The following is a 72,089-nucleotide window of genomic DNA, read 5'->3' as shown; positions in this document are numbered from 1 at the left end:
TTTGCTAGGGCTACCATAACAAAGTACCACAGATGGGGTGAATTAAAAAACAGAAATTTATTTTTCTTCACAGTTCTAGAGGCTAGAAGTCCCAGTTTAAGGTATTGACAGGTTTGATTTCTTTTTCTTTTCTTTTTTTTTTTGAGGCTTTTTCCTTGGCTTATAGAAGGCCATCTTCTCCTGCGTCTTCACGTAGTCTTCCTTTTGTTCACAGCTGTGTCCTAATTCTTATTATAAGGATACCAGTCATATGGGATTAGAGCCCACCCATATAACTTCATTTTATCTTAACTACCTCTTTAAAGGCCCTATATTGAAATATGCATTCTGAGGTACTAGGGGTTAAGACTTTAACATATGAATTTGTAGGGATACAATTTCACCTACAACACCTCCCAGCAAAGAAAAGTCCAGTTCAATGACTGCACTGTTGAATTCTACCAAACATTTAAATAATCAATATCAAGCTTTCTCAAACTTCCAAGAATAATAAAAAAGGAACACTTTCTATTCTATTTGGCCACCATTTCTGTTCTATGATTTCCCTGGTGGCTCAGACGGTAAAGCGTCTGTCTACAATGCGGGAGACCTGGGTTCGATCCCTGGGTCAGGAAGATCCCCTGGAGAAGGAAATGGCAATCTACTCCAGTACTATTGCCTGGAAAATCCCCTGGACAGAGGAGCTTGGTAGGCTACAGTCCATGGGGTCCCAAAGAGTCGGACCCGACTGAGCGACTTCACTTCTTCTGTTCTATGAGGCCAATTACCCTCCAGTCAAAGCCAGATAAAGACATCACAGGAAAAGAAAGTACAGATAAATATTCCTTCTGAATTTAGTTTTTTAAAAATCATCAACAACATACAAGAGCACATTAAAAGGATATAAATCATGATCAAGTGGATTTTTTCCAAGAATGCAGCAATGTTTCAACTTAAGAAAGTCAGTCAGTGCAATTACTACTGTATGTTAATAATACAACAGAATCTACATGGCCATCTTAAGCATGCAAGAAAAAACATTTGATAAAATCAACAAAATTTCTTGTCAAAAACAAAACAAAACAAAACATTCAGAAAATAGAATAGGAGGAATTTCCTCGACATATTATCTATTAAGAAACACAACTAAAGTTATACACAATGGTGAAAATCTGAAATCAGCTTTCCTCTTAATATTACAAACAAAGCAAGGATATCTTCTGTCACCACTACTACTCAACATTGTATGGAAATTTCTAACAAAAGCAATTAGGCAAGAAAAAGAGAGAAAAGCTATCCAAATTGGAAAATTAAACTAAATTATCCCTATTCATAGATGGCATGATACTGCATATGGAAAGCCCAAAGAATCCACAAAAATCTACTAGAGCTAATAAATGAATTTTGTAAAGTTATAGGTTATAAGATTAACACAAAAAACTATTTCTATATACCATAAGTGAACAATTTGAAAAGGAAAATATAGCATCCAAAAGGATAGAATACATAGTAATAAATTTAACCAAGAAAATGAAAGACTTGTACACACAAATGACAAAACATTCAGTTCATTTCAGTTCAGTCTCTCAGTCATGTCCGACTCCCTGCAACCCCGTGGACTGCCACATGCCAGGCTTCCCTGTCCATCACCACCTCCCAGAGCTTGCTCAAATTCACGTCCATCGAGTCAGTGATGCCACCGAACCATATCATCCTCTATTGTTCCCTTCTCCTCCTGCCTTCCATCTTTCCCAGCATCAGGGTCTTTTCCAATGAGTCAGTTTGCATCAGGTGGCCAAATTATTGAAGCTTCAGCTTCAGCATCAGTCTTTCCAATGAATATTCAGGATTGATTTCCTTTTGGATTGACTGTTTGATCTCTTTGCAGTCCAAGGGAATCTCAAGAGTCTTCTCCAACACTACTCTACACCTCAAAATATTAATGAAAGAAAAAAAGTTAAGACCTAAGTTAATGGAAATATTTCATATGTTCATGGATCATAATATTTTAAATTGTCAATATTACCAAAAGCAATCTAACAATTCAACAAGTCTTTATAAAAATTCCAACTGCCTTTTTTGCAGAATTGGAAAAGCTGATCCTACAATTTATATGGAAATACAAGGTCATCAAAAAAATCTTAAAAATAAGAATAAACTTGATGTCAAAATTCTATATTATGAAACTCTGAAGCTACATTAATTTTTAAAAGATAGCACAAACATGTTCCTTAATGCCAAGAGAAGGTGAAGATATTAATCTTGTAATTGTCTCACATAACTGAAGAGTATGAAAGAAATCACTTCTTAACAGTGAAAGGCTGACATATGTTTTTATTATTTGTTACTTTTGATAAAATTATTATGCAACATCAAATGGTTTGAGAAATGAAACAAAATGATAATCACATGTTTGTAATATACTTATAAATAGGAATACGTATATATACACATATATAAGTAAAATTATTAATTAAAACAATTTACAATTTTGAAAGGTTTTCTGAATATGTGACCTTAACAACCAGCATCAACACTTGCTTTTCTTTTGGTGATAGCAGCACTTTTTCTTAGTGGTTATGCTCTTTCCTAATTATTTAATTTCTAATAGCACAGTGTACCTGAGGGTGAGAATTGATAAGCAGAAAAAACCCTAAACTAACCCGACTTTTTTCCCTTTAGAATAATAATCCTAAATCAAGTAATATTCAAGTTTTAAGAACTTAAAAATGAGTGCTTCTTTTTATACAGTTAAAAATCCTATACTTTTGGAGATCTGGCTATATTCAGATTTTCCTAAAATTCTGTAAACTGTTCAATGACATTGGATATGGTCTTTTGCGTTTCTCTTTGTGTCTACTTATCTATTTATGTTTAAATAAGTGTGAATATATGTCTATGACATATCAACAATTTTTTAATGAATAAAAAATAGAAGAATGCATTTCAAGTGTTAAAACCACCTAATTTAGTGGCATTTTAATTGTTATTTTGCTATAGACTGGAAGTTTGTGTTCCTCTAAAATTCAGTGGTTAAAATCCAGTACTCTATGTGATGATATTTGGAGGTGGAGCCTTGCAATGTTGTGTTAGTTTCTGTTGTAGCTTCCATAAATCTTTATGAGAATTTTATGGTTATAAAGAATATCAGTATAAAAATGGAAACATCTAGGGTATTTCTGTGGTGTGTTTGTGTATGCTCATTCAGTAGTGTCCAACTCTTTGCAATCCCATGGAGTGTAGCTCACCAGCCTCCTCTGTCCTTGGAATTCTTCAGGCAAGATTATGGAATCAGGTAGCCATTTATTGCTTTAGCGGATTTTCCCAACCCAGGGACTGAATCCACATCTCTAGCATCTCCTGCATCGGCAGGTGGATTCTTTACCACCATGCCACCTAAGATGCCCCATTTCTGTTACCTCTTTACATAAAATCTTAGAAAAATATTTCATTTGTAATCATAGCAATTTTAACTATATATTGTAAAAAATCTCAAGATGGAGAATATATATATTAATTTAAATTTATTTTTCTCTCATTTTATTGAGATATAATTGATATATAATATTGTGCTAGTTGTAAATGTACAACATGATGATTTGATATACATATGTATTGTGAAGGGGGCTTCCCTGGTGGGTCAGATGGTAAAGAATTTTCCTACAGTGCAGGAGATCCAGGTTCTGTCCCTGGGTGGGGAAGATCCCCAAGAGAAGGGAATGGCCACCCACTACAGTATTCTTGCCTGGAGAATCCCATGGACAGAAGGAGACTCTCAGGCTGCAGTCCATGGGATTGCATGTATTATGAAACGGTTACCGTGATGAGTTTAGTTAACATACATAATCTCACGTATTTACCCTTCTTTTTAGTGATGAGGACTTTTAAGATTTGCTCTCTTAGCATCTTTCAAATACCCAATACAGTATTGTGAACTCTAATCATTGTGTTGTAAATAACATATCCATGCTATAATATATTATAAATAACATATCCACAACTTATCTTATGAATGTAAGTTTGTACCTTTGACCACCTTTATTCATTTGCCTCCAGACACAACTGAGTGACTTCACTTCCACTTTCACTATCCTCCACCTCTGGCAACCACAAATCTGATATTTGTTTTTATGAGGTCTGTGAAAGCATTAGTTGCTCAGTTGTGTCTGACTCTGTTACCCCATGGACTGTAGCCTGCCAGGCTCCTCTGTCTATGGAATTCTCCAGGCAAGAATACTGAAGTGGGTTGCCATGCCCTTCTCAGGGGATCTTCCCTACCCATGGATAGAACCCAGGTCTCCTGCATTGCAGGAAGATTCTGAGGTTTATATATAACATTAATATATATATCAGATCTGATCAGATCAGATCAGTTGCTCAGTCGTGTCCGACTCTTTGTGACCCCATGAATCACAGCACACCAGGCCTCCCTGTCCATCACCAACTCCTGGAGTTCACTCAGACTCATGTCCATCGAGTCAGTGATGCCATCCAGCCATCTCATCCTCTGTCATCCCCTTCTCCTCTTGCCCTCAATCCCTCCCACCATCAGAGTCTTTTCCAATGAGTCAACTCTTCGCATGAGGTGGCCAAAGTACTGGAGTTTCAGCTTTAGCATCATTCCTTCCAAAGAAATCCCAGGGCTGATCTCCTTCAGAATGGACTGGTTGGATCTCCTTGCAGTCCAAGGGACTCTCAAGAGTCTTCTCCAACACCACAGCTCAAAAGCATCAATTCTCCAGCGCTCAGCCTTCTTCACAGTCCAACTCTCACATCTATACATACCACAGGAAAAACCATAGCTTTGACTAGACGGATCTTTGTTGGCAAAGTAATGTCTCTGCTTTTGAATATGCTATCTAGGTTGGTCATAACTTTCCTTCCAAGGAGTAAGCGTCTTTTAATTTCATGTCTGCAGTCACCATCTGCAGTGATTTTGGAGCCCAGAAAATAAAGTCTGACACTGTTTCCATTGTTTCCCCATCTATTTCCCATTATATATATATATATATTTCATGTAGGTGATATTATACAGTATTCATTTTTGATTGATTTCACTTACCGTAACACCCTTTAGGGAAATTAAAATCGAAGTCTTGTTTAGGCTTCAGTAGACAAAGCAGAGTAGGGCTCTCACCTTGCTTCTGCCTAGATGCCACCCTGGCTGCTTGCCTGCCTGCACAAGCACTGACTGTTACCAGCCAGCACACACTGTTACAGATTGGAGGTGAGTCTTGAAATCCTCCTGAGCCCCGGAGATCTGACCAGTCTCCTGGGCTTGAGAATGTCAACACTTACAAGATAAAGCAAACAGTATTAACATGAAACCAGAGCAGCAATTTAATCACAGACTGATAATACAGACTGGTGACAATATCACTTTGTGGCCAGGGATTATAAGAGAGAACCCCCCAAAATGAAACTTTGAAGTCTCACCCATGGAGTGGACCTGCTGTCTGGGACCTTTTTCCTATTAGAACTCTGGATTTGCTGTGACATGGATTCCCAGAGCTGTTTAAGTCTGGATATGGGTCAAAACTCAATTTGGTGATGTATATTCTCTTTTATTTCTCTGTATTTTTAAAGTAAGTTAGATAATTCTCTAATTAAATATTGAAATTGTTTATTTGTTTGAACTGTGCTGTTGGAGAAGACTCTTTTTTTTTTTTCTTTTAATTTATTTTTTTAACTTTACAATATTGTATTGATTTTGCCATATATCAAAATGAATCCGCCACAGGTATACATGTGTTCCCCATCCTGAACCCTCCTCCCTCCTCCCTCCCCATACCATCCCTCTGGGTCGTCCCAGTGCACCAGCCCCAAGCATCCAGTATCGTGCATCGAACCTGGACTGGCGACTCATTTCATATATGATATTATACATGTTTCAGTGCCATTCTCCCAAATCATCCCACCCTCTCCCTCTCCCACAGAGTCCAAAAGACTGTTCTATACATCAGTGTCTCTTTTGCTGTCTCGTATACAGGGTTATTGTTCCATCTTTCTAAATTCCATATATATGCGTTAGTATACTGTATTGGTGTTTTTCTTTCTGGCTTCCTTCACTCTGTATAATAGGCTCCAGTTTCATCCACCTCATTAGAACTGATTCAAATGTATTCTTTTCAATGGCTGAGTAATACTCCATTGTGTATATGTACCACAGCTTTCTTATCCATTCATCTGCTGATGGACATCTAGGTTGTTTCCATGTCCTGGCTATTATAAACAGTGCTGCGATGAACATTGGGGTACATGTGTCTCTTTGAATTCTGGTTTCATCAGTGTGTATGCCCAGCAGTGGGATTGCCGGATCATAAGGCAGTTCTATTTCCAGTTTTTTAAGGAATTTCCACACTGTTCTCCATAGTGGCTGTACTAGTTTGCATTCCCATCAACAGTGTAAGAGGGTTCCCTTTTCTCCACACCCTCTCCAGCATTTATTGCTTATAGACTTTTGGATCACAGCCATTCTGACTGGCGTGAAATAGTACCTCATAGTGGTTTTGATTTGCATTTCTCAACATCACTCATTATTAGAGAAATTGAGAAGACTCTTGAGAGTCCTTTGGACTGTGAGAAGATCCAACCAGTCCATTCTAAAGGAGATCAGTCCTGGGTGTTTTTTGGAAGTATTGATGCTAAAGCTGAAACTCCAATACTTTTGGCCACCTCATGCAAAGAGTTGACTCATTGGAAAAGACTCTGATGCTGGGAGGGATTGGGGGCAGGAAGAGAAAGGGACGACAGAGGATGAGATGGCTGGATGGCATCACCAACTCGATGGACATGGGTTTAGGTGGAGTCTGGGACTTGGTGATGGACAGGGAGGCCTGGCGTGCTGTGGTTCATGGGGTCCCAAAGAGTCGGACATGACTGAGCAACTGAACTGAACTGAACTGAACTGAATATATCACATGGACTTGTCTCATGGCTCAGTGGTAAAGCATCTGCCCACTAACACAGGAAGGGTGAGTTCAATTCCTGGGTTGGGAAGATCCCCTGGAGAAGGAAATAGCAATCCAGTCCAGTATTCTTGCCTGGAAAATCCAAAGAACTAAGGAGCCTGGTGGGCTACAGTCCATGGGGTCACAAGAGTCAGATACAACTTAGCAAGTAAACAACAATATCAACTTAGTCGTGTCTGACTCTTTGTGACCCCATAGACTGCAGCACGTCAGGCTTCCCTGTCCAGCACCAACTCCCAAAGCTTGCTCAAACTCATGTCCATCAAGTTGGTGATACTATCCAACCATCTCATCCTCTGTTGTCCCCTTCTCCTCCTGCCTTCAATATTTCCCAGCATCAGGATCTTTTCAAATGAATCAGTTCTTCACATCAGGTGGCCAAACAATATTTCACGTCTTTTTTTTTTGTCTATTCATGCATCAGTGGATATTTAGGTTGTTCCCATGTCTTCTCTATCCTATTTTATATATTGTCATAGTGAACCCAGGAGTGAATATCTATTTGGGGTAGTGATTTTATTTTCTTCAGACATACCCAGAAGTGGAAATTCTGAACCTTATGGTATTTCCAGTTTTAATTTTTAAGGAAACTTCATACTGTTTTCAGTAGTGACTGTACAAATTTACATTCCCATCAAAAGTACACAGAGATTTCCAGTTCTCCACATCCTAGCCAGGTTTTGTTCTCTTGTCTCTTTGATAACAGCCATTCTAATAGAACGATCCCTGGTGGTGCTAGTGATAAAGAACCCACCTGCCAATGCAGGAGACATGAGATGCAAGTTCAGTTCCTGGATTGGGAGGATCCCCTGGAGAAGGGAATGGCAACCCACTCAAGTTTTCTTGCCTGGAGAATTCCATGGACAGAGAAGCCGGGTGAGCTACAGTCTATGGGGTTGCAAGGAGTTGGACATGACTGGGGTAAATTAGCATAGCACATTCTAACAGATGTGAGGTAATATTTCATTGAGGTTTTCATTTTTGCTTCCCTACTAGTTAATGAAGTTGAACAATTTTCTATGTACCTGTTGGTCAGTTGTATGTCTTCACTGGAAAAATGTCTTTCTTGGTACTTTGCCCTTTTTTAAATTTGAATTAATTTTTTGTTTGTTTGTTTGCTATTGAGTTGTATGTGTTCCTTATACATATTTTAGATTTTAGCCCATTGTCAGTTTTGTGGTTTGAAAATATTTTCTCCTATTTTGTAAACCATCTTTTTGTTTTGTTGATCATTTCTTTCCCTGTGTAGTGGCTTTTAAGTTTGATGTGGTCTCACTTATTTATTATTGATTTCGTTTCTTCTGCTTTAGATGTCATATCCCGAAAAAAACATTTCAAGTCTCATGTCCCAAGTTTGGTTTCCCAATTTTGTTCCAGGAGTTTTATGGCTTCAAGTCTTACATTTAAATCTTTAAACAAACCCTTTTAAGTTAATTTTTGTGAGTAGTGTAAGATAAGGGCTTAATTTCATTATTTTGCATGTGACTCCAATTTCCCTAACACCATTTATTGAAGAAACTGTTTTTTCTTCTTTGACTATTCTTGCTTTGCCTGTTAAATAATAGTTGACCATATACTTATGCATTTATTTTTGGGTCTCTATTCTGTTCCATTGGTATGTATCTGCTTTTAAGGTAGTATCATAGTATTTTGAGTACTATGGCTTTGTAATACAGTTTGAAATCAGGATATATGATACCTCCAGCTTTGTTCTTTTCTCAAGATTGCTTTTTCAATTTGGAGTCTTTTGTGGTTCTATGCATATCTTAGCAGTTTTTTTTTTTTTTCTTTGCTGTAAAAATGCAATTGGAATCTTGATATCATATTGAATCTATAGATAGCTTTGGGTAGTATGGACATTTTAACAGTATGAATTCTTCCAACCTATAAAGTAGAAGTGAAGTCACTCAGTCATGTCTGACTCTTTGTGACCCCACGGACTATCGCCTGCCGGGTTCCTCCATCCATGGGATTTTCCAGGCAAGAATACTGGAGTGGGTTGCCATTTCCTTCTCCAACAACCTATAAACATAGGGTGTATTTCCATTACTCAATGTCTTATAGCTTTCAGTGTAGAGATCTTTTGCATCTTTGGTTAAATTTGCTACTAAGTATTTTATTTTTTTTAATGCTATTGTAATAAAAATACTTTCTTTAGTTTTTTCAGATAATTAATTGTTAGTGTATAGAAATAAAACTCATTATGGAGTATTGGTTTTTTATCCTGCAGTTTACTGGATTTGTTGATTTTTAAGATCTAATAGTTTATTGATACAGTCTTTAGGATTTTCTATATATAAAATTATGTCATCTGCAAATAGAGGAAATTTTAATTTTTTGAATTGTGATGACTTTTATTTCTTTTACTTGCCTGCTTGCTCTAGCTAGGACTTTTAATACTCTGTTGAATAGGAGTGATGTGAGAAGGCACCATTGTCTTGTTCCTGATCGTAAATGAAGAGTTTTCAACTTTTAACCATTGAGTGGGTGGCTCAACTGGTAAAGAACCTGCCTGCCAGTGCAGGAGATGCAAGAGATGTGGTTTGAACCCTGGGTTGGGAAGATCCCCTGGAGAAGGAAATGGAAACCCACTCCAGTGTTCTTAGCTGGAAAATCCCACGGACAGAGGTACCTGGTGGGCTACAGTCCCTAGGGTCATAAAGAGTGAGACATGACTGAGAGTTCATGCACATGATGTTAGTTGTCGGCTTGTCATATATGGCATTTATTATGTTGAAGTACATTTCTTCTATATTTAATTTGTTGAGATTTTTCATCATGTATGGATACTGAATTTTTTAACATATTTTTTCTGCATCTGTTGTGATTTTTATCTTTCACTGTGTTAATGCGATGTATCACATCTATTGATTTGAGTGCACTGAAACATCTTTGCATCCCAAATAAAATCCCACTTGATAATGTGGTATTATCCTTTTAATGTGCTGTTGAATTCTGCTTGCTAATATATTTGTTGAGAATTTTTACATTTATATTAAGATATTGGCTGGTAAGTTTCTTTCCTCACACTGACCTTACCTGCTTTTATTATCAAAATAACGCTGGTCTCATGAAATGAGTTTGAGAGAGTTCCCTCTTTTTCAGGTTTTTTTTTTTTTTTTTTTAGAATTTGTGAAGGATTTATGGTAATTTTTTGAAAAATATTTGGTAAAATTCACAGTGATGCTATCTGGTCCTGGGCTCTTTGTCAAGAGGATACTGATTACTGATTTAATCTCCTTAATCCATATTTGTTCACTCAAATTTTCTAATTCTTCCTAATTCAGTGCTGTGAGGTTGTATGTGTCTAAGAATTTATCCATTTTTTCTACATTGTCTTGGAATAAATCAAGTTTTTCTAATTTGTCTAGGTTGACCAACATGTCTACTTGCACTCTAGGAAATAACACATTGAAAGTTTCCATTGAAGTGATTTTTAAAGACTACATTATATTTAGTATGCTATTGTCTATCAAGAAGGGTCCAGTTAAATTACAGATTATCATAAATAGAATTCATGTACTTGTATAAAAAATGAGGTATGTATGTATTGATATGAATATACTACCTATTATTAAATGAAAAAATCAAGATACAGAAGAGTGTGATAGTGTGCCATTTCTTATGAAATAACGGGGTTTAGGCATATATTTTTGTCACTTGTGTAAATATAGACATCAAGAGATAAAGACAAAAAACAGTAATAATCATTATTTTTGTGTATTGTAGGTTAGATGGGGGTGAGAATGTGAGGGATTTTTCATTGTATAGTGATTATATATAAATATAATATGTAATTCATACAACTAATACGTTATATGTGCAAACATCTATGTGCATGAATATATATGATACACACAAATACATGCCACAAGTCCCCATGTATATATGATGTTGAAATAGACAAACCACTGAAAATTAAGTTGAAAATATTTGCCTGGGTTCTATGAAAATGATTCATTCACTCTTTTTCTAAATAATTACCTCTATACAAAGGCGGTATCTATGTAGTCAATCTGACATTTTCTGTCCAAGTGGTTAAATTTTAACTTGCTGTCTTCATTTTCCTAAACTGATGTCAGTGTTTTGACACTGGTTCTTGATAATGAAAAGATTGCCCTGGGCTGGAGTCCTAGATGTGCGTACATGGAAGAATATTATGAACTCTTTCCAGAAGCACTAGGGAAAAATCCATCTGCACAATAGGAAGCAAGACTGAGACAGCTATATTTGTGCATTCTGAACAGCCCCATGTTTTTCCCAGTGTTCAGTATCTCTTTGTACAGCTTATTGGCTATTAAGGAATATATTTGAGCTGGGATCTAAAGGCTTGTTGAAACAAGGACACATAGCCTTTGATAAGAATTTATTTCTACAATAAATTGCAGCTCTTTCAATTCTAAGAAACCAGTATTTTCTATTTTTTCTTCAAAAAGGAAAATTATATATATTCATTATATGTGAAATTTGTGAAAGATGCCACAAATAATGATGTTCTATAATGCAGCCACAATGATGCATTTGACACTGAGAGAATAGCAATGCCAAGTTCTCACAGAAATGTCCCTTGAGCAATATACAATACTTGATAGTATGCTCAGCACATTATATAATTCTTTTCTTTTATGACATATTTTATATAAAGAAAGTTTTCTATTATAGTGGGTGCTCTTCAGTGATTGCTGTCATAGCAATAATACCTGATATAATGGGCTATTTATAATCCACAAAACACTTTTCATTCATATTATCTCATTTGTTTTTTGTGGAGGCTAATAGCATTTTAAAGAAGGCAAAACTAAGTTAAGGAATGTCTGTTTCATGTTCAAAGCCAAATATCTAGTAAATATAGACGTAGAGACAAACTTAGATTTTGTGACATTTTATTTCATACTTTCATCATTATTACTTAGGTCTTTAAAAATTAAGTGTTCCAGAATATTCTAAATCTCTCACCAAGATATCAGATGTCTCACTAGGGTGGCATATACCTTAAATTATAACCATTGATGTTACTTTGTAAGGGAAATTTTAAAATCTATTATATTTGGGAATGAGAATATTAATATTTTACTGTTATTGCTTTCTTTGTAAAAGAAACTTCATTCCTGTCCTACAGTAGCCAGTGACTGGAAGAAACTTAAAAAAAAAAGTCACCATCACAAAGTAAGTTTTTCAAACTATATGTACCTTAGGGATACTGGATATCCTATCTATTGTTCAGCTTAATTGCAGACAAGTGAATATTGACAAGAAAGGGCCCCCAGAGAGGAGAGACAGAGCTTGATTCAGAGCAGGAGTTTATATTGTGGCTGCACAGCTGTATTTGGTAAAAGTTATGCACTAGTAATTTCTGCATATGTCTTCTAAATGGGAATTTTTATTACAGATATATTACTTCATCCCTACCACTGTGCTTAAATTATTATTGAAAACAAAGGATTCATTTAATATTAGTTTCAGACCAGTGGACTGTGAGATGTTATCTACTATCCTGCATGAGACAAACACACAAGAAGCAAACATCCAGGGCTTTGAGATTGTTTGGTAACTGGGTGAAATTTTGAGTCTGATACTTTTGTAGAAAGGCTGAATCTTTCAGTATTTTGGAATTAGAGTCTCCTTTGATAGCTAGTTTGCCAAAGGGGTGGACTGTGGGAGGATTAAAGTTACATAGAAACCTAAATCTGTATTATTGTGCTATGAAGTATCTTCAAACATGAATATGTGCACACACACACAACACAAACACTTTGCAGACTTCTTGCAAATAATTATAGCAGTGTGAATATGTTTTGATCAAAGATACTTAAGGAAGAATTAGCAGTAGAAACTTATGAGAAAGGAGTTTTTAACTTTTCTTCATTTATCCAATACCCTGCTGGAATTTGAACATGATGGCTGGAACATTGTAAATGTTTCTGGACAATGAAGCTACTCTGAATATAAGACAGTCATTGAAGGCGGCAGAACAGAGAGAAAGACTAGACATCTTTGATGATAGAGTCTGCTTCCTCTGGAGAAGCATATTTTGCTGATGCCACTGCTATTTCTAGTTACTGTTAATAGCACTGAACATGATACAACTAACAAAAGAAAGATTGGTTAGTTAGTGCAGTGGCCACTGGCTAGAATACCATATTCTCCTTGCTGCTTCCCTATTGCCTGAGCTCAGTGCAGTACTGAGATGGAGGAAAATGTATCCTCAGGAAATAAAAGTTAAATTTAAGAGGACAGAACTTGGGTTCCAGATAAGCAAATGGAAGATATTTCTTACCAAACAAACTGCAAATAAAATAAATGAATAAACTGGTGAATATATGCCAACCTTCCAAGTGCAAATAGTAGAAGTTATAGTTCAAGGAGAGGAAACATAAGAGATAGCAGATAGACTTTGCTGATATGACAAATGTATAAAAAAACAATGTTTACTTCATAAGATGTTGTGAGATTTAAAGAAAATAATATATGTGAAGTGGTTATCATACTACCTAGCAATTAATGACTTTTCTGTAAATATTATCATATGTTTATTAACTAAAAAATGATATTAGTTTTAAAATAGCTAAGGTTTTCCCATTTAACATAAATATAAACAGGGAGAAAGATACTTTTTGGTCAGATATTAAATTCATATTGTAGTGGGCACATTTTTGCAAGGTTTTAATCTAGAAAACATTACTATATAAATATTAAGCATTTTGTCTCAAAATTTTGCCCTCAAAATTCTGCTTTACTTCAGAAGAAATTTAGATTGGGGAGATAATTCCATTATTACCCAATGATAGAATGTGGAAATTTTCAAAAGAAAGAAAATGAAGCAAGATTTTTCTTATCTGACAGTAACAGGTCCTCAGTTGAGTTCAGTCGCTCAGTCGTGTCCAACTCTTTGCGACCCCATGAATCGCAGCACACCAGGCTTCCCTGTCCATCACCAACTCCCGGAGTTCACTCAGACTCATGTCCATCGAGTCCGTGATGCCATCCAGCCATCTCATCCTCTGTCGTCCCCTTCTCCTCCTGCCCCCAATCTCTCTTAGCATCAGGGTCTTTTCCAATGAGTCAACTCTTCACATGAGGTGTCCATAGTACTGGAGTTTCAGCTTTAGCATAATTGCTTCCAAAGAAATCCCAGGGCTGATCTCCTTCAGAATGGACTGGTTGGATCTCCTTGCAGTCCACGGGACTCTCAAGAGTCTTCTCCAACACCACAGTTCAAAAGCATCAATTCTTTGGCGCTCAGCCTTCTTCACGTTACTATTAAAAATTTTCATTTTTTACACTGATTAGCTAAAATTACCAAGTTGTGCAGTAATTACTAAAATTATTAAAATGTAATACAGTATTTATGTGAACTCAGTTTATGACTAAGTTGGTATTTTAAATGTGTGTAAAATTATGCTTAACTTAGTAATTATTAGCATAATCTGCCATTAACTGAAAGGAAAAAAAAATCCTTATAAATGGAGTAAATATTTATGTTTTAAAAATAAAATAATAAATATATAAAAACTGCTAAAGAACCTTTGTTTACATTCAGAAAGGACAAGGTGTTAGGTGAAAAGAGTCAATAGTCATGAACATGAGAAATGGAGTATTTCCTGCAATATTAATAAAGAAGGATGTCACAGTCATTAGCAATTTCATCCTTCCAGGGCAACCAGGAAGGAGAACGATATCCAGTAGCCATTAGGCTGCAGCTACTCCCTAAGGTGAACACTGTGGAAAAACAAAGGATGATGGCCCCAGATAACTGAGATGCGTATGAAAAGAATGCTTTTAGTGAGCAAGACTCTTGCATCTTCCCACACATAGGAAAGTGCTAAGTACCTTAACTTGAGATATCTGGTTTTCTTTAATTCACAAAAATATTTGGATATTCAGACTACCTGTTCTTTGTTGCAAACTTCTATATAACCTAACCTCCTCCCCCACCTGCTCAGAGCAGTTCTCTCAGGGTCACTTGAAATACTGTCTCCTGGGTTTGAAATACTAAAAATTCCCACCAAGTAAAACATAACTGTCAACTTTTAGGTTATGACATTTTCTAAGTTGACTAGTGAAGAACATTGGTATACAAAAATGAAAAGATTAGGTGTAATTTTACCATTAAAAAAACTAAGAGAAAATTGGACTCAGAAATTGCTTAAAAAGTGTACTAAATTAATATTTCTAGATAATTAAAATGTAATGGGAAAATAGCCCATACATATGATTTTGAGCATCTTTCTTGGGAAAGTGCCTGCCTTACTAGTCAGAACACAATTTGGTATCCTCCAATGAGAAAGCTTGGTGCTTGTCACTGTAAAATGATGCCTGTCCATCTACACTTCTCACACAGTTCACAGTGTTTTCTAGTACCTCACTACCAAGGAAAGAATGATGGTCAGATCAACAGAGATTCCAATCAACCCTTCCACATAAAGGAGAGATAAAACAGTTTGAGAAGACTCAGAACAAAAGGAGAATTTTAACACATGTATACTCAATGTCTGCAAAATCTGACAAAAGATATTCCACTATCTGTGGGGGGAAAAGTGCTATAAAGCAGTGATTTTTATTAAGTATAAAATTTTGGAACATTTCAAGGTTATTTAAAAATTGCAAATTTTAGAAGTCTAGAAGACAAAAGGTGAGAAAAATAAATGGAAAACAAGAGAAAATTTAAAAAAATAGATGCATAAAGTCAGTAAGGCATATATCCAAGTACAGGAGCTTCTGAAAGCAACATAGAAATATTGTTGGGAAATTAACAAATAAAAGTATATAAGGAGACTTATTAACTTTGAGAAAACACTAGTTTTCAGGTTGTGTGGCCCACTTAGTGCTTAAGGCAATGAAGTAAAATATATAATCCAAACAGAGATGGAGCCAAAGCAAAAACAACACCCAGTTGTGGATGTGACTGGTGATGGAAGTAAAGTCCAATGCTGTAAGAGAAACATTGAATAGGAACCTGGAATGTTAGGTCCATGAATCCGGTAAATTGTAAGTGGTCAAACAGGAGATGGCAAGAGTGAACATTGACATTTTAGGAATCAGTGAACTAAAATGGACTGAATGGGTGAATTTAACTCAGGTGACCATTATATCTACTACTGTGGGCAAGAATCTCTTAGAAGAAATGGAGTAGCCATTATAGTCAACAAAAGAGTCCAAAATGCAGTACTTGGATACAATCTCAAAAATGACAGAATGATCTCTGGTTGTTTCCAGGCAAACCACTCAATACCACAGTAATTCATGTTTATGACCCAACCAGTAATGCTAAAAAGCTGAAATTGAACGGTTCTATGAAGACCTATAAGACCTTCTAGAACTAACACCCAAAAAAGATGTCGTTTTCATTATAGGGGACTGGAATGCAGAAGTAGGAAGTCAAGAGATACTTAGAGTAACAGGCAAATTTGGCCTTGGAGCACAAAATGAAGCAGGGCAAAGGCTAATAGAGTTTTGAAAAAGAGAACACACTGGTGATAGCCAAAAGACTCTTCAACAACACAAGAGAAGACTCTACACATGGACCTCACCAGAGGGTCAATACCGAAATCAGATTGATTATATTCTTTGCAGCCAAAGATGGAGAAGCTGTATACAGTCAGCAAAAACAAGACTGGGAGCTGACTATGGCTCAGATCATGAACTCCTTATTGCCAAATTCAGACTTAAATTGAGGAAAGTAGGGAAAACCACCAGACCACTCAGGTACGATTTAAATAAAATCCCTTACAATTATACAGTGGAAGTGACAAATAGATTCAAGGGACTAGATTTGATAGAGTGCCTGAACAACTATGGATGGAGGTTCATGACATTGTACATGAGGCAGTGATCAAGCCCATCCCCAAGAAAAAGAAATGTAAAAGGGCAAAATGGTTGTCTGGGGAGGCCTTACAATCAGTTATGAAAAGAAGAGAAGCAGAGGCAAAGCAGAGAAGGAAAGAGATACTAATTTGAATGAGAGTTCCAAAGAATAGCAAGGAGGGATAAGAAAGCCTTCTTCAGTGATCAGTGCGAAGAAATAGAGGAAAACAATAGAATGAGACTAGAGATCCCTTCAAGAAAATTAGAGATACCAAGGAAACAGTTCATGCAAAGATGGGCACTATAAAGGACAGAAATGGCATGTACCTAACAGAAGCAGAAGATATTAAGAACAGGTGGCAGGAATACATGGAAGAGTTATACAAAAAAGATCTCCATGACCCAGATAACCATGATGGCGTGATCTCTCACCTAGATCCAGACATCCTGGTATGCGAAGTCAAGTGGGGCTTAGGAAACATCACTATGAACAAAGCCAATGAAGTGATGGAATTCCAGTTGAGCTATTCCAAATCTTAAAAGATGATGCTGAAAATGCTCCACTCAATATGTCAGCAAATTCGCAAAACTCAGCAGTGGCCACAGGACTGGAAAAGGTCAGTTTTCATTCCAATTCCAAAGAAAGCAATGCCAAAGAATGTTCAAACTACCACACAACTGAACTCATTTCACACGCTAGCAAAGTAATGCTCAAAATTCTCTAAGCCAGGCTTCAACAATATGTGAACTGAGAACTTCCAGATGTTCAACCTGGATTTAGAAAAGGCAGAGGAGGCAGAGATCAAATTGCCAACATCCGTTGGATCATCAACGAAGCAAGAGAGTTACAGAAAAACATGTACTTCTTCTTTATTGACTATGCCAAAGCCTTTGACTGTGTGGATCACAACAAACTGTGGAAAATTCTGAAGGAGATGGGAATACCAGACCACTGGACTTGCCTCCTGAGAAATCTGTATGCAGGTCAAGAAGGAACAGTTAGAACCAGACATGGAACAACAGACTGGGTCCAAATTGGGAAAAGAGTACATCAAGGTTATATATTGTCACCCTGTTTATTTAACTTATATGTAGAGTACATCATGTGAAATGCTGGGCTGGATGAAGCACAGGCTGGAATCAAGATTGCCGGGAGAAATATCAATAACCTCAGATATGCAGATATCACCACCCTTACAGCAGGAAGTGAAGAAGAACTAAAGAGCCTCTTGATGAAAGTGAAAGAGGAGAGTGAAAATATTGGCTTAAAGCTCAACATTCAGAAAACTAGGATCATGGCATCTGGTCCCATCACTTCATGGAAAATAAGTGGGGAAACAATGGAAACAGTGACAGACTTTTTATTTTGGGGGGGCTCCAAAATCACTGCAGATATGAAATTAAAAGATGCTTGCTCCTTGGAAGGAAAGTTACAATCAAACTAGACAACATATTAAAAAGCAGAGACATTACTTTACCAACAATGGTCTGTCTAGGCACAGCTATGGCTTTTCCAGTAGTCATGCATATAACAGTTGGAGGATAAAGAAAACTGAGTGCTGAAGAATTGATGCTTTTGAACTGTGGTGTTGGAGAAGACTCTTGAGACTCCCTTGGACAGCAATGAGATCCAACCACTCTATCCTGAAGGAAATCAGTCCTAAATATTCATTGGAAGGACTGATGCTGAAACTGAAACTCCAATATTTTGGCCACCTGATGCGAAGAACTGACTCATTGGAAAAGACCCTGATGCTGGGAATGATTGAATTGGGGAGGAGAAGGGGACAACAGAGGATGAGATGGATGGATGGCATCACTGACTTGATGGACATGAGTTGAATATGTTCCAGGAGTTGGTGATGGACAGTGAAGCATGGAAACCTTGTGTGCTGCAGTCCATGGGGTTGCAAAGAGTTGGGCACCACTGAGTGACTGAACTGAGCTGAATCCAAAGAGATATATGAGCACAGAAGTTGATAATTGTAAAATTTCAAAAACTGAAATATTAAATGAAGATCATGGAATAAAAGAGAGAACCAGAGTGAGGTACAAAGAGAGAAAAAAAATTCCTACATAAATCTTGTCCTTAATCAATTTTTGATCATTTATGATATAAAGAAACTTATAGCTATTCAAATTTCAATGGTTTTACAATTTTTCTGGATTGTTTGTTGTTATTTCAACATTACTCTGCTTCCATACTCTCCAATGTACTGCAAGGATGATACTCTGATCTAGATTTTCCAGACTCACATATTAGACATCTGGATTAGATGCTACCAATGAAAGGCTATTATACATCTTTTAGAAATAGGTGGCAATTGCCATATGGAAGAACAGACAGTATTGCTGGCCCAAATCTTGGCTTTTTCTGCCCACCAAAGTCAAATAAAAAATACAGAGTTTGGAATTTGGTAGCTTTAATTCCCAGCCAGCAGCTCAGCCAGGCAACATGGGAACATAGTATGCTCATGTCTCAAGAACTGTGTCCTTCCCACTCCATGAGGAGTCTAGGAGCTTATGTAAAATGAGGGCTCACCGTCAGGAGCTGGTGATGAAGGACAAAGGTGTTAGGATCTTGATTTCTCCCTCTTGTATTGTTTCAAAGATAGTCATCAGCTGGAGTCAGGAACCCAGTAAATGAGTCTGGCATTTAAGTGACTCTGTGGCCTTCTTTCTGACATGTAAAAAAGAATAACTATAAGGAGAAGAGTGTTGTAAGGGTAAACACGAGATATAGGCTGTATTTAGCATAGAGTCAAAGGGAAATAGATGTGAATTGCAGCTTCTATAGAGTTAGGGGGCAGAAAAGTAAACTTAGTAACAGGCATGCAGAGTTAGGAGCAGTTAAAGTTAAAAAATAGCTAGGAATGTTTAGGCCTGCTCGCTGTTCTCTTTATTTGCTTTGTTCTCAGGAAAAGGAAAGGAGAAAAACAAAACAAAACCCTATATGCCTCTTTTTTTTTTTTCACCCCCTTTTTCACTGCAACAAGAGCACAGGGCTTGCAGTGAATTCTGTGTGAACTGCTCCCAAATTCTGCACCTTAGGTATCCTGGAAGCCAAGAGCAGTTTTTATTTAAAAGTAAGCAAGTTTGCTTTCTTACTTTTGGGCTGGCTTCCCAGGTGGCACTAGTGGTAAAGAACTTGCCTGCCAAGGCAACAGACATGAGATACATGTTTGGTCCCTGGGTCGGGAAGATTCCCCTGGACAGAGGGGCCTGCTGGGTTACACTCCATAGGGTCACAAAGAGTCCCACATGACTAAATCAACCTAGCATACACACTACTTTCTTGGTGCTAGAAAATCTAGATTACTTCCCATTTTCCTGGTGGAACACTATTTAATACCCCTTCCATGCACAGAGTCATAGGAAAATTAAAGAAAAAAAAGAGAGAGAGAAAGAGAAACAGAGACAGAATATGTTACATGAAAAAAGCAAGTTACTAGATACTATATACTTTTTATTAAAATACATATATAAACTTCAAAAATCTCTACATCTCTAAAGAACATTAAGAAAGGTGTTGTCAGCAAAACAAACTATTTTTTTTTAATTGGAAAAATAAAAAAAGTGTGACAGAGTACACACACAATAGTTAATACTGATTACTCTAGAGAGATGGAACTGGGATGGGGTTAAGATGACAAAGAAATGGGGTGAAGATCAAACATGATGTCTTTCTTTATGAGTATTGGTATTGCTTGATTCATTGCAAAGATTATGAGTTGCTCTTTTAATTACATAATGCAAATTCAAATGTGTTTAAAATATATTTCCCTGACAATCTCTAGAAGGCTGACATAACTTGTTTCTTCATGCGTCTCTTTCATTTTCATTTCACTCTAGAGTTTTTTCTGATTTCAGAACTGAGTAGGGCAATTAGCTAATTAGTGGCTAATTAGCACAATAGTAGTGTTTCTAATGACCTTTCATAAGAAAGTGATAAACGCTGGACTAAAAATAATATGAACCATACGTGTTTGGGCAGTAGCCGGTGGTGGTAGCAATGGGAAGCAAGATTAAGTTATTTGGTATACTTCAATGATGATGCTGTGAAAGTGCTGCACTCAATATGCCAGCAAATTTGGAAAACTCAGCAGTGGCCACAGGACTGGAAAAGGTCAGTTTTCATTCCAGTCCCAAAGAAAGGCAATGCCAAAGAATACTCAAACTACCACACAATTGCACTCATCTCACACGCTAGTAAAGTAATGCTTAAAATTCTCCAAGCCAGGCTTCAGCAATACGTGAACCATGAGCTTCCAGATGTTCAAACTGGTTTTAGAAAAGGCAGAGGAACCAGAGATCAAACTGCCAACATCCACTGGATCATGGAAAAAGCAAGAGAGTTCCAGAAAAACATCTATTTCTTCTTTATTGACTATGCCAAAGCCTTTGACTGTGTGAATTACAATTAACTGTGGAAAATTCTGAAGGAGATTGGAGTACCAGACCACTTGACCTGTCTCTTGAGAAACTTGTATGCAGGTCAGAAAGCAACAGTTAGAACTGGACAGAACAACAGACTGGTTCCAAATCGGGAAAGGAGTACATCAAGGCTGTATATTGTCACCCTGCTTATTTAACTTATATGCAGAGTACATCATGAAAAACACTGGGCTGGAAGAAACACAAGCTGGAATCAAGATTTCCGGAAGAAATATCAATAACCTCAGATATGCAGATAACACCACCCTTACGGCAGAAAGCGATGAAGAACTAAAGAGCCTCTTGATGAAAGTGAAAGAGGAGTGAAATAGTTGGCTTAAAGCTCAACATTAGAAAGCAAAGGTCATGTCATCCGATCCTATCACTTCATGGCAAATAAATGGGGAAACAGTGGAAACAGTGTCAGACTTTATTTTTTTTGGCCTCCAAAATCACTGCAGATGGTGATTGCAGCCATGAGATAAAAAGATGCTTACTCCTTGGAAGGAAAATTATGACCAACCTAGATAACATATTAAAAAGCAGAAACTTAACTTTGCCAACAAAGGTGTGTCTAGTCAGGGCTAATGGTTTTTCCAGTAGTCATGTATGGATGTGAGAGTTGGACTACAAAGAAAGATGAGTGCAGAAGAATGGATACTTTTGAACTTTTGAACTGTGGTGTTGGAGAAGACTCTTGAGAGTCCCTTGGATTGCAAGGAGATCCAACAAGTCCATCCTAAAGGAGATCAGTCCTGCATGTTCATTGGAAGGACTGATTTGAAGCAGTACTTTGGCCACCTGATGCTAAGAACTGACTCATTTGAAAAGACCCTGATGCTGGGAAAGATTGAGGGCAGGACGAGAAGGGGATGACAGAGGAAAAGATGGTTGGATGACATCACCAACTCAATGGACATGAGTTTGGGTGAACTCCAGGAGTTGGTGATGGACAGGGAAGCCTGGCCTGCTGCAGTTCATGGGGTTGCAAAGAGCTGAACACGACTGAGAGACTGAACTGAACTGAACTGAATGAAGCTGTGTACTTCGGAGGCTTTAAAGCAGTAATTGTATGAGTTAGTAACAAAAACGCTACCTTTTTATTTCTTATTTTTGCTGCACACCTGCAATATCACATGAGACAGCAGCAGAGACAAGAACAGAACTCAATGTCTTCTTTATGTATGTTGAAAATTGCTGCCATGATGCACTTCACTGCTATGTAGATCAGCTTATAAGATTTTGGAGTATTTTAAATGTTATACAAAAATAGGAAATGTTAGTTGTTCTAGTAAGGTTTAATCAAATTATGTACTGGAATGTGTAGTTTTTATTATTATGAATGAGCATGTTGACATAAGGTGTGATAGGAGCAAGAATAATTATTCTCTGTTTGTTCTGGCAGTGCATTATATTCACATCATGTTTTTTGAACTTTGTTTACAGATAAGCACAGTGGGTAATTGTAACATTAACTGGTAATGTACTGCTGATACATGAAAATAGAGAAACTTAAATTAAAAACATCATTCAACTGCAATTTTAGAGTATATTATAGAAGGCTGGGCTTCAAAATGAACAAGGACTAGCCTTTGACAAAATTTTTACTTTGGAGTCATTGTATAAAATTCTATCCTTAATAGATGACAAGTGTTTCTACTGATAATTAGCATGCCATTTTAGACCATATATATATATATATATATATATATATATATATATATATATGTATATGTATATGGTTAGTTAACTCGCTCAGTCGTGTCTGACTCTTTGTGACCCCATGGACTGTAGCCAACCAGGCTCCTCCGTCCATGGGACTCTACAGGCAAGAATACTGGAGTGGGTTGCCATTTCCTTCTCCAGGGGATCTTCCGACCCAGGGATCGAACCCAGGTTTCCCACATTAGAGGCAGACGCTTTAACCTCTTGGCCACCAGGGAAGCCCATATATGTATATATATGTGTGTGTATATACATATGTATATCACATACATATAATTAAATTTTGATCCAAAAAATTAATTATCCTACTGAGCAGGTGGTTTATGTTTGTTTCTAGTTTACATTAGGCATTAATGATATTTGGCTAAAAATTTATTGCAGTCTTTTGGGTACTCTCCTTTATCTCATGGTATAGATGAAAAAAATTTTATGGTAAATTTAATCAAATGTAAACATTTATATAAAGAAAATTTTTAATGTGAACATTAAGTAAGTAGAGAGTTTTTAAGAATAGTTTTATAACTACAGATCATGTAATTCAGTGATTCCCAAACCTAGACTATTGTAATGCACTTTGAGAATATTCCATGACCTCACTCTGTTTTACTTAATTTGATTCTCTGCATTTGCACCAGAAAACCTGTTACTCATTTTTTTTATTAGTGTCTCAGGTGACTGATGATCCTTTCTTCACATTTCTGATAGAATCCATCTCCTTGTGGATTGATGTGGAACTGGAAATCTAGAGAGCTAAGACAAATGTTCAAAGAGAGATTAGTGCCTGTTATGTGGCTTACCATGTTGCTTGCCATATTTTCCTGGTGCAAACAGTATACACAGATTTTTGAGGGTGTTAAATTTAACAACATAAAATTAACATTTTGATCATAGGGTATTAGCCTTGGGAGATGGTTCAATTTGTTTATTTTAGCAAGCTTATATTATCATCAGAGAGTCTAAGTGCTTCCTTACCCACTGTTATCAATATTACTTTGATATAAAGGGGTAGATGAAAATTAATGAAAAAGTGAGTCTTACTCTATCTGAGTTTCTTTTGTTGTTGTTTAGTCACTAAGTCTTATCCGACTCTCTGTGACCCCACAGACTGCATGTAGCACTCCAGGCTTCTGTCCCTCACTTCTCCCAGAGTTTGTTCAAATTCATGTCCATTGAGTCAATGAGGGCATCCAACTATCTCATCTTCTGTTGCCCCCTTCTCCTCCTGCCATCAACCTTCCCCAGCATCAGGGTCTTTCCCAAAAGTTCGGCTTTTCACATCAGGTGGCCAAAGTATTGTAGCCTCAGCTTCAGCATCAGTCCTTCCAATGAATATTCAGGGTTGATTTCCTTTAGGACTGACTGTTTTGATCTCCTTCCTGTGCAGTGGACTCTTAAGAGTCTTATAGTTTCAAAGCACCATAGTTTCAAAGCATCAGTTCTTCAGTGCTCAGCCTTCTTTATGGTCCAGCTTTCATGCCTGTACATGATTACTGGTAAAACCATAGCTTTGACTATATAGAACTTTGTCAGCAAAGTGATGTCTCTGCTTTTTAATATGCTGTCTAGGTTTTTCATAGCTTTTCTTCCAAGGAGCAAGCATCTGAGTTTCTTTAGAATTTTTATTTACTACTGCAGGCAGTTTCTAGTATTTCCATCTATTTTTTCCCATCTATTTTTAACCTTCCCAATCTCTTGTTAAATAGTGCAATTTCTACTGAGTGTGGTTTAAAAACAGATTAATGAAGATCAAATATTCTGCTAACATATACAGTAGTAGAATTATCTGGTGATGTTTTAAATTATTTAATTAGCCAAAAGAGATATGTAGCATGTGCAATTTTGTAAGATAATGTGTGAAGAAATCACATAACAAATTAAGAAAATTTGTGTACATTGATTGGGTACTGAGATATGAACTTAGATGTTTTAACCTTTATTTCTCTGTTTTCTTATAATTAGACTGGAACAATTGTAATACATAACTCACAGTGTTGTTGTGAGTAGTGGAAGACATGGAATTACAGTTCTCAGATTCTGTTCATTAAAACTGGCTGCAAGGAATAGCGACATTGACTGTTTTCCCCAGATGCCGTCCTCTGGATCCATCAATGTATTTGCGTAGAATCCATCTTTTCCCAGGATGCTTCCAGTCCATGACTGACCATGGCAGGGATCTTGGTGCCTACCCTTTCCTGAAGGACTCAGGGGTTCACTTACTCATAACTTTGGTTCAGGGGCTATCATTCACCTTGTGGAACCTTCCCAGCATGTGGTACAGTCTGAAACTCTCTCTGCACCACTATCCTTCCATTCCCTTTTCCTTTCCAGATGACATAGCTGTGTTTAAGTCTGAAGCTTCCTCTAACAAACTCCTGCTTCCTTAACAGAACGTTTCCCATCATAAACGGTTTTCATATCTCATCCTATGATGGTGACTGATACTTGAGGGACCCAAAATAAGACTTGAGAATAAATAACTGAGTATTAGTAAAAATATTTAGAATTTTGCCTGCATATAGTGCAGTATATAAACACTATATGTGTTATCCTGAGGAAACAAGTGCCTTGGAGTACAAAATGAAGCAGGTCAAAGTCTAACATAGTTAGCCAAGAGAATGCACTGGTCATAGCAAACATCCACTTTCAACAACACAAGAGAAGACTCTACAAGTGGACATCACCAGATGGTCAATACTGAAATCAGATTGATTATATTCCCTGCAGCCAAAGATGGAGAAGCTCTATACAGTTAGCAAAACAGGAGCTGGAGCTGACTGTGGCTCGGATCACGAACTCATTGCCAAACTCATTCTTAAATTGAAGAAAGCAGGAAAAAACACTACACCACACAGATATGACCTAAATCAAATCCTTTATGATTATACAATGAAAGTGACAAATAGATTCAAGAGATCAGGTCTGATAGACAGTGCCTGAAGAATTACGGATGGAAGTGCATGACATTGTACAGGCGGCAGCCATCAAGACTATCCCCAACAAAAAAAAAATGCAAAAAGGCAAAATGGTTGTCTGAAGAGGCCTTAAAAATACCTGAGAAAATAAGAGATGTGAAAGGCGAAAAAGAAAAGGATGTACCCATTTGAATGCAGAGTTCCAAAGAGTACCAGGGAGAGATAAGAAACCCTTCCTCAGTGATCAGTTCAAAGAAATAGAGGGAAACAATTGAATGGGAAAGACTAGAGATCTCTTCAAGAAAATTAAAGATACCAAGGAAACATGTCTTGCAAAGATGGGCACAATTAAGGACAGAAATGGTATAGATCTAATAGAAGCAGAAGATATTAAGAAGAGGTGACAAGAAAACACAGAACTGTACAAAAAAAAGTCTTCACGACCCAGATAATCACAGTGGTATTATCACTCACCTAGAGCCAGACAACCTGTAATGCTAAGTCAAGTTAGCCTTAGGAAGCATCACTATGAACAAAGCTAGTGGAGGTGATGGAATTTCAGTTGAGCTATTTCAAATCCTAAAAGATGATGCTGTGAAAGTACTGCACACAATATGTCAGCAAATCTGGAAAACTCAGCATTGCCTATAGGACTTGAAAAGGTCAGTTTTCATTCCAATCCCTAAGAAAGGCAATGCCAAAGAATGCTCAAACTATGGCACAATTGCACTCATCTCACAAGCTAGCAAGGTAATGCTCAAAATTCTCCAAGCCAGGCTTAAAGAGTATGTGAACCGAGAACTTACAGATGTTCAAGCTGGATTTAGAAAACGCAGAGATCAAATTGCCAACATCTGTTGGATCATCAAAAAAGCAAGAGAGTGCAGAAAAACATCTACTTCTGTTGTACTGACTACGTCAAAGCCTTTGGCTGTGTCAATCACAGCAAACTTTGGAAAATTCTTAAAAGATGGGAATATGACACCTCTTGCTTCCTGAGAAATCTGTATGCAGGTCAAGAAACAACAGTTAGAACTGGAGATGGAAAAACAGACTGGTTCCAAATGGGAAAGGAGTTTGTCAAGGAGGTATATTGTCACCTTGCTTATTTAACTTATATACAGAGTACATCATGATCATGCAAAATGCCAGGCTGGATGAAGCACAAGCTGGAATAAAGATTGCCAGGAGAAATATCAATAACCTCAGATATGCAGATGACACCATCCTTATGGCAGAAAGTGAAGAAGAACTAAAGAGCCTCTTGATGAAAGTGAAAGAGGAGAGTGAAAAAGTTGGCTTAAATCTCAACATTCAGAAAACTAAGATCATGGCATCCTGTCCCATCACTTCATGGCAAATAGGGAAACAATGTAAACAGTGACAGACATTATTTTTGGGGGATCCAAAATCACTGCAGATGGTTACTGCAGCCATGAAATTAAAAGACACTTGCTCCTTGGAAGAAAAGCTATGGTCAAACTAGACAGCATATTAAAAAACAGAGACATTACTATATTAAAAATGTCCATCTAGTGAAAGCTATATTTTTTCCAGTAGTCATGAATGGATGTGAGAGTTGGATTATGAAGAAAGCTGAGTGCTGAAGAATTGATGCTTTTGAACCATGGTGTTGGAGAAGATTCTTGAGAATCCCTTGGATAGAGAAGAGATCCAACCAGTCTATCCTGAAGGAAATCAGTCCTGAATATTCATTGGAAGGACTGATGCAGAAGCTGAAACTCCATTTCTTTGGCCACCTGATGGGAAAAACCGACTTATTTGAAAAGACCCTGATGCTGGGAAAGTTTGAAGGTGGGAGGAGAAGGGGACAACAGGATGAGATTGTTGATGGCATCACAGACGCGATGGACATGAGTTTGAGTGATGGACAGGGAAGCCTGGCTTTCTGAAGTCCATGGGGTCGCAAAGAGTTGGGTACACCTGAGTAACTGAACTGAACTGAACTGAGGATGAAAAGAGTCAAAAAGCACAAACTTTCAGTTATAAAATAAATTAGTCATGTGATTGTAATGCACAACATGGTGACTATAGCTAGGAATACTGTATTGCATATTTGACAGTTGCTAAGGGATTAGATATTAGTTCTTATTGTAGGAAATGCAATTTTTTGGAGCTATGTAAGATAATAGGTTGAACTTTACTTATGATCATTTTTCAGAGTATACTAATATCAAATCATTATGTTTATGTTATACCTGAATTGACATATTATGTCACTTATATCTCAATTAAAAGTAAGTAAATATTTTGATTAATGAGTAATTTTACTAGATATGTATGAGATAAAATCAACAGAAGTATGAGAACTATTATTGCTGAACATTCAAAAAAATTTCATTACTGGCCATTTTACTATCAGATAATTTTTCCAGTTGAATTTTGAAGTTCTTGGCATAAAGAACTCATGGTGGTCTATGTATTTACTGAAGTAAACTATTATGTCACAGTTACTTTAATTTCCTATAAAACTTTTGTTGAGACTTGAGAGTAAGAACCTATAGAGCAAATGCAACATTATAATCTCATAGCTTTCAATGTACTGTATCTAGAGGCTTTGATTTATTAGATTGGTGGAGCATTAATTGAAAATTTTACAGCATGGGTGTAATTCACCTTTTGCTCTGTGTCATGGTGAGTAAAAATCAATAAGTCAAAAGACTGGATGCTTTGAAGAATTTTCTTTTGTTTTGGGTGGGGGATAATAGGGTGTGCGAAATGCACAGAGTTAAATAGTTAAGTTTATAGAAGATTAAAGGATAGTTAAACAAACTGAAACACACATACAACTTCTTATAGGCAAAGTAGCTCAACATGGAGTTGTTTACAAAGATCATTTGTCCATAAAATGTTAACTACATTGTAAATTATCTCCTGATAATTATTTTGATAATTTATATAATTCTTATTGATTTATTAACATTTTATACAAATTTTATGAAATATTTATTAAATTTTCTTATGTAAAACTTGCATATGAAAGTAAAACAGTTTCTTTTTATATGACTCATTCAGAATTTGATTAGTGAGATTTTAGCAAGACAGGCTTCCCTGGTATCACAGCTGGTAAAGAATCCACCTGCAATGCGGGAGACCCTGGTTCAATTCCTGAGTCAGGAAGATCTGCTGGAGAAGGGAAAGGCTACCCACTCCAGTATTCTTGGGCTTCCCTGGTGGCTCAGCCAGTAAAGAATCCACTTGCAATGTGGGAGACCTGGGTTCTATCCCTGGGTTGGGAAGATACCCTGGAGAAGTGAAAAGCTACCCAGTCCAGTATTCTGCCCCGGAGAATTCCATGGACTTTGGGATCACAAAGAGTCAGACATGACTGAGTAACTTTGACTTTCAGCAAGACAATTATCTGAGCTAAAGTAAAGTAGAAAATTTGGGTCTGAGCACTTGTACTGACATTTAGTAAATTCTGTGATCCTAGATCTTTTCCAAACCTAAGTCTATTTACCAGATGAAAATGTTACGTATTTTGTATGTACTCGTGGATATTTATATTCATTTTTTATATTACCTAAAAATGAGGTTGGTATAAGTTTCCTTATGTGTGCATTACTTTCTATTCTTCCCTCACTGCTCTATGCCACCTATTATGAAGTTTGGTGGTTAATCCATCTAAAGCTGCTCCCAGCCTATAACTCACTTGGCTTAGAGCAATTAATCTTGTGTTGGTTTTTAGCCTCATTACTCAAGTTGATAGGACTTTGAGCAGAGTAGAAAACAGGGAATTGTGCTGAGGAGCAAGAAAATGAAGAATTTGGGTCAATTTCTTGTTTCACCGGTCTTTACAATCTCATCAGTGCTTTGATTCTTTCCTCATTTCTCCGAGGCCTTAAGTGCCCTCACATAGTGTTGAAACCTATCAAGATGTTTCCAGGTAACTAGCTGTGGTCTTTCTTGCTACTTCAGCATCCATAGGGAGCCACTGAGAGCTGGAGCTTGAGGAAGCAAATGACACCTAAAGTCTGGCTTCTATAATTAGTTATTTACTTTATCTTAAGCATTTTGCAGCAGATTAAGGTGGTTATAAATTTTAAATACTCCTTAAATGACAAGAAAGCTAATTTGGAACTTTTAATTATATTTATGTTAGCCTTTCACTTGTACCCATTACTTCACTAGCAAAATTTATCCAATGTATATTTTATAACTAATACACTCTCCTCATGAATTACTCTTGATATTAGCCAGTCTTAAGAAGATCACTTTGTTAACAATTATGCAAATACGTGCAGAGGCTATCAAATATCTTGTCTTGCCAGGAGACTTATTCACCTTTAAAATATCTTTGGGTGGACGAATTCTTTATTTGGGGAATTTTATTCCTCCAAGTGAATTGATAAGAGAAATTTAGAACACCTGAATAACTAAACCAGTTTTCCTCTAATTTTCCTGAGTAACATAATGTCTGAAATTGTTCTTGGGTATTCTATGGTTTCTTTCTTATTTCTTCAATATACTGTGTATTGAAGTACATGACGGGTCCCAGAAACTTATGCATTTTTAACAAGCACCCCGGGTAATCTGTCATATTAACGAAACAGTGTACTAGATAATTTGTGAAATTTAATTCATTTTTAATACTGCCAAAGAAAGAATGTATTGCTTTTCAAAAAGCACTGTAAGGTTGAAAGCAGTCTATTTCCTAGTCAAGGTAAAGGCACTTTGAGAGTATGCCTTTCAGAATGTCTCATGTTGCTAAAAGTTGAAACCTAAATTTTTTATATTATGCATCATAAATGAACTGTGATCACAGTAGGATGCTCCATAACCAGCCTGGATATGTTTTGCAGTAGCATTACTTTAACTTTTCTCATATGCATCCATGGAATATGTAAAACTTTTGTTTCTGCTCCATATTTAGTATAAGTATAGCTGCCAGGGTAGAAGCACAGCATTCAGAGCACATTATGACAGCTTATTTTGAGAAGTAAAAAATATAGCTTCAAACATTTTGCTTATCCTAGCTTATTAACTTAGTTGGAGATAACTAGGATGGTGTAGTGCTTTTTAATTTCTTTATTTTTTTAATTTAATTTTATTTTTAAACTTTACAGTATTGTGTTAGTTTTGCCAAATATCGAAATGAATCCACCACAGGTATACATGTGTTCCCCATCCTGAACCCTCCTCCCTCCTCCCTCGCCATACCATCCCTCTGGGTCGTCCCAGTGCATCAGCCCCAAGCATCCAGTATCGTGCATCGAACCTGGACTGGCGACTCGCTTCATACATGATATTATACATGCTTCAATGTCATTCTCGCAAATCTTCCCACCCTCTCCCTCTCCCACAGAGTCCATAAGACTGTTCTATACATTAGTGTCTCTTTTGCTGTCTCATACACAGGGTAATTGTTACCATCTTTCTAAATTCCATATATACGCTTTAGTATACTGTATTGGTGTTTTTCTTTCTGGCTTACTTCACTCTTAGATATAATGTACTATTTATGCCTTCTCAGAAAATGTACCTCTTGCTAAATTCTGTTAACTTTTATTTAACTTATGTTTTTAGTATTATTAAATTTTATTAAAAAGACTATCTTTTTGGTGGATTTGGGGCTTCTCTGATAATTCAGTTGGTAAATAATCTGCCTGCAATGCAGGAGACCCCGGTTAGGAAGATCCGCTGGAGAAGGGATAGGCTACCCACTTCAGGTTTATTGGGCTTCCGTTGTGGATCAGCTGGTAAAGAATCCCCTGCAATTTACCTGGGAGACCTGGGTTTGATCCCTGGGTTAAGAAGGTCCCCTAGAGAAGGGAAAGGCTACCCACTTCAGTATTCTGGCTGAGAGAATTTCATGGATTTTGTTGAAATATAATATTTACAGAGAAAAGGTAGCATATGCTAAGTGTAGGGCTTGGTGAATTTTTACATAGAGAAACATTACTGCATAATCATCACCGACACCAAAAAGAAGAATTTTATCAGCACCCAGAAGTTCCCCTCAACCCTTTTCAAATTAGTAAGTACTTCACAAGAGAAAACTTTTATTGTGACTTCTAACACATAACATACAACACATAACACGTTTATGTTAATCAAATCATAAAATATTAAATTTGACAAGTAAGTTCAGGAATATTTTGAGAAGAGGTTTATTTAATATAAACCAATCATGATATAAACTGGATGAAAAAGAACACTAAAGGAACGTTGACATAAAGGGCACATTGAACTTGAAAAGAACAAAAAAAACATTATTTCTATTTATTCTCATTGGGAGGTATATGATGTCAAATGACCAAATTACTTTCGAAAAAGTGGCCCATAGGTTAGGTTATAATAAGTGCAGCCTCATTTCTACAGTGCCATTTATTTCCTGAGGGTAGCTCAAAACAAGGACAATTTTTAGCAAAACTAATAATGCTTAAGGAACAAATCCTGCCTGTTCAAGCTGTTAGGGGATACAGATGGCATGGTGCAGATAAACACAATTTTAACCTTGTATTTTCAAGGTTTTGTCAGCTATTATACTCATCGATGCTTTGAGGGAGTTCATTCTCTGGGAGCATAATAGTAAAGATTTGCCTCCCTAATATTCTGGTCCATCTAATAGAGAAATTAGAGTCACCATTAGTCTGGAAAGAGCTTTGCAGAGTGAGTCATTTAATGTCTAAAAGCTGTAAAGCCTTTTGCCCAGATGGATGATGGGTATGCATGTTGGCTAGCTTTCCCAAGTATTACTGATTAAGCTGGAACATTTTCTGAGTGCTTTTCTTTCTATTTTAAATCTCAGCAGGAAGGTCATGCTCATGGATAAGAGTGTCTAAGCTTAGTGATTCAGGCCTCATATGGAGAATGAGCAGGCACAGAGCAAGGTTCCTGTGATGCTGATTTAGCATCCAGCCTGTATCTATGTGACACTGGGCTACTTCCCTCAAATATCTTTCAATTAGTTTAAGATATTTTAGCAAATGTGTTGGTTGTGTTTAACTTGCATTTCTTACATATGCATCTCTGCTCTCGTTCTTGCTGTTTGAATCACTTTTCAACTGAGACTGATTTTGCAGCCTATTGTGTCAGTAAGACCCTCTAACTGTGGAAGTCACAGAGATGGGACCCTCAAAGTGACCTATCCATACTGGAAGGCCAGTTGTTCAGTTAAACTTGAGGTTGGCTACTGAGTGTAACAGGAGAGGCAACAGCCAGTCTCAGTGTTCTCTCTTAATTTTCCAACAGCAGACACATGATTACCAATGTCTCAGATGCCCTGTAATAATATGGGAGGATTTTTAAGACTGCAGCTAAGAGTAGGTGACCTGAAGTTTAAGTCCCAGTGGTAATATTTACTGGACTTCCCTAGTGGCTCAGACAGTAAAGAATCTGCTTGCAATGCTAATATTCACTGGGTTCAAACTGTGGACATTAATATCCTTATCCACAAATTAATGATAATGATAATAAAATACTGTTATAGAATATTATGAAAATTAAATGAACTAATTAATTCATATATTTTGTTTACAATGATACTTAACATATATTAAGCCAAGAAAGATATTTTTTTTGTATCCTTCTTAAAGTTACGTAGGGCTCCATGATTATATTGGTCTACTGATGACCTGGGACTATATCCTGACTTTATGTATCCTTTCATTCTTCTCATCAAATACATGGATTCCACTCTTCACTAGGTAAAAATCTACAGGTTGATCTATCATATATTCTGTTCTCCAAAATGATGCCAGTAAGTATGAACATATATCTTAAAATATATTATTTAAATTAAAATATTTATGAAAATTAACAATATATCAATGCAAAATTGGCTTTAACTCATGTGGGCATTTTGACAAACTCTACTATGTATTCAACTCTAACTATATATTTCTGTTCCAATGAATATGGAAGACCCTGAACAAAGTAGTTGGATATAAACTCTCTTTAACACATTTTAAATTTCTGTATCTTTTAAATGACTCTTTTAGATTCAACCAATGACTAAAAAATTCGAAACAAATTTTGAATGTTTATCACAAGCTTGAAAACTATATTATTTATATACTGCCCTACAAAAATTTCAGTTATAGAAAGGATACTAAATTTCAGGTCATGATCTGCTTCCAGATCACAGACTTTTCCAGCCAGGAAGGAAGAGAAAAAACAAGCCCTGGGCAAGAAACTCTGACAATAATGTGACAGTGAGGAAATTATTTACAATATTACCAGCCGTACACTTGTGGATCCATGAGAGTCATAAAGCTGCATTTTATTGCTATAGCGTCCAAGAAATATAGTCTTTAGCTTTGCAACTAATCCTAACAAACACCTTCTTCCAACAGCACAAGAGAAGACTCTATACATGGACATCACTAGATGGTCAATACCAAAATCAAATTGATTGTATTCTTTCCAGCCAAAGATGGAAAAGCTCTATACAGTTAGCAAAACAAGACTAAGAGCTGACTGTGTGAAGCCAAAGGCAAAGGAGAAAAGGAAAGATATACCCATTTGAATGAAGAGTTCCAAAGAATAGCAAGGAGAAATAAGAAAGCCTTTCTCAGTGATCAGTGCAAAGAAACAGAGGAAAACAATAGAATGGGAAAGACTAGAGCTCTCTTAAAGAAAATCAGTGATACCAGGAGAAAATTTCATGCAAAGATGGGCACAAAAAAGGACAGAAACTGCATAGCCTAACAGAAGTGGAAAATATTAAGAAGAGGTAGCAAGAATACACAGGAAAACTACACAAAAAAGGTAATAATGACTCAGATAACCACAATGATGTGATCATTCACCTAGAGCCAGACATCCTGGAACATGAAGTCAAGTGGACCTAAGGAAGCATCGCTATGAACAAAGCTAGTGGAGGTGATGAAATTCCAGTTGAGCTATTTCAAATCCTAAAAGATGATGCTGTGAAAGTGCTCGACTCAATATGCCAGCAAATTTAGAAAACTCAGCAGTGCCTACAGGACTGGAAAAGATCAGTTTTCATTCCAACCCCAAAGAAAGGCAATGCCAAAGGATGCTCAAAGTACTGCAAAATTGCACCCATTCCACAGGCTAGCAAATTAATGCTTGAAATTCTCCAAGCCAGGCTTCAACAGTATGTGAACCATGAACTGCCAGATGTTCAAGCTGGATTTAGAAAAGGCAGAGGAACCAGAGATCAAACCAGCATTTTTTGGATCATACAAAAAGCGAGAGCTCCCAAAAAACAATTACTTCTGTTTATTGACTATGCCAAAGCCTTTGACTGTGTGGATCACAACAAACTGTGGAAAATTGTTCAAGAGATGGGAATACCAGACCACCTGACCTGCCTCCTGAGAAATCTGTATACAGGTCAAGAAGCAGCAGTTAGAACTGGAGATGGAATCACAGACTGGTTCCAAATTGGGAAAGGAGTACATCAAGGTTGTTTATTGTCACCCTGCTTATTTCACTTATATGCAGAGTACATCATGAATGTGGGGTTGGATGAAGTACAAGCTGGAATCAAGATTTCCAGGAGAAATATCAGTAATCTCAGATATGCAGATGATACTACCCCTATGGTAGAAAGCGAAGAAGAACTAAAGAGCTTCTTGATGAAAGTGAAAGAGGAGAGTGAAAAGGTTGGCTTAAAGCTCAATATTTAGAAAACTAAGATCATGATATCTTGTTCCATCACTTCATGGCAAATATATGGGGAAGCAAGAGAAGCAATGAGAGACTTTGTTTTTGGAGGCTTCAAAATCACTGTAGATGGTGACTGTAGCCATGAAATTAAGAGATGCTTGCTCCTTGGAGGAAAAGCTATGACCAAACTGGACAGCATATTAAAAAGCAGAGACATTACTTTGCCAACCTAGGTCTGTCTAACAAAAGTTATAGATTTTCCACAATTATTTATGGCTGTGAGTGTTGGACTATAAAGAAAGCTGAGTGCTGAAGAATAGAGGCTTTTAACTCTGTTGTTGAAGATTCTTGAGAGTTCCTTGGACTTCAAGGAGATCCAACCAGTCCATCCTAAAGGAAATCAGTCCAGAATATTCACTGGGAGGACTGATGTTGAAGCTGAAACTCTAATACTTTGGTCACCTGATGTGAAGAGATGACTCATTTGAAAAGCCCCTGATGTTGGGAAAGGTTGAAGGCAGGAGGAGAAGGGGACAACAGAGGATGAAATGGTTAGATGGCATCACCGACTCGATGAACATGAGCTTGAGTAAGCTCCAGGAGTTGGTGATGGGCAGGGAAGCCTGGTGTGCTGTAGCCCATGGGGTTGAAAAGAGTCGGACATGAGTGAGTGACTGAACAGAACTGAACTAATCTATATCCTAAACTTAAACAGAGGTGAAGTAGGGAAGGGTAGAATCTGTTCTTGAAAGGCAAAGGAAAGAATGAAGAAAGACAGGGAGGAGGGAAGAAAAAAGAAAATTGATTGTAGAGTGAGAGAGAGGGAGTGAGTCAGGGAGACAGAGAGATGAAATAAATATAATAAAAGAACAGGAAATTTGGTAGGTAGAGATATATTTTATCAAAAAATTTTAGATTTACTTGTTAGGAAATTAAACCACATATTTGCTATTAATTTGGGTTCACAGCATTATATCCTGTTCTCGGTGATAAACACAGGGCAACTCCTTTTCCAGTGAGCTTTACATGTTTCCATTATTTCTCCATCTATTTGCCATGAAGTGATGGGACAGGATGCCATGATCTTAGTTTTTTGAATGTTGAGTTTTAAGCCAGCTTTTTCACTCTCCTCTTTTACTTGCATCAAGAGGCTCTTTAGTTCTTCTTTAGTTTCTTCCATAAATATTGTTTCATCTTCTTATCTGAGGCTATTGATATTTCTCCTGGCAAACTTGATGCCAGCTTGTGCTTCATCCAGCCCAACGTTTCTCATGATGTACTCTGCATATAAGTTAAATAAGCAGGGTGAAAATATGCAGCCTTGAAGTACTCCTTTCCCGATTTGGAAACAGTCTCTTGTTCCATGCCCGGTTCTAACTGTTGCTTCTTGACCTGCATACAGATTTTTCAGGAGGAAGGTCAATGGTCTGGTATTCCCATCTCTTTAAGAATTTTCCTAGTCTATTGTGATCCACATAGTCAAAGGCTTTGGCATAGTCAATAAAGCAGAGTAGATGTTTTCTTGGAACTCTCTCACTTTTTCTATGATTGAATGGATGTTGGCAATTTGATCTCTGGTTCCTCTGCCTTTTCTAAATCCAGCTTGAACATCTGGAAGTTCATGATGCATGTACTGTTGAAACCTGACTTAGAGAATTTTGAGCATAATTTTGCTAGCGAGTGCTGCTGCTGCTAAGTTGCGTCAGTCGTGTCCAACTCTGTGCGACCCCATAGACAGCAGCCCACTAGGCTCGCTGTCCCTGGGATTCTCCAGGCAAGAATACTGGAGTGGGTTGCCATTTCTTCTCCAATGCATGAAAGTGAAAAGTGAAAGTGAAGTCATGTCCGACTCTTCACGACACCAGGGACTGTAGCCTACCAGGCTCCTCCGTCCATGGAATTTTCCAGGCAAGAGTACTGGAGTGGGGTGCCATTGCTAGCATGTGAGATGAGTGCAATTTTTCCATAGTTTAAGCATTCTTTGACATTGCCTTTCTTTGGGAACAGAAAGATAATTGATCTTTTCCAGTCCTGTGGCCACTGCTGAGTTTGCCATATTTGCTGTCATATTGAGTATAACACCTTCACAGCATCATCTTTTAGGATCTGAAATAGCCCAGCTGGAATTCCATCACCTCCACTAGCTTTGTTTGTAGTGATGCTAAGGCTTAGCATTCCAGGTTGTCTGGCTCTAGGTGAGTGATCATACAATTGTGATGATAGGGGTCATGAATTTTTTTTAATATAGTTCTTCTGTGGTTTTTTTTTTTTTTTTTTTTTGTCACCTCTTCTTAATACCTTCTGCTTCTGTTAGGTCCATAACCATTTCTGTCCTTAATTGTACCCATCTTTGCATGACATATTCTTTGGTATCTCTCATTTTCTTGGTGAGATCTCTAGTCTTTCCCATTCTTTTTTTTTTTTTTTCATCTATGTCTTTGCATTGAACACTGAGGAAGTCTTTCTTATCTCTCCTTGCTATTTTCTGGAGCTCCGCATTCAGATGGGTATATCTTTCCTTTTCTCCTTTGCCTTTACCTTCTCTTCTTTTCTCAGCTATTTGTAAATCCTCCTCAGACAACCATTTTGCCTTTTTGTATTTCTCTTTGTTGGGGATTGTCTCAATCATTGCCTCCTGTGTAATGTCAGGAACCTCCATCCATAGTTCTTCAGACACTCTATCAGATCTAATACCTTGAATTTATTTGTCACTTCCACTGTATAATCTTAAGGGATTTGATTTAGGTCATACTTGAATGATCTAGCAGTTTTCCCTACTTTCTTCAATTTCAGTCTGAATTTGTCAATAAGAGTTCATAGTCTGAGCAGAGTCAGCTCCCAGTCTTGTTTTTGTTGACTGTATAAAGCTTCTCTATCTTTGGATGGAAAGAATATAATCAATCTGATTTTGGTATTGACCATCTAGTAATATCCATGTGCAGAGTTTTCTCTTGTGTTGTTGGATGAGAGTGTTTGTTATGACCAGTGCACTCTCTTGCCAAAAGTGTGTTAGCTTTGACCTGCTTTGTTTTGTACTCCAAGGCCAAATTTGCCTATTACTCCAGGTATTTCTTGACTTCCTGCTTTTTCATTCCAGTCCCCTATAATGAAAAGGACATCTTTTTTGAGTGTTAGTTCTGGAAGATCTTGTAGGTCTTCATAGAACTGTTCAACTTCAGCTTCTTCAGTATTACTGGTTGGGGCAGAGTGTTGGATTATTGTAATATTGAATGATTTGCCTTGGAAATGAACAGAGATCATTCTGTCATTTTTGAGATTGCATCCAAGTACTGCATTTCAGACTCTTTTCTTGATTATGATGACTGCTTCATTTCTTCTAAGGGATTCTTGCCCATAGTAGTATATATAATGGTCATCTGAGTTAAATTCACCCATTCCAGTCCATTTAGTTCACTAATTCCTAAAATGTTGTTTACTCTTACCATCTCCTGTTTGACCACTTCCAGTTCACCTTGATTCATTAACTTAACATTCCAGGTTCCTATGCAATATTGCTCTTTACAGCATTGGACTTTATTTCCATCACCAGTCACATCCACAATGGGTGTTATTTTTGCATTGGCTCCATCTTTTCATTCTTTCTTGAGTTATTTCTTCACTGATCTCCTGTTGCATACTGGGCACCTACCAATCTTCAGAGTTCATTTTTCATTGTCCTATCTTTTTTCCTTTTCATACTGTTCCTGGGGTTATCAAGAATACTGAAGTGGTTTGCCATTCCCTTCTCCAGTGGACCACATTTAGTTAGATCATGCCATCCAGTCCCATCACTTCATGGCAAATAGATGGGGAAACAATTGAAACAGGGGCAGACTTTATTTTTGGGGGCTCCAAAATGACTGCAGATGGTGACTCCATCCATAAAATTAAAAGACACTTGTTTCTTGGAAGAAAAGCTATGACCAACCTAGATAGCATATTAAAAAGCAGAGACATTACTTTGCTAACAATGGTCTGTCTAGTCACAGCTATGGCTTTTCCAGTAGTCATGTATAGATATGGAGAAGGCAATGGCACCCCACTCCAGTACTCTTGCCTGGAAAATCCCATGGACACCGGAGCCTGATAGGCTGCAGTCCATGGAGTTGCTAAGAGTCAGACACGACTGAGTGACTTCTCTTTCACTTTTCACTTTCATGCATTGGAGAAGGAAATAGCAATCCACTCCAGTGTCCTTACCTGGAGAATCCCAGGGATGGGGGAGCCTGATGGGCTTCCGTCTATGGGGTCGCACAGAGTCAGACACGACTGAAGCGACTTAGCAGCATCAGCAGCATGTATGCATGGAAGTGTTGGACTATAAAGAAAGCTGAGGGCCAAAGAACTTATGATTTTCAACTCTGCTGTTGGAGAAGACTCTTGCTAGTACCCTGGACTGCAAGGAGATAAAACCAGTCTATCCTAAAGGAAATCAGTCCAGAATATTCATTGGAATGACTGATACTGAAGCTGAAACTCCAATACTTTGGCCATCTGATGTGAAGCACTGACTCATTTGAAAAGACCCTGATGCTGGGAAAGATTGAAGTTCGGAGGAGAAGGGGATGATGGTGGATGAGATGGTTGGATGGCATCACCAAGTCGATGGACATGAGTTTGAGTAAGCTTCCGGAGTTGGTGATAGACAGGGAAGACTGGCGTGCTGTGGTCCATGGGATCACAAAGAGTCGGACATGACTGAGCGACTGAGCTGAACTTACATTTTTAGAAAGAGGCAACTTTTTGACTCATCAGTCAGATGACCTAGGTTTTGACCCCAGTCTGTCGTATAAAACTATGGTCATGCCTTATAACCTTGGTGTACATCAGTTTCCACCACCACAAAAAGAAAGGCTGGTTTAGAATATTGCCACAATACATTTTAAGTGTAAAGTTATCTTTGTCTGTCTCTTTGCTAATGCACAGTTGAAGATACTGTGACACTAATTTAAAACCCAGTTAAAGCTGGATATTTCAAGATATCCAGCTATTTATTGACACATATTAAAGATAAGGTATTCTCTGGTGACTCAGCGGTAAAGAGTCTGTTTGGCAATCCCTGAGATGCAGGTTCAGTTCCTGGGTCAGGAAGATCCCCTGGACAAGGAAATGGCAACCCACTTCAGTATTCTTCCCTAGAAAATGCCGCAGACAGGGGAACCTGGAAGGCTACAGTCCATGGGGTTGAAAAAGAGTTAGATATGACTTAGCAATTAAAAAGCAATAAATTACAGATAAACATAACTGTTTTACTTTTTCTATTTTATCTGGTGAAAACAAATGTCATAGTAAGCTGTGACGTTGTGCGTTCATATCAACTGGTGCATTCTGAACCTTTTCTAGTTGTTGTTTCATTGAGAAGGAAAATCAAGTTTTAGTTATCAGAATGAGAAAGCATGTTATTTTTGAGTAAATTTATACTTTTCATTTCTGTTCCCCACTTTTTTTTTGCCTTATAGTCTACATAATTCATTGTTTATCATCTTAATTAGGAAAACATATTTTTTATTTTCTCTTCATTATGTCTTAGTTATCTCTTTCATATATTTCTATTATTGCTCTACTATCTGGGTAAGTCTTATATCAACCTACAGAATACTTTTGTTCAAGTAGTTGTTAATATCTTTATGAACCACAGCATATATTTTTGTTTTCAATATATTTTCATTTCAAATATAATTTTAGCACATGAATCACTATATTGCTATCTATTTATATATATTATATTTTTAAATAAGGTATAAAATTACATAGATTTTCAGTCCTTATTTAGAAAACAAAAAAATGAATTATCAACATTTGATTAACTCAAGAATATTTGTCATTTAATAGAAACATGACATATTCTGGGTTGCTTTTTACTTTCTTTGTGGAATGTGTTGGATTTTTTTTGGGGGGGGTAAGTATACAGTGTTTGAAGTACTAATAAATTATGTTTCATTTTTGAAAAGCACCTTGAGGAAGTGTTGTCAATTTTTTATATGTGAAGCATCAAATGAAATTTCAGTTATTATCTAATCATAATATTCATCTTAGTGAAAATAGATAGTCAATGCTCAATTTAACATGGCCTTACAGCTGACCTCTCATAAGAGTATTATGGTATAACTTCTAATTCTTTCTAAACCCAATATTTATTTTCAAAGATTATTCATTAAGAGCTGTAGAGAATATAGAGAATACACTTTCCTTGGCAAAGTGTAATGACTGAAAGACTATCACAAATGAGAAGACTATTGAATGTGTGTTGTTATTCTTTTTTGCCATTTACCTTATTCTTTAGTAAGTGAAATAATTAAAACATCATTTACATTTCCCAATTCAGATGCAAATTGTATGGTGGACATATGGTATGGTAGCAAATTTAGCAGCTAGTAGAGAGATGAAGTGTTATGGATTTCAGCTTAAGAGACTTAAATATGTCTGGAAGGTCAAGTGATATTATATTTTCATAAAACAAGTGGATAATACTATTTAGTAAAATCTAAACAGGTATGCTTCTAAAGAAAAAAAATAAAAGTTACAGAATGTCATCTTCCCTCTTCATGAAAATGGAAATAATTTCTTTGTGTATAAAATGTAAATAGCTGTCACATTTTTTACTGTTAATTTTGATTTTGAAACTGCTTTTAGCAAGCTAAAGGAGATTTTACAATTTTTTTTGTTAGAAAAAGTTATTTCCTATATTAGCAAATTGAAGGGTAGGGTATAAACTTAAAGCAATTTTGAATTAATTAGCTTGAAAATAATGGCTTAGAAGTCTTTCTTACACATTAAGTAATTTCAGGCTTTCTTAAGCTGAGAAATTAGGGAATCAAAGTCAAATTGAACATTTTTCAAATAACAGTTTCATACAATCTTTTCCATTTCATAGAATATATCACAGCCTTTTAAACCATTTTAAAACTCACTAGAAATTTAATATAATCACTGTGAACTATAATTAGAAACTTTAAAAGTTAAATGAATATTTTAATGACTTCAACATTTATTAATTTAAAATAGCAACTACAATGTCAAGAGGCAGGCAGTTATATAAACACACTTTCTCATGATCTGGAACAAGAGAGCCCTTTTGGTTAATCAACTCCCTATGGCTCATATCTTGGTATGATATAAAGATTTTAGGCAAACAGGTTTGTATTTGGAAGTCTTCTTGTTTTCAGTCCACCAAAATATTCTAGTTAAATAATAGTTTACAAATTTACAACTTTTGGGACAATTCAAAACTAAGCACATGGGTGATCCATACCTGTATCTGATAAGGGACTGCTGCTGCTGCTGCTAAGTCGCTTTAGTCATGTGCGACTCTGTGTGACCCGATAGACGGCAGCCCGCCAGGCTTCCCTGTCCCTGGGATTCTTCAGGCAAGAACACTGGAGTGGGTTACCATTTCCTTCTCCAACGCATGAAAGTGAAAAGTGAAAGTGAAGTCGCTCAGTCGTGCCCGACTCTTAGCGACCCCATGGACTGCAGCCTACCAGTCTCCTCCATCCATGGGATTTTCCAGGCAAGAGTACTGGAGTGGGGTGCCATTGCCTTCTCCTCTCCACTGATAAGGGACTTTTATTGTTAATTCATCTCTCAGGCTTTTTCCTACCCCATTACTATACTTAGTCTTCCTCACAGGTGACATATGAAATTGTCATCTCTTATGGGTTGAATTGAAAGCAAAAGTGAAAGTCAGTCAGTCATGTCCAACTCTTTGCGACCCCATGGACAATACAGTCTATGGAATTGAGGCCAGAATACTGGAGTGGGTAGCTGTTTCTTTCTCCAGGGGTTCTTCTCAACTCAGGGACTGAATCCAGTCTTGCACTTTGCAGGCAGATTCTTAACCAGCTGAACCACTAGGAAAGCCCAAGAATACTGGAGTGGGTTGAACTGGGTCCCCTCAAATTCATATGTATAAGTCATAGCCTCCAATAACTCAAAATGTACATTTATTTGGAAATAGTGTCATTGCAGATGCAATTAGTTAACTTAAAATGAGGTCACTAGGATGTGCCCTAATCCAGTATGGTTCATGTCCTTGAAAGGAAGAAATTAAGACACAGACAGACATGGCTAGAGGGAAGATGATGTTAAACACAGGGTGAACAAAGCCACCTGCAAACCAAAAACAGAACCCAGGAAAAGGTTCTTCTCTCTCAGTTGTCCAAAGGAACCAGACTCACTTGATACCTTGATCTTAGACTTCCAGTCTCCAGAATTGTGAGACAATAAATGTCTGTCTTTTAAGCCACTCAGTCTATGGTACCTTATTATGGCAGCCTTAGCAAATTAAGACAACATCTATGTTTATGTAATTTCCAAACCAAGCAAACTTCATTTGCTATTTAAGTTGTTTCAACCATTGGTTATATTCATTTTTCTCAATCAATCAATTTCTACTCCATCTCCCCCTTCCCTTCACTGTGCTACTCCATTTGGCTTTTTTCTCTTCTCAAGCTTGATTTCTTGATGCTTGAAACATATTCTAAACAACTCAGGGTTTGATGTTAGTTACTCTGTGGTTATTTTGTTGTGGATTTAGTTCCATCTCAATGCTATGATTAAAAGCCAAATAAAATGTATTCATTATTATTAGCCAAATATCTGCCTCCTAGAAGGTTGCATAAAACTAAAGAATTTTCCAGGACCTGGGACTTTTAGTGCTAATACTAGGAAAGTATCCAGTGAACCAGGGCAAATAGCAACCTACGCCTTGGGAAGTTAAAAAGATGAAAGGATGGACTTGAAAAGATGAATATTTATGAGATTATAGAAGTTTCATAGAAATAGTGAGACAAGTTAGAACCTTGATGGCCAATATATTGGAGAGAATTCTGAGTGGGCTGTGAGTGAGAAAGGAGCTTCATACAAGCTAGTCTTTCCCTCAAAACACTTACCAAGTTGAAAAGTTGTGAAAGTAGGAACATTTTAAAAATAGGCCAAAAATGCACTGAAGAATGTAGTGGGGATTTTGCCTGTTTCATGATGAGAAGACAAAATTTAAGACCCAAGAAAGCATTTTAGTTTGTCAGCTCAAAACCCTGGAGTAATGCATTTTATGGGCAAATGAAGTAAACACAGCCTTGCCAAAATTGTAAGTTATGAACCCGCCAATCCTTGATTGGAGTAAGGTGATCAAACCCAACTCTTTATCTAGTAAAAAGGGAAAAAGCTCTCAGGAGACTATGGCATCAACTACAAATGTTTGAAAAATGTGATAGGGTATTTGACTTAGTTGATAGGCATGCAAAGAGATATAAATTGCGATAAATTACTTGATCTATCTTCAAGAAGACAAAGCAAAGAAAAGGCAGAGGAGGAAAAAACATAATACAGATAGATTTAATAGAAAACATCTAGCAAAATATAGGACATAAAATTTAACATAACTAACACAAATGAAAAGTGAGAAAAAATATGAAAATGTTAGATGCTCAGTCATGTCCAATTCTTTGTGACCCCATGGACTGTAGCCTGCAGCCTCCTCTGTCCATGAGATTCTCCAGGCAAGAATAGTGGAGTGGATTGCCATTTCCTCCTTCAGAAGATCTTCCTGACCCTAAAAAAATGGACTAATTGCTCAAATCATAAGGTAACTTTCAAATTATATACACAAATAAGTCATGCATAAGCTGCTTAGAGAGATATACCTTAAAAATAAGGAAAGAGACAATTCCTGATAAGAACACTTGCAAGATGTACATGGTTTACTAAATTTCATTGCTTTTTAGGTGTGCTTTTCCAACAAAATGAAAGAATGACTTTTCATCAATTATTCTAATAACTATTGTTGTTTATAGGTGACACTTTCAAATATTCAAATGGAATATTTAGCAGTTTTATAAGCCTAATTTTAATAAGTCAAGAATAAAATTTTAAAATAAATATCACATTTATTGTGCAATTATGTTTTGCATTAGTATTCAAAAGAAAGAATGAACCAAGTGTTAGTGTGCTATTTCAGTGGGAGCAATGGGCACTGAAGGTTATTTTTTTTAATAACTGTTCTTAGAGGTGTTGTAATATACACTCATTTCTTTTGGCACCGATACAGAAAAAAGAAGTCTTGTTTAGGAAGATAATATGATATGAATAGCTCATGAGTGTATAAAAAGCTGGAGTCTGGGTAAAGAGGGTGTAACAGGAGGACACAGAAAAAAATCAAAAGGTAGAGAGAAGATGAGCTGAACTTTATTGCGCTAAGAACAGTGAAGTGAAAATCATAAGAAACTGTGAAAAATTCTTAAAGAGATGGGAATAGCAGACCACCTTACCTGTCTCCTGAGAATCCTGTATGCCAGTCAAGAAGCAATTGTTAGAACTGGACATGGGACAACTAATAGTTCAAAGTTGAGAAAGGAGTATGACAAGGCTATTTATTGCCACCCTGCTTATTATCTTATATGCAGAGGACATTATGCAAAATCCTAGACTGGATGAATCACAAGCTGGAATCAAGGTTACCAGAAGAAATATCAACAATCTCAGATATGCAGATGATACCACTCTAATGGCAGAAAGTGAAGAGGAACTAAAGAGCCCAAGAAGCTGGCTTAAAACTCAACATTCAAAAAGCTAATATCATAGCATCCAGTCCCATCACTTCATGGCAAATAGGAAGGGAAAAAGTGGAAGCAGTGGCAGTAACAGATTTTATTTTCTTGGACTCCAAAATTCTGTGGATGGTAACTGCAGCCACAAAACTAAAAGATGCTTGCTTGTTGGAAGGAAAGTTATGACAAACCTAGACAGTGTGTTAAAAAGCAGAGACATCACTTTGCAGACAAAGGTCTGTATACTCAAAGCTTTGGTTTTTCCAGTAGTCATGTACAGATGTGAGAGTTGGGCCATAAAGAAGGCTGAGCATGAAAGAATTGATATTTTTAAACTGTGGTGCTGGAAAAGAGTCTTGAGATTCCCTTGGACTACAAGGAGATCAAACCAGTTGATCCTAAAGGAAATCAACCCTGAATATTAATTGAAAGAACTGGTGCTGAAGCTGAAGCTCTAATACTTTGGCCACCTGATGTAAAGACTCAATTCATTGGAAAAAGACTGATGCCAGGAAAGATTGAAGGCAAAAAGGAATAGGGGGCAGAAGAGGATGAAATGGTTATATAGTATTAGTGACACAGTGGACATGAATCTGAGCAAAATCAGGGAGATAGTGAAGATCAGGGAAGCCTGGTGTGCTGCAGTCCATGGGGTTGCAAAGAATCAGACACAGCTCAGCAACTGAAAAAAAGCATTAAAGGATGGCTGAATTAACTTTAAGATATATAGAGTTTTCTAATTCAAATTTAAGTTGCCAGTTTTTCTGTGTTATGATTATCTTGAGAAACCTTCAGTGAATTCTGGTATACATACAGAAACCTTGAGTGAGAGAGAGTATGTATTTCGGTGTGTGTGTATGGTGGGTGTGGTAGTTTAATGTATGTATATGCGTATGTGGGAATACCTGCATATGTATTATATAAATAGGTTACATGATGCTTTTGTTTCTGTCCACAAAAAAAAAAAAAAAAGAAGAAGAAGAAGAGAAAGATGATAATGCATTGAAGTAAGTTAACAGAAGCATGAATGGAAGGTTATCAATGAGCTTGGAAGTCACCAAAGTGACATAAGACCCTTAGATTTTGAAGAAATCTTAGAACGCTATACAATTATTCACAAGAAATATAGAAACTTCAGCCAAGTTTATCAAGCTATTAATAAGAAACTTCAGCCAAGTTTATCAAGCTATTAATAAATATAGTGATTTCAGTTGATATTCAAGTGTTTGACTCACCCAGTTAGCAATTTATTTGCACTGTTTTGTTTTTCTGTTCATAATTTATTGATATTGAATATCAAAACTATCAAAGAAAATTTAGACATGCAAATAAATGAGAAAATGTTTCACATTTGAGAATAGATTTGTCTTTAAGCAACTTTATCTCGGTATCCTTAGATCTCAGTTACCAAGGCAATGGGAATTTGCCTCTTGCTAACAGGTTACTCTGTATATGATGGGTTATGTTCATTGTGCTCATGGTGATGTGCATGGTCAATTAGAACCCCAGGCTAGTGGAAATGTAATCTTCAACATTTAACTTCAAAGTTAATCAATGCCCAGGCAGCAGAAGTAGGAAGAATGGAATCATTAGATAATGTCTCTTATAGTCTAGACCTGGGATGGTCTGAGAGTATATCTACCCATCATCAGGTACATATTACACCTAACTGTGAAGAGGCTAAACAATTTAGTGAAGTGCAGAAGAGAAAGAGAGAGCAGAGAGAAGAATTTTGTCAGCTATAATCTGCTCGGTATTCTCCAGATAACTACTTCACTTCTTTAGAACTGAAAAATACACCTCCTCCCAGAGACTGTCCAGTGTTTCAAAAGATCACTGCTACTTGTAGCGGGGGGGACAGCAAGGGTAATTTTTATATACTATTCACATAATAAGGGGCTTCCCAGGTGGCACTAGTGATAAAGAATCCACCTGCCAATGCAGGAGTGGGTTTGATTCCTGGGTTGCGAAGATTCCCTGGAGTAAGAAATGGCAAGCTGCTCCAGTATTCTTGCCTGGAAAATTCTATGGATAGAGGTACCTGGTGAGCTACCGTCCATGAGGTCTCAAAGACTCAGACATGACTGAGTAACTGAGCATACACACACACACACACACATTCATACCATAGAGCTTTTAAAAAAAATGTACAACTAAGACAACTCACCAAAAAGATACATAGATGGCAAATGAAAAAGACGCTCCACATAATAATCATTAGGAAAATGCCAAATGTTAGGTTAAATATAAAACACTGACAGCACCAAATGCTGAGGAGCATGTGGAACATCAGAAATTTATTCATTTCTGGTAAGAATACAAAAGGCTGCAGTTATATGGACAGACAGTTTGGTAGTTTTTTACAAAGCTGAATTAAATACAGGCTTACCATAAGATCCAGCAGTAGAACTTCCAGGTTACTCAAATGAGTTGAAAGCTTATGTTTACACAAAAGCCTTCACATGAATGTTTATAGCAGTGTTTTAAATAATTGGAAAGCAAGAATATTATCCTTCAGTATGGATAAACAAACTGTGGTGCTTCCATGGATTTCAGTATTATTAAACACTTAAAAAAAGAGAGAGAGGGAGAGCTATCAAGCTACACACACACACTCTGAAGAAACCTTAAATGCATATTGAGAAGTCAAAGAAACCACCCTGAAGGGACTATAAGTTGCATTACTTCAACTATATGATATTCTGGAAAGGCAAAAGTATAAAGACAGTGCAAAGGTAAAGGTTGCCAAAGGTCAAGGAGAAGATTGGAGGAATGAATAGATGGAGCATAGGACAATTTTAGGGAGGCAAAGTGATTTCCTATGGGATAAATGCATAGTATTAGTCATTTGTTAAACCCCACAGCCTTGTACAACAAAGAACCCTAATGTCAGTTATGTATTTTGATTTAATAATAGATGTCACAGTATTGGTCCATCACCTGTAATGTGTTCTGTGGGTGCATGCTCAGTTGCTGTAGTCATGTCCAACTCTTTGCAGCCCCATAGACTGTAGCCCACCAAGCTCCTCTGTCCATGAGATTCTCTCAGGCAAGGATATTGGAGTGGGTTTCCATGCTATCCTCCAGGGGAACTTCCTGACCCAGGGATCCAACCTATGTCTCCTGTGGCTCCTGCATTGTAGGCAGATTCTTTACAGCTGAGCCACCAGAGAAGTACCATATGTATTGCACTAATACAAGATGTTATAAGAGAAATTATGTATGGTGAGAGACATAGGAGGTCTGGAAATTTTCTCTACTGTTACTATCTATTCAATTGTAAAACTACAAATGCTCTAAAAAATAAAAGTCATTAAAATTTACAAACATTTAAGACTACCTAGACTTTCTGACAGTTTACCCATGGACATTTCAAAATCTTTCTTGAGAAAGGAGAATTGATAACTAAAGGTAGGAAATGGGAGATATATTCCAGGGAATTCTTGGTTGAGTTTGAAACCCAGAGTCTCCCATTTATGCTATATGAAAACAACTTTCTGGGAAAAAAACAAACAAACAAACAAGAAAAACCCATTTACAAGTTGTTCAACAGAAACTGCTTCATTCTTCCATAAATCAACAGCTGTTCTAACAGCTCCTGTGTTGTTGGGGAATCCTCAACAGTTTACCCACTTTAAATGAAGCTTTCACCATCCTCAGTCTCAAAGCTTTATCTTTCTTTCTCAACTCTCTTATCTTCAATTGTAAAGAACACATAAAAATACAATGAAAATACAGGTAAGCAAACTAAACTATTACCAAATAAAAGGGACACATTCTGGATTTCCATTTCAGGGATATTTTTGTGGGAATGAGAATTACTTGATGGCCTCATAGGAAACAAACCTGTTATAAATGAGAGACATTCCTTATGGCCTTAGAAATTTCTAGGCAATAAGACTATCAATTAAATAAACTTAGATTTTAGCCCTCAGTTGGGCTTCCCAGATGGTGCTAGTGGTAAAGAACCTGCATGCCAGTGCAGGAGACATGGGTTCGATCCCTGGATCTGGAAGATCCCTTGGAGGAAGGCATAGCAAACCACTCCATTATTCTTGCCCAGAAAGACCCATGGACAGAGGAGCCTGGTGGGCTACAGTCCAAGGGGCACGCATGACTGAAGCGACTTAGAACAGCACACACAGCCCTCAATTATTTTCAGTGAAGCTTCTAATCCAAGGTCCTAGATAGATTAGTCAGTTGTCTTTTGTGTGATAATTCCATGTCTAAATTATTCACAGATTTATCCTTACAGCTAACACAGTACTTGAAACAGAGTAAGATGTTGGTATAAGTTAAAAAAAAAAAAAAATTAGTCTCTAAGTCATGTCCAACTCTTTATGACCTCGTGGACTGTAGCTGCCTGGCTTCTCTGTCCATGGCATTCTCCAGGCAAGAATACTGGACAGGGTTGCCATTTCCTTCTCCAGAGGATCAGATTAGGGACTGCCCAATTATATTAACTTCTTTCTTTGAAATGTTAATTTTAGAATTTTATTGCTCTTGATACAAATTTGTGAATAAGTGCCTAAGCATCAGCTCTCCAATCAGTGTGTTCATTATCTTCCCTCCTAAAGGGAAATCCTAACTCTTCATTCGAAGAACTGCAACAGTCATATTCCAGATTAGCAGTAATTCCCATCAGTTTCCATGTCATGAGATAGGTAAGGATGTAAAGAGTTAAAGTTTCTTTTATCTAGGTATACTGTGTAATTTATTTGCTTTGCAAAGTCATTATTGTACAAAATAAAAAGTTAAATAACATGGTGTCTGGTACAAATCAGTGAATACTGATATTTTTCTGTTCCTTGTAGTTACATAAGAGACCTTGAAAAAATATGACTCAGTCTTCTGTCTTTAAGTAAATTAATAAATTAAATCAAGGTCTTTAACTTCAGCTTAAATTGATTTGGGAAATATAAGATAACACTATGGGGATTATAAACTTTTCATACTTCATGCTTTCCTTGGTTTTGGGGCTATGTAAACAAACTTGCTCTAAATTTCTTCAAATCAGATTTTATCCATAGAGGTCATGAATACTGATAAAATAATAGCTCTTTTATTAATTCTAGCAATAATTTTAAAGCTTTTTTTTTTCTTGAAAGGAATAATTAAATAAACAAATATGCAGTGATCAAACTGAGTGAAATATAATTTATTTCAGTTGTGGTATAATCGACATGTAATGTTATATTAGTTTCAGGTGTACAACATGATGATTCAATATATGTATATATTACCAAATGATCATCATAATTAGTCTAGTTAACAGTTGACTTCCTAGATTTTTTTTTTCTTGTGGTGAGAACTTTCTCTCTTAGTAATTTTCAAACATACAATAAAGCAATATTAACTATAGTCACTACATTTTACTTTACATCCCCAGGACTTCTTTATTTTACAATTTGAAGTTTGTACCTTTTGACTACTTCTACTCATTTAACCCACCCCCACCACCCATCTGCTCTCTGAACATATGAATTAAGATTTTTTTGTTTTTTTTGCTTTGAAATTTCTCATAATAGTGAGATCATATCATACTTGCCTTTTTCTAACTTACTTTACTTAGCATAATGTCTTCAAGATACACCCATGTTGTAGCAAATGGTAAGATTTCTTTCTGCTTTATGTCTGAGTAATACTTCATTGCATACATATATATTTATATATATATATATATACCACATCATATTTTCTTAATCCATTTATTCATCAGTGGAGATATAGTTTGTGTCTATGTACTAGATAAAGAGGGGAGGAGTAATATAGGTGTAGGGAAACAAGAGTACAAACTATTGTGTATAAAATAAGCTACAAAGTTATACTATGCAACACAGGGAATATAGTCAACATTTTATAATAACTAAAAATGAAGTATAACATTTAAAAATTGTGCCACCTCATGAGAAGAGTTGACTCATTGGAAAAGACTCTGATGCTGGGAGGGACTGGGGGCAAGAGGAGAAGGGGAAGACAGAGGATGAGATGGCTGGATGGCATCACTGACTCGATGGGCGTGAGTCTGAGTGAACTCCGGGACTTGGTGATGGACAGGGAGGCCTGGCGTGCTGCGATTCATGGGGTCGCAAAGAGTCGGACATGACTGAGCGACTGATCTGATCTGATTGTACACCCTAACTTGTATAATACTGTAAATAAGCTATACTTCAAACAAAAATTAATGGTACATTAACCATAGGGATACACATGTCAAGTTACTGTTTTTGTTTCCTTTGGTTAAATACCCAGAAGCAGAATTTCTGAATTTTAGAGTAACTCTATTTTTTTTTAATTTTTGAGGAATTGCCATGTTCATTTCCATAGTGTTTGCACTAAATTATATTTGCAACCATAGTGCTGAGACAGATAATTCTTAGATCTACTGATAAGAGTTCAGGCCTCAAGAAAGAAGCAGTACAGGGCTCTCATGGAGGAGAAAGGGACAATTTTTTTTTTTTTCCTATATTCCTTCATCTTCAGTTCAGTTCAGTAGCTCAGTTGCGTCCGACTCTTTGTGACCCCATGAATCACAGCACACCAGGCCTCCCTGTCCATCACCAACTCCCGGAGTTCACTCAGACTCACGTCCATCGAGTCAGTGATGCCACCCAGCCATCTCATCCTCTCTCGTCCCCTTCTCCTCCTGCCCCCAATCCCTCCCAGCATCAGAGTCTTTTCCAATGAGTCAACTCTTCGCATGAGGTGGCCAAAGTACTGGAGTTTCAGCTTTAGCATCATTCCTTCCAAAGAAATCCCAGGGCTGATCTCCTTCAGAATGGACTGGTTGGATCTCCTTGCAGTCCAAGGGACTCTCAAGAGTCTTCAACACCACAGTTCAAAAGCATCAATTATTCGGCACTCAGCTTTCTTCACAGTCCAACTCTCACATCCATACATGACCACTGGAAAAACCATAGCCTTGACTAGATGGACCTTTGTTGGCAAAGTAATGTCTCTGCTTTTCAAAATGCTATCTAAGTTGGTCATAACTTTCCTTCCAAGGAGTAAGCGTCTTTTAATTTCATGGCTGCAAACACCATCTGCAGTGATTTTGGAGCCCAGAAAAATAAAGTCTGACACTGTTTCCACTGTTTCCCCATCTATTTCCCGTGAAATGATGGGACCAGAGGCCATGATCTTCATTTTCTGAATGTTGAGCTTTAAGCCAACTTTTTCACTCTCCTCTTTCACTTTCATCAAGAGGCTTTTTAGTTCCTCTTCACTTTCTGCCATAAGGGTAGTGTCATCTGCATATCTGAGGTTATTGGTATTTCTCCCGGCAATCTTGATTCTAGCTTGTGCTTCTTCCAGCCCAAGGTTTCTCATGATGTACTCTGCATATATATTAAATCAGCAGGGTCACAATATACAGCCTTGGCATACTCCTTTTCCTATTTGGAACCAGTCTGTTGTTCCATGTCCAGTTCTAACCTTTGCTTCCTAGCCTGCATACAGGTTTCTCAAGAGGCAGGTCAGGTGGTCTGGTATTCCCATCTCTTTCAGAATTTTCCACAGTTTATTGTGATCCACACAGTCAAAGGCTTTGGCATAGTCAATAAAGCAGAAATAGATGTTTTTCTGGAACTGTCTTGCTTTTTCCATGATCCAGCAGATGTTGGCAATTTGATCTCTGGTTCCTCTGCCTTTTCTAAAACCAGCTTGAACATCTGGAATATCACGGTTCACGTATTACTGAAGCCTGGCTTGGAGAATTTTGAGCATTACTTTACTAGCATGTGAGATGAGTGTAATTGTGTGGTAGTCTGAGCATTCTTTGGCATTGCCTTTTTTTGGGATTGGAATGAAACTGGCCTTTTCCAGTCCTGTGGCCACTGCTGAGTTTTCCAAATTTGCTGGCATATTGAGTGCAGCACTTTCACAGCATCGTCTTTCAGGATTTGAAATAGTTCAACTGGAATTCCATCACCTCCACTAGCTTTGTTCGTAGTGATGCTTTCTAAGGCCCATTTGACTTCACATTCCAGGATGTCTGGCTCTAGGTCAGTGATCACACCATCATGATTATCTTGGTCATGAAGATCCTTTTTGTACAATTCTTCTGTGTATTCTTGCCACCTCTTCTTAATATCTTCTGCTTCTGTTAGGTTCATACTATTTTTGTCCTTTATCGAGCCCATCTTGCATGAAATATTCCCTTGGTATCTCTAATTTTCTTGAAGAGATCTCTAGTCTTTTCCATTTTGTTGTTTTCCTCTATTTCTTTGCATTGATCGCTGAGGAAGGCTTTCTTATCTCTTCTTGCTATTCTTTGCACCTCTGCATTCAGATGCTTCTATCTTTCCTTTTCTCCTTTGCTTTTCGCTTATCTTCTTTTCACAGCTATTTGTAAGGCCTCCCCAGACAGCCATTTTGCTTCTTCGCATTTTTTTACCACGGGGATGATCTTGATCCCTGTCTCCTGTACAATGTCACGAACCTCAGTCCATAGTTCATCAGGCACTCTATCAGATCTAGTCCTTTAAATCTATTACTCACTTCCACTGTATAATCATAAAGGATTTGATTTAGGTCATCATACCTGAGTGGTCTAGTGGTTTTCCCTACTTTTTTCAATTTAAGTCTGAATTTCGCAATAAGGAGTTCATGATCTGAGCCACAGTCAGCTCCCGGTCTTGTTTTTGCTGACTGTATAGAGCTTCTCCATCTTTGGCTGCAAATAATATAATCAATCTGATTTCAGTGTTGACCATCTGGTGATGTGTAGTCTTCTCTTGTGTTGTTGGAAGAGGGTGTTTGCTATGACCAGTGCATTTTCTTGGCAAAACTCTATTAGTCTTTGCCCTGCTTCATTCTGTATTCCAAGGCCAAATTTGCCTGTTACCCCAGGTGTTTCTTTACTTCTTACTGTTGCATTCCAGTCCCCTATAATGAAAAGGATATCTTTTTTGGGTGTTAGTTCTAAAAGGTCTTGTAGGTCTTCTTAGAACCATTCAACTTTGGCTTCTTCAGCATTACTGGTTGGGGCATAGACTTAGATTACTGTGATATTGAATGGTTTGTCTTGGAAATGAACAGAAATCATTCTGTCGTTTTTGAGACTGCATGCAAGTACTGCATTTCGGACTCTTTTGTTGACCGTGATGGCTACTCCATTTCTTCTTCTTTAAGACCAGAGCTAATGATTACAAAACAGAACAACTCATCTTGCTAAAGGGTATGTTTTTCCTTAAACTATGTACTAATGATTATATAACAACAATGTATCTTGCTCAAGGGCAAGTTTCTCCTTAACAAAAATCATCTGACTAATCCTGTTATCCTAGGTAGGAGTGGGTCTGTTAAGACCTTTCTATTGTTAGTTCAGTTCAGTTCAGTAGCTTACTTGTGTCCGACTCTTTGTGACCCCATGGTCTGCAGCACTCCAGGCTTCCTTGTCCATCACCATCTCGCAGAGATTGCTCAAACTCATGTCCATCAAGTCGGTGATGCCATCCAACCATCTCATGCCCTGTCATCCCCTTCTCCCTCTGTCTTCAACCTTTGCCAGCATCAGGGTTTTATTAAATGAGTCAGTTTTTTGCATCAGGTGGCCAAAATATTGGAGTTTCAGCTTCAACATCAGTCCCTGCAATGAATATTCAGGACCGATTTCCTTTAGGATTGACTGGTTTGATGTCCTTGAGGTCCACTCCCAAGAGTGTTCTCCAACACCTCAGTTCAAAAGCATCAATTCTTCTACTCTCAGCTTTCTTTATGGTCCAACTCTCACATCCATACTTGACTAATGGAAAAACCACAGCTTTGACTAGATGGATCTTTGTCGGCGAAGTAATGTCTCTGCTTTTTAATATGCTATCTTGATTGGTTATAGCTTTTCTTCCAAGGAGCAAGCATCTTTTAAATTTCATGGATGCTGCCTTCAGTCACCATCTACAGTGATTTTGGAGCCCCCCAAAATAAAGTCTGACACTGTTTCCACTGTTTCCCCATCTATTTCCCATGAAGTGATGGGAGCAGATGCCTTGATCTTAGTTTTCTGAATGTTGAGTTCTAAGCCAACTTTTCACTCTCCTCTTTCACTTTCATCAAGAGGCTCTTTAGTTCCTCTTTACTTTCTGCCATAAGGGTGGTGTCATCTGCTTATCTGAGGTTACTGAGATTTCTTCTGGCAATCTTGATTCCAGCTTGTGCTTCATCCAGTCCAGAGTTTCTCATGTTGTACTCTGCATGTAAGTTAAATCAGCAGGGTGATAACATACAGCCTTGACATATTCTTTTCCAATTTGAAACCAGTCTATTGTTGCTGTCAAGTTCTAACTATTGCTTCTTGACTTGCACATAGATTTCTCAGGAGGCAGGTAAGGTGGTCTGGTAGTCCCATCTCTTTCAGAATTTTCCATAGTTTGTTGTGATTCATAAAGTCAAAGGGTTTGGCATAGTCAATAAAGCAAAAGTAGATGTTTCCCTGGGACTCTTTTGCTTTTTCTCTGATCCAAATTATGTTGGCAATTTGGTCTCTGGTTCCTCTGCCTTTTCTAAATCCAGTGTGACTTCTGGAAGTTCTTGGTTCATGTACTGTTGAAAACTCACTTGGAGAATTTTGAGCTCTCCTTTGCAAGCGTGTGAGATGAGTGCAATTGTATGGTAGTTTGAACATTCTTTGACATTGCCTTTCTTTGGCATTGGAATGAAAACTGACCTTTTCCAGTCGTGTGACCACTGCTAATGTTTTCCAAATTTGCTGGCATACTGAGTGTAGCACTTTGACAGCATCATCTTTAGGAATTGAAATGGCTCAGCTGGAATTCCATCACCTCCACTAGCTTTGATCCTAGTAATGCTTCCTAAGGCCCACTTGACTTCACATTCCAGGATGTCTGGTTCTAGGTGAGTGATCACACCATCTTGGTTATCTGGATCATTGAGATCTTTTTTGTATAGTTCTTCTGTGTATTCTTGCCACCTCTTCTTAATATCTTCTGCTTCTCTTAGGTCCATACCATTTCTGTCCTTTATTGTGCACATCTATCGTTAGTAACCAATTGAAAAGGTATATAAGGCCTTGATAAGACTAGCAAGGGGGACACTCTCCACCTCCCTTATGATGTCTATGTCAGAATCTTTCTCTGTCCTTTTTCACTTTAGTAAATCTTCTGACACACAAAAGCTCTGAGTGATTAAGCCTGGTCCCTCAGCGCAAAGCTAAATCTTATTCGGAGATCAGAGATACGATATTGTTCACCATAAGCTATCAATGAACAAGGTTTCCCCATTTCCCACTTCTTCAACAATGTGTCATTTCTTGTCTTTTTCTAAATAGTCCTTCTAACAGGTATGAGGTGATATCTCATTGTGTTTTTTTATTTGCATGTCCCTAAAGGTTTAGTGATTTTGTTCATCTTTCCATGTACCTATTGCCTGTCTGTATATCTTTTAGAAATAAATGTCTATTTAACTCTTCTGCTCATTTTTAATCAGTTTTTTGGCAATCAAGTTGTATGCATTTTTTGTATGTTTTGGATAAGAAGTCAGTATCTGATGTATGGTTTGCAATATTTTCTCCCATTTGGTAGGTTGTATTTTCATTTTGTCAATGGTTTTGTTTACTTTGAAGAAGCTTTTTAGTTTGTTGTAGTTCCATTTGTTTACTTTCTCTTTGAATGCCTCTACTTTTGGTGTCACATTAAAAAAAAATCATCTCCAAGACCAATGGCAAAGAGCTTTTTGTATTTTTTATTCCCTAGGAGTTTTATAGTTTTAGGTTTTATTTTCAAATCTTTAGTATTTTAAAATAATTTTTGTATATGGTCTAAAATAGTGATCTGGTTTTATTATTTTGCATGTAGCCGTCCAGTTTTCCTAACAATATTCATTGAGAGACTGTTATTTTCCCCATTATATATTCTTCATTTTTTGTTGTAAATTAATTGACCATATATGTGTGGGTTTATTTCAGTATTCTCAGTTCTGTCCCATTAATTTGTATGTCTGTTTTTGCTGATACCATACTGTTTTGATTGCTATAGCATTATAATATAGTTTGAAATCAGGAAGTATGATGACTCCAGCTTTGTTCTTCGTTTTCAAGTTTTGAAAAAACTTGAAAAAACAAAAATCGCTTTGTAGGCATATGCTTTACCATCTGAGCCACCAGGGAAGTCCTTTTTCAATTTGGCTTTGGCTATTTAGGGTCTTTTTTTGTTTCTTATGAATTTTAGGATTGTTTGCTTTATTTCTTGGAAAAAATGCCATTTGAAAGAACAGCTATAAAAAGTGAGTTATTTATCTTAATATATTGTTTTAATCTAAGTGCCTATATTTATCTTAAACATATGGTTTTAATTGAACTGTGATCTAGGAAAGCATTAACAAGATGATGTTATATGAATATGAGTGTATTATATTACAACCTTATGTTTTTATATTAAATTGAATATATTTAACTTATACTATAAAATGGAAATATATGACAATCTTAAGTGAGGCAAGTATAAATAAATTGGAGAACATTGATAGTATTACATTTCTTTTAGTTTTATTTTTTAATACCTGATAAACCAAAAGATGAACATGAACTTCTCATGTCCAACAAAAAGTGGCTAAGTAAAATGGACCTAAGAAGTTGAAACACAATAGCTTAAGGGAAATTATATTAACAAGTTAAATTCTTGTAAATATGTTATAATTCAGCTGTTTCCCCAAATATTGTACTCTTTATATTTTCCAGTTTAAATTCTTGTCTATTTGTAGTTTAAAATTTGTCATAAATTTGTCTGAAGTATATATGCTTAAAATATACATAATTAATAGATTTATCATAAGTGGGAAAAAGATTAATAGCATGTATGAGAGTACCATATACAGTTTAAAGAAATGTCAGTACATTAAACATTTTAGAAACTGATATTTTCAGAATGTTAGTAGATGAGAAAGGTTAGAAAAAGACAGAAATGTGGATATATGTATAATATTTAGATGTAAAAAAGGAAAAAGCAAATTCATCTTTTATTACTGTTTTAGTGTTGGTGACATTATCATAAATATTATTAAGAAATTTTATGCTGATTTTCTTGCTATTGTCTTAGTTAATATTTTTAAAGAACCTTGTGTCTGGATGTCAGTGGAGGACACAAAGTGTATCTATGCAATGGTGCTACTGATATTTTAACAAAACATTCTAAAATTCAACTATTCAAATGACTGTTTCTTCTAAAAATGCATTTAAATGATGTTGCTATTTCTAGAGAGGTATTTTTTGAATTGCCTTCCAAATCTCTAGCTCATTCTTTTGAATATCCTAAATGGTGCAAATAATTATGCCTTGAGAGAAGATTTTAAATTAGGTAAAAACCAGATTTCATTTTAAACATAGAGAATAAGATGAGTTATCGAACAGGATAGTACAATTTGTTCAAAAGAAACAAATGTGAATACATAGTTATGAGGGTGTTTTTCTTCATATGCTTTATAAATCGGTTCCAAAAGCAGATATTTTAAAAATGATTTGCAAATATGGCAGGATAGCTAAAGTAAAATATTTGGCCTTCCATGGCAATTGTTTCAAAGGACAAGACTCATTTGTAGTGTAAGTTCTATTTGTGAGTTAAAAATATTCTTATCTAAACCCAGAATAGATATTTTACAAAAGTAAGAATATAAATTACATTTTCTTTAAGTGAAAAAATCTTCCTAGATTTACCTAAGACAAATGAGATTCATAAAATGTTTTATATGTTATATAAATAATGAAGGTAAGACATTCTTTAGGTTAAGCATCCATTTTTTAAATAAATAATTATTAAGTTTCTGACTACTGGGAAATCTCTTATGTGTTTGGTATATACTAAATAAGAAAAAAATGCTACTGTTATTTGATGCATTAGTGGTACTTACATTCTAGTAGAGCAAATGCACAAAAAGGAAAAAAAAAAAGCCCATTGTTTTGAAGAAGGGGGAAAAAAAGCAGAACTAAGATGTGTGTGACAAAGAGCAGATAAATTTTTAAAATAAGTTATTCAAGTAGGCCTCATTAACAAAAAGGTGACTGACCAAAGACCTGAAGGAGGTGATCAGAGTCCATAGGGATATGTTTAGGAAGTCCATTCAAGGATGATAAAATAGTCTAAATCAAATCACTAAGGTTAGAGCATGTCTATCATATTAAGTAACAGAGCAAAATGACTACTGTGGCTGAAGAGGAATATACGTTCACTATGAATTTGGGAATCATTGGCATATCTATTGTGGCGAAATAAAGCTTATATTTTGAGGAAGGGCAGGAAAAGTTACACATAAAACATTAAATGTTAGCTACTGCTCCTCAAAGATGGGAACACCTGCTCAACCATAAAGATCATATTTCCCCCCGCCCCCCCCCCATTCTTCTGATGCTAGCAGTGTAACTTAATAGAATAATGTTCTTTCTGCATTGTGTAGTGCGTCATGGTTGCTTGCTGTTCACTTTGCATGTTCTTACCTACACTATGTATCCTTGGTGAACTTTATGAAAAATATCAGTATCTCATTTTGGTGTAAGATCCTTTGTCTCAAAAATGTATATGACTGCACCTTTGATATCTAACAGAATAGTTCTCAAAGTTTTCTGAGATTCTTCTTCCCAGGTTATAGTGCTCAGTTTGGCTCAAACTTTCCTTTTTTTTTTCCTTCTTAACTTCATAGTTAATTGTTTGTCAATAATGGCATTGAAGTACATGATGAGTAAGATCAATAAGGGAAGGAGTGTAGATAGGAAAGTTGGCCCAGAAGTTTGCCAAGTGGCAGTAAAAATTCAAGCCTAAGATAAGGAAGATGAGACGGTATCAACTACATGAGTTGAAAACTAAGTGAGGGGTCAAGTAGGAGAAGGTCAGGGAGAGATGTTATTCTGGAAGCTATGTAGAAAGTATATCAAGCGGGAAAGATTAACGAACTCTGTGAAAGGCTGTTGAAGATGTATTTGTTTTTCCAAGCCATTCTTGGTTTATGTTTGTGTCTTTTTATAAGTGATTATGGTGCTCCTTTACACTCTCAAAAAAGTCTCCATTTGGATGGTAAATTATGTGAATGGCTATTGACAGATTGAGTAAAATGAAGACAATAACACAGCAATGGATTTAACAATATGAAACCTAGTGTTATCATTGACAAGAACAATTAAGTAGTCTAGTGGGGCAAACACCTGATTAGAATGTTAAAAGAAATTAGAGACAACATGGGCCGATTATTTTTAAAAATAGGATAAGTAATAACATGTTATAATTTCATGAAGAGTGAATAACAGATGCGATCAGAGATAATAAGGCATCTCCTCCTTGAGAGATGCCTTTAAGAAACACAGAGAGAATAAAATATTCCCAATAAGTGAAGGAGCTGGCTTTATAAAGGAACATAAATAGTACATCTGTTGTAAAATAAAGAGTATATGGAAGCACAAGTTGAAAAATAAGTTGATGTAATTGAGAGAGTAAATTCCTAGGCAGATTGATAAGAAGTCTTGGGTCCCCAAGGAAGAGAAAGGGGTCTGGATTCTCGAGGAGAAGATAGAGGTCTGGAATTCCCAAGGAGGAGGAAAGGACAAACTCTTTTTTTTTCCTCTACATTCCTTAGTCTTAGTCACATAAAACATTATTTTCTTTAAGCCTCAAACTGATGACTGTACAACAAACAACTCAGTTTAATTTGTACTAAGGGTTATATAACAACAATGCATCCTGCTCGAGGACAGTTTCTCTTTCCTGAAAACCTTCTGGCTAATCCTGTTATCTTAAAATGTAAATTATGGGAGTGGATCTAGTAAGATCTTTACAACCATGAGACATTCTTTTGATTTATTGTAATAGCTAATTAAAAAGTGTATAACTTCCTTGCTAACACTAGCAAGGGGGGTACTCTCTGTCCTCCTTCTGAAGTCTATGTCTGAAACCTTCTCTGTCCCTTTTTATACCTTAATAAAACTCTGCTATACAAAAGCCAGTACAGTAATGCTCAAAATTCTCCCAGCCAGGCTTCAGCAATAACTGAACCATGAAATTCGAGATGTTCAAGCTGGTTTTAGAAAAGGCAGAGGAACCAGAGATCAAATTGCCAACATCTGCTGGATCATCAAAAAAGCAAGAGAGTTCCATAAAAACATCTATTTCTACTTTATTGACTATGCCAAAGCCTTTGACTGTGTGGATCACAATAAACTGTGGAAAATTCTGAAAGAGATAGGAATACCAGACCATCTGACCTGTCTCTTGAGAAACCTATATGCAGGTCAGGAAGCAACAATTAGAACTGGACATGGAACAACAGCCTGGTTCCAAAAAGGAAAAGGAGTATGTCGAGGCTGTATATTGTCACCCTGCTTATTTAACTTATATGTAGAATACATCATGAGAAACGCTGGGCTGGAGGAAGCACAAGCTGGTATCAAGATTTCCAGGAGAAATATCAATCACCTCAGATATGCAGAAGACACCACCCTTATGGCAGAAAGTGAACAAGAACTAAAAAAGCCTCTTGATGAAAGTGAAAAGAGGAGAGTGAAAAAGTTGGCTTAAAGGTTAACACTAAGAAAACTAAGATCATGGCAGCCGGACCCATCACTTCATGGCAAATAGGTGGGGCAACAGTGGAAACAGTGGCTGACTTTATATTTTGGGGCTCCAAAATCACTGTAGATGGTGACTGCAGCCATGAAATTAAAAGATGCTTACTCCTTGGAAGGAAAGTTATGACCAACATAGACAGCATATTAAAAAGCAGAAACATTACTTTGTCAACAAAGGTCTGTCTCGTCAAGGCTATTGTTTTCCAGTATTCCTGTATGGATTTGAGAGCTGGACTATAAAGAGGGCTGAGCACAGAATTGATGCTTTTGAACTGTGGTGTTTGAGAAAACTCTTGAGAGTCCCTTGGACTGCAAGAAGATCCAACCAGTCCATCCTTAAGGAAATCAGTCCTGTGTGTTCATTGGAAGGACTGAGGTTGAAGCTGAAACTCCAATATTTTGGCCACCTGATTCGAAGAGATGACTCATTTGAAAAGACCCTGATGTTGGGAAAGATTGAAGGCAGGAAGAGAAGAGGACGACAGAGGATGAGATAGTTAGATGGCATCACTGACTCAACGGACATGAGTTTGGGTAAACTCCGGGAGTTGGTGATGGAGAGGGAGGCCTGGTGTGCTGCAGTTCATGGTGTCCCAATGAGTCTGACATGGCTGAGTGACTAAACTGAACTGATACAAAAGCTCTTGAGTGATCAAGCCTGGTTACTGGTCCCGAAGTTAAATCTTCTTCAGAAATCACGAATCCGACACAGTTTACCATAAGCTATCATAATGATGATGTTTTATGGAAGTCCGTTTCTGATTGCTTCCATTTTCTAGTGAGATTTAGAGCAAAACCTTCCATTGAGTGAGAAGCTAGTGCAGATGTTGCACGTTTGAAGAGAGAGAGAGCAGATATGCTGACATTGCCTTTTTGGTGCAGGGGTTGGAAATCTATAGTCCATAGACAACTGTCCAGTTCAATTTTTACTAAAATGTAGCCTCACCCACTTCTTTACGTATTGTGTAGGACTCTGTCAAGCTACAATGGCAGAATTGAGTAGTTACAACAGAATATGTATGGCCTGAAAGCCAAAAATATTTATTATCTGGCTTTAAGAAAACATTTAGTAACTGCTGTCATAGAAAATTGGGCTTCCCAGGTGGTGCTAGTGGTAAAAACACTCTTGTCAGTTCAGGAGACATGAGACACAGGTTTGATCCCTGGGTCAAGAATATCGCCTGGAAGAGGGCACGGTAACCCACTCCAGTATTTTTGCCTGGAGAGTCCCATGAACAGAGCTACCTGGTAGGCTATGGTCCATAGGGTGGTAAAGAGTCAGACAGGATTCAAGCAAATTAGCCCCCATGCATGCACATCATAGAAAATGAAAAGAACGCCTGAGAGAGATATTTAGTGTGAATGGGTGGCAGGACTGTGATTTATTTAAGGGTTAACTGATAAATGTAAAGTAAAGCCACTTATGTGGTGGCAGCCATATTCATCTGCCTAGGTACAGATGTGGAGTAGTTCAAGCATTAAATTACTTGGATGTGGTTTTGTCAACTGAGAAGAGCCAAGAGGAAAAAGAATTTAGAGTATGTGTTAGGGAATGATTATAATGATTAGTATTAAATTCAGTTTCAGTTCAGTTCAGTCACTCATTCATGTGCAACTCTTTGTGACCTCATGGTTTGCAGCATGCCAGGCTTCCCTGCCCATCACCAACTTCCAAAGCTTGCTCAAATTCATGCCCATCATGTCAGTGATGCCATCTAAATTCAGCTTAGTTCAGTATACATGTGTGTGTGTGTGCTAAGCCCCTTCCGTCGTGTCCAACTCTTTGTTACCCTATGCACTGTGGCTCACCAGGCTCTTCTGTCCATGGGATTCTTCAGGTAAGAATACTGGAGTGGGTTGCTATGCCCTTCTCCATGGGATCTTCCTGACCCAGGGATCAAACCCACGTCTTTTACATCTCCTTCATTGACAGGTGTGTTCTTTACCACTAGTACCGCCTTTGAAGCCCAGAAACAGTACAAGGAGGGAAGAGGAATGGTTGAAAAATTAATTAATGTGCTTAGCTTGAATGAAAAGTGCTGGAAACAGGTGCAAATGAATTTTCTTGAAAGATTGGAAGCTGATGGTCTCTGAGATACGTGGAATTAACTTCTTAAAACAGGTGTGGTTATCATTAATGAGGAGTTCTACAGTATGACCTTGGGGAGCAGAAGCTGAGGAAGGATAAAAAGTAAATGAAGGAGCAAATTTGAAGGAATCGAGAAGTTAAAGTATGAAAGACATCATCTGTTTGTTTATTTGAAGCACCAAGAAAGACAATGGAATGTCAGGAATTTAAATAATTGAGAACTGGGAGTAGTTTCACAGATACCAGTCTCAGATCATGAACTCCTTATTGCTAAAATCAGACTAAAATTGAAGAAAGTAGGGAAAACCACTAGACCATTTAGGTATGACCTAAATCAAATCCCTTACAATTATACAGTGGAAGTGACAGACAGGTTCAAGGGATTAGATCTGATAGACAGAGTGCCTGAAGAACTATGGATGAAGACTTCTGACATTGTATAGGAGGCAGTGATCAAGACCATACCCAAGAAACAGAAATGCAAAAAGACAAAATGGTTGTCTGAGGAGGCCTTACAAATAGCTGAGAAAAGAAGAGACATGAAAGGCAAAGGAGAAAAGGAAAAATATACCTGTCTGAATGCAGAGGTCCAAAGAATAGCAAGGAGAGATAATAAAGCCTTCCTAAGTGATCAATGCAAAGAAACAGAGGAAAATAATAGAATGGGAAGGACTAGAGAGCTCTTAAAGAACATTAGAGATATGAAGGGAATATTCCATGCAAACATGGGCACAATAAAGGACAGAAACTGTATGGACCTAACAGAAGCAGAAGATATTAAGAAGAGGGGGCAAGAATACACAGAAGAACTATATAAAAAAGATCTTCATGATCCAAATAATCATGATGGTGTGATCATTCATCTAGAGCCAGACATCCTGGAGTCCAAAGTCAAGTGGGCCTTAGGAAGCATCACTACAAACAAAGCTAGTGGAGGTGATGGAAATCCAGCTGAGCTATTTCAAGTCCTGAAAAATGATGCTGTGAAAGTGCTGCACTCAATATACCAGCATATTTGGAAAACTCAGCAGTGGCCACAGGACTGAAAAAAGTCAGTTTTCATTCCAATCCCAAAGAGGACAGTGCCAAAGAATGTTCAAATTACCACACAGTCATCTCATACGCTTGCAAAGTAAAGCTCCAAATTCTCTAAACCAGGCTTCCACAGTATATGAACCGAGAACTTCCAGATGTTCAAGTTGGATTTAGAAAAGGCAGAGGAATCAGAGATCAAATTGCCAACATCCTTGGATCATAGCAATGCAAGAGAATTCCAGAAAAAACATCTGCTTTATTGACTATGCCAAAGCCTTTGACTGTGTGGATCACAACAAATTGTGGAAAATTCTTGATGAGATGGAAATACCAGACCATCTTACCTGCCTCCTGAGAAATCTGTATGCAGATCAAGAAGCAACAGTTAGAAATGGACATGGAACAATGGACTGGTTCCACATTAGGAAAGGAGTAGATCAAGGCTGTGCTGTATATTCTCACCTGCTTATTTACTTTTTGGCAGAGTACATCATGTGAAATTCTGGGCTGGATGAAGCACTAGCTGGAATCAACATTGCCAGGAGAAATATCAATAACTTCAAATACATAGATGACACCACCCTTATAGCAGAAAGTGAAGAGGAGCTGAAGAGCCTCTTGATGACAGTGAAAGAGGAGAATGAAAATGCTTGCTTAAAACTCAACATTCAAAAAACTAAGATCATGGCATCTGGTCCAATAACTTCATTGCAAATGGATGGGAAAACAATGGAAACAGTGACAGACTTTATTTTCTTAGTATCTCAAATCATTGCAAATGGTGACTACAGCCATGAAATTAAAAGACTCTTGCTCCTTGGAAGAAAAGCTATGACCAACCTATACAGCATATTAAAAAGCAGAGACATTACTTTGCAAACAAAGGTCCTCCAAGTCAAAGCTTTTTTTTTTTTTTTTTTCCAGTAGTCATGTATGGATGTGAGAGCTAGACCATAAAGAAAGCTGAGTGCCGAAAAATTGATGCTTTTGAACTGTGGTGTTGGAGAAGACTCTTGAGTGTGCCTTGGACAGTAGGAGATCCAATCAGTCAATCCTAAAGGAAATCAGCCCTGAATATTCATAGGAGGGACTGTTCCTGAAGCTGAAGCTCCATTACTTTGGCCACCTGAATTGAAGAACTGACTCATTGGACAGGTCCCTGATGTTCGGAAAGATTGAGGGCAGGAGGAGAAGGGGACAACAGAAGATGAGATAGTTGGATGGCATCACTGACTCAATGGACATTAATTTGAGTAAGCTCTGGGAGTTGTTGATGGACAGGGAGGCCTGGCATTCGGCAAACTATGGGGTCACAAACAGTCAGATGACTGAGCAACTGAACTGAACTGATGTGAGGAGGTTGATTATGTTAGATTGGAGCTGAAGGTTTTTAGAGAGAAGGAAGGGAGACTGTTTGAATGAAAAGCTAGTATAATGGTATAGAGGCTGTGGGAGAAATATCTGTCAAGACTAAGAGCAAAGAGAAACCAGTGTCCTCAGAGAGAATCAGGTTTCACTAAAACAAGAAAGTAAAGGGAAGAACAGAAATGAGTCAGACCAAGTGTACTGGATGTAACTACACCACTGAAGGAAAAGATTTTTAAAAAGATTTTGGATAATCAGCAATCCCTTTCCTATTCCATATAATGAGAATTTTAAAATGCATATTAGATTCTTGAGCAATTGCTGACACATTTAATGAAATCTCTAAACTCTTTGTTTCCTTCTGGAAATTATAAGTGAAATCTTTATCAGTTAAAGAATTTACTCAAAATCTATTTGTAAGGGATATTTAAAATGTTTTTGGCATTTTCCAAGTGTTTAAATGGGCTTCCCTCATAGCTCAGTTGGTAAAGAATCCGCCTGCAATGCAGGAGACCCCGGTTCGATTCCTGGGTTGGGAAGATCTGCTGGAGAAGAGATAGGCTACTCACTCCAGTATTCTTGGGCTTCTCTTGTGGGTCACCTGGTAAAGAATCTGCCTGTAATGTGGGAGACCTGGGTTTGATCCCTGGGTTGGGAAGATCCCCTGAAGAAGGGAACGGGAAGAGAACAGCTACCCACTTCAGTATTCAGGCCTGGAGAATTCCATGGACTGTATAGTTCATGAGGCTGCAGAGTTGGACACGACTGAGTGACTTTCATCACTTTCAAGTGTTTAAATACATGATTCCTAAGAAACTTTTGAAATATTCTGATGACCAGTGTCATTCATTCAATATTTCATATTCAATATTTCATATTCATTCACCTACATATTTAACTGAAGTTTTTTCTAGGTGTTTATTACTGAGTCTATAGATTTATGGGTTATTTTTGAAGTGGTGCAATGTTTTATGTTTGTTGTCATCATTCAAAAGTATTAAATTCATCATTTCCCCCAAATAGACTTGTCTTTTCTAGTTCTCCTGGCAACTCTGGTTTCTATATTCTCACTTTATATTTATATTTCTTTATTTTATTTTATTTTTAAACTTTACAATATTGTATTGGTTTTGCCAAATATTGAAATGAATCCACCACAGGTATACATGTGTTCCCCATCCTGAACCCTCCTCCCTCCTCCCTCCCCATACCATCCCTCTGGGTTCTCCCAGTGCACCAGCCCCAAGCATCCAGTATCGTGCATTGAACCTGGACTGGCGACTTGTTTCATACATGATATTATACATGTTTCAATGTCATTCTCCCAAATCTTCCCACCCTCTCCCTCTCCCACAGAGTCCATAAGACTGTTCTATACATCAGTGTCTCTTTTGCTGTCTCGTATACAGGGTTATTGTTATCATCTTTCTAAATTCCATATATATGCATTAGTATACTGTATTGGTGTTTTTCTTTCTGGCTTCCTTCACTGTGTATAATAGTCTCCAGTTTCATCTACCTCATTAGAACTGATTCAAATGTATTCTTTTTAATGGCTGAGTAATACTCCATTGTGTATATGTACCACAATTTTCTTATCCATTCATCTGCTGATGGACATCTAGGTTGCTATATTCTCATTTCTATATTATCAACTCTAGTTTCTATATTCATAGTCAATTTTCTATGCCAAAAAAGTTTAAAATGTATTGTCAAAATTTACATCTTGGGCTACAATTTGACTTTTTATCTGGGATCATTAGTCAAATCTGCTTAATTATTAATTGATACTTGGTTAGGATAAAAACTTTATTCTGTGTCAAACTGATCTTGGAAGAAATGCAGTGAGTCATCCTGAAGACAGATCTTAGCTTTCTGCCCAGAAACTGATTCTGGGTAACCTGGATGAAAGCCAAGAATCCTAGCCATTAAATCACCAGGGCCTCAAGGCTAGAAGCAAAGTGTCCTGGCTCTTTCCTCCATTTGAAAGCAAGAATGTTTCCAGGAGGAAAAACTATAAAAGCAGGCACAAAGTTTATTATTAGAGATACAGCATAATATATAGGAGAGCATGCAGAAAAACAGTTTGATTATTTGAGGCAGAAGCAGGGCAGAGATACACACCAGAGAGAAAGGTATTAACATCCTCTCTAAAGAGGAGGAGCACAGTAAGTCAGAAACTAGGCAGAGAGCCACACCCCAAGAGGAGTGTCCTGAATAATGAGGGGTGCAGTGAAGAGGTGTTTACATTACTTTTATAGGACTGTCCATCTGGGACTTTATTTACATTTAGTCAATTATTTTGTTTCTTTCTCCACACCTGACTGATTCTTGGATGTTCCCATAGATGTGTGTGCAATTTCTTCTATAATGGATCCCACTGTAGAGGTCTAAGGGTGCACGTCTACAACTATTATGTGGTGGGGCCCTCTCCATTTTGACCCTAAGGAAGCCTTCTTGCATGTGTGCAGGTAGAGAAGTCTTCCTTGACCTCAGGACCTTATCTCTTTAGCTGCTGCTGCTGCTGCGAAGTCTCTTCAGTCGTGTCGGACTCTGCAACTCCATAGATGGCAGCCCACCAGGCTCCTCTGTCCCTGGGATTCTCCAGGCAAGAAAACTGGAATGGGTTGCCATTTCCTTCTCCAATGCATGCATGCATGCTAAGTCGCTTCAGCTGTGTCCGACTCTGTGCAACCCTATGGACAGCAGCCGACCAGGCTCCTCTGTCCATGGGATTCTCTAGGCAAGAACACTGGAGTGGGTTGCCATCTCCTACTCCTATGTCTTTAGCAGGGCTCAGCTTTTTCCACTAGCTTTGTCCTTGCAGTGTCTGAGTGACAACAAGGCTTGAATTTTACTACACTGGACATATACCAGGTGTTCAGCCCAGGGGCCCATCTATCTCCTACCTCAAAATTAGAGAACTAAATCTCTCAGCCAGAACTCAATCATTAAAGTACACCAAGTAAACTTCTAAGTCAAAATGGAAGCAAAAATGAGAAAATGCACTATAAAAGACATTTGGAGTTTTGCTATAACTCACTGAAGTTCAAATTATTTTGTGATATTAATTTTGTTTAAAAAAAAGAAAGAAAATATTCAAGCTATGCTCTCATGATGGCTCTGATAGGTAACCTATCTTTTAAAGGCAATAAAAGTGCTGAAGCATCAGGGACAGACTCTCAGTAAAGAGATAAAATTTATGAATCAAGTAGATGATGTGATTGTTAGGGCTTGAAGGGAAAGTAGTTGGCAAAATTCTCCTGAAGGGCTTTTAAAGTTTAGTTTGGCTGCTAAATATGGAAAACCAAAAGTAGCTTTGCTTATTTCAGTTACAGAGGTAATAGCAGAATGAAATATGTCTACGTTCTGTAGATATTGTGGGTTAGACAATTGGAGAAACACCTACTGGACACATAGAAGTGTAGGAATAAATGTTCTAGTGGTCTAGTGGATTAAGGCCTTTTTGTATCCTGGGAAACCAGTCCCTCAAGTCAGTGTAATTTTATAAGAGAAAAATCTCAGACTTTAAGGGAAATGCTCAAGGTTATGTCTTTCACGATGCTGCTTAATGATTTGTTTCATGTCAATAGTTCATTGTAATCCCATACCCAGAAGCAAAACTAGAAATTTCTCCTCCTTACAACATCAATATTTTCAATTTTTAATTATTAACACTCCCAACTTTTGCAGTCAGAAAATAAATTACTGATCACAGCACACGAAAATGATGATATTTGTCTGACATTGGCAAAAAGTACAGATCAAGACTTCTAACGATATTTTGAAACTCGCCTTTGAAAAAATAGAAAGAGTTATTTCTAGGACATATATTTATTTCTACAGGAGTTTTCAGAGAACTGCTAGTTGATTATATGGTCCTCTCAGGTATTACAAATGAGAAGTCCCAATGTAAAATCCTGAAACAGATATACACTTGATCTCTATTTCACTTATTCAAAATGTGTTCTCTCAAACATGTGAGTTGTCCCATGCATGGTTACAGAAATGGATAAATATATAATAACTTTCTAATTTTGATATGAAATATTCTTATGGAAAGAGAAATATAATGCCATACAAATTACACCCAAATCAGTGTACTACTTAAAAGAAGAAACCACCTTTTCATTGTTTTGATCATTCACAATTGTTGCAGTTTGGTAATTATTTTCATCTAATACCTGTCTTTGATATTCCCATAGTTATTTGTCCCTTCATTTATGTATTTTTGTTGTTGTTGTCATTGACATAGCATTTCATTAGGTTTCTATAAATTATTTGTTCTCTTCTGTAATATTTCATTAGCACAAACTTTATAGACTTCATACTACTTCCATATGACTCAGACCTTTCCTTAAGTAAATTACATCTCATAACATGTCCCTTCTGACCTATTGTCTATTAATGTCAAACAACCTTTATGGATGAGCAGATGAAGGACACTTGGTTTAATAGATAATTGCAACTTCATTGATTTAACCATATGAAAATCATACCCAGTTGAAACTTCATGAAACATAGGAAAATACATGTATATATATATGTATATATACATATATAAATCTATGAATTCTAATATATCTTGAAGTATATTATTTATCATTAGCCTTTTCTGAAAAAATATTATTAGATTACCGAATCCTCATCTAAATACTCATAGCTATCTCAAGTCCACCACAAAAATATAGAAAACATATGTTCAAAAAAATTCACAAGTTTTTTATTAGTAGTAAGAATTTTATATTTAAAACCCATTTTGTTTCCAGCCTATTAACTATGCTATATCTCAAGCACCTAATATAATGACCCACATAGTAGGAATTCAATGAATTTTTTTGTGAAGAAAAATGTGAATGGCCACTCACTTTTAAGATTGTTAGTATTTTTTGAATAGCTGGATTAATGGAAGCTCTAACTGTTCTATATCGACCCGGTTTTGATTAGATATTTTAAGGGCTAGATTGCTTCTTCTCAAGGGGGTATTTCATCACATCAGCTATATGGGAGAAACTATTCACACTAATTTAAAATAAATTATCCTATTTAAAAGTTACTTCATTAAAAGAT

This window comes from Bos indicus x Bos taurus, chromosome 1, assembly GCF_003369695.1.
Source record: "Bos indicus x Bos taurus breed Angus x Brahman F1 hybrid chromosome 1, Bos_hybrid_MaternalHap_v2.0, whole genome shotgun sequence".
Taxonomy (NCBI): Eukaryota; Metazoa; Chordata; class Mammalia; order Artiodactyla; family Bovidae; genus Bos; species Bos indicus x Bos taurus.
This window is presented reverse-complemented; position numbering follows the sequence as displayed.